Source organism: Mixophyes fleayi, chromosome 9 (assembly GCF_038048845.1).
Source record: "Mixophyes fleayi isolate aMixFle1 chromosome 9, aMixFle1.hap1, whole genome shotgun sequence".
NCBI lineage: Eukaryota > Metazoa > Chordata > Amphibia > Anura > Limnodynastidae > Mixophyes > Mixophyes fleayi.
In genome coordinates, this window is record NC_134410.1 from 83,451,380 (window position 1) to 83,523,468 (window position 72,089).

The 72,089-nt window shown below is 44.6% G+C and overlaps 1 long non-coding RNA gene across 1 annotated transcript; it reads right to left on the reverse strand.

Moving 5' to 3' along the window:
- Window positions 1-6,640: 6,640 nt before the first annotated feature.
- Window positions 6,641-38,189, reverse strand: LOC142101643 (uncharacterized). The gene is made up of 2 exons (XR_012679091.1): window positions 38,132-38,189; window positions 6,641-6,970 (listed from the first exon to the last, which is right to left on the reverse strand). It is a non-coding gene; the product is annotated as an uncharacterized LOC142101643 (long non-coding RNA).
- Window positions 38,190-72,089: the final 33,900 nt, after the last annotated feature.

A 72,089-nucleotide genomic window follows, 5' to 3' on the forward strand; every position in this document is an offset into this window, starting at 1 on the left:
GTGGTTAAGTGGACAGTGGGCGGAATGGCATTTTTCAGCGCAATCTCTGCATTTGTACACACTTTTTGGTATAGTTGTGGAATAGCTTTACGGGAAAAATGGTGTCGCAATGGAATTCTGTAACGCGAACACAAAACCTCAATTAACTGTGAAAAACCAGCTGCGTTTATTGTGGATATTTGACACAGATCTAACACTAACATGGCAGCCATGGCGTCTGTGATTCGCTTGGTGACTGGGTGACTGCTGTCATATTTACTTCCACTAGCAAATGATTGTTTCACAGTTAATTGTTGAAATGTAGGACTGCTCTTTTTCTTGGCCTTCCTCTGGGCTGATGATTCACCCCCAGCAGCAGCAACAGCAGCATCAGTGGGACTAACGCTTTCTTCAGAGGAATCAATAATAGTGCAGGAGTCATCCAGCTTTAATAAGTGGGATACAGGGCTAACTCCGAGCGCTACTGAGGATATTGATGAGGATGGTGTGGTGGGTGTATTTTGTAGCCGTCGGGATGTCGTGAGCGTAGGGTCCTAGCTGATGATGGAGTGCTTGTAATTTTTTTGGAAGAACTTTCAGCTTTTCCCAACACTTTGCCATGAACTCTCTTAAAATGGCGTAACATAGACGAGGTTCCAAGATGGTTAAGGTCCCTCCCTCGACTGACTGTGGCTTGACATACACTACAAATGGCTATACAGTTGTTGTCTGAATTGGGGTAGAAGTAATTCCACACATAAGAAGTGGATGTTTTTGTTTTATGGCCTGGCATGACAATGGCCTTTTTCTTGTCACGTGCCAGAACTGCTGCCACTGGTGCAGGACTGACACAAACAACCTGATCCTCATCAACATCCTCATTAGAGCCCTCGTCGCCTCCACAAATCTCCCCCTCATCCTTTTCTATTTCCAAAGTGGCATCCTCAATTTGTGTATCACCGCCTACACTCGGGCTGCTCAGGCACACATCAGAAGAACAGCTGAAAGGGTCCCTCTTTATGGGTACACTAACAGAATGCTCAGGATTAGACATCCCACTGTTGGATGGACTCTCCATAGGGATTTATGTCATTTGTGATTCAGAGCAAACATTATCCTCTAATGCCTTACTGCTATCTTGCAGCTCGGCTTTGACGCGTAACAGTAGTTGTGTACCACTTGTAGGCTCGGTAACATTTTTTGATCTGCCACTAATAGACAAAGGTGAAGGCCTCATTCTCTCTTTGCCACTGCGTGTGTAGAATGGCATGTTGGCAATTTTTTTTTTATCGGCACTTAACTTTTCCTCAGTTACACTTCTTTTTCGCTTTAACACGGTAAAAAAATTTTGGGTGTGTGTTTTTTTGACTGATTTCAAAAGACTGTGTAGTTTGACATCGCCTTTCCAGATGACGTACTGGGAACACTACCATCAGGACTGGTTGCTGATTCTGCTCATATGTGGACTGCTTTGAATCCATTATGAGCCCAAAGCACTTGTAGTGCTACAAATTGTTTTAGATACTGCTGACAAATATGACTTTTGACAGCCAGAAAAATTAATGCAAAAGAATGGGGGACACCCCAAAAGCACTTGGGAGTGCTGAATATTATTTTTTGAGACTGCTGACAAACAGGACTTTTGACAGCCAGAAATATTAATGCAAAAGAATGGGGGACACCCCAAAAACATTTGGAGTGCCAGAAACTGCACAAAAAAACCCTCCTTTATCCTCCTCTTACTGCTGTAACAACTGGTATTAAGATTACAATGGTATTGCATACAAACAATAATGTGTCCAAATACTGATCTGTCCCTGCGCTGATCTAGCCAGTGTGACCTAACCCTGCTCTCTCCCTTTGTCAAATGGCGATGGATTGCTGTGGAGGCTGGTATTTATGCTTTTCAAATCTCGCGAGAACCGAACTCAGAAATACGAATACGTCACAATGACGTTTTGCCTCGATTTCAAATACGAATGGGCAGGAGAGTACCGAGCGTGCTCGGCTCGGTACTCGGATAGGCTAAATTCGCATGGATTCGGATCTCGGGGAACCGAGCCCGTCCATCTCTAATATATATATATATATATATATATATATATATATATATATTTTATCTATGTTATGAAGTCGCACTCACATCTTTTAGAACAAATAATTCTAAATGCAACTTGCACTTCAATTTCTATTTTGTGGTTATTTAATAAATTAATGATCCAATCTCACATTATCTCTTTAACTATGCCACATCTATATAGAGAATGCAATTCTCTTTAGCCTCCTGTTACGTCAATAATTGCAGTGTTCATTTGACAGGTCTCTATAATAGTAGAGCTGCATATTACAAACGGAGCTCAATACTTCCAACATTTACTACAAGTCTGGACTCCGGAACAACAATTCAAATGCAGCAACGTAAAGATATCTTAACTTTCTATTTCTGTTGTGTAACTATTTAGAAGTTCAAGTTATCCTTTCTTTCACTATATCACATTCGGGAGGTTCCTTTCAGTTTGTCATTATATAGATAATTGCAATGCTCACTTGACAGATTTGTGTTGTGGTTTAGCCATATGTGTGTAGTGCTTATTATTATAGTGCAGTTGTTTAATGAGTTCATGGTCACAGCTTACATAGAAGTAATGACGGTGCTCGTTTGCCTACTATAGTTGATATAATCAGGACACACACTGACCTGTAATTAGTACTGCAGTTATTTAATAAATTAAAACTCATTTATCTTCTTTCTAGCATTATGCCGTATTTGGATGGCAAGGTGTAGTTCACTTCAACCTGCCTATTACTAATATTCACTTTGGCTAGATAATATTCTTGCTTTAGAGACCATATTTATAATGATTGATTTGCTCCAGTAATTGTTTTAATGCAGGAACGGTCTCCATAAAAATAGAGGAGCTGATACTGTAGGTCTACTGATTTATCACTTCTGTGCACTTTATTTCCTCTGTATTAGAAGATAACTTTTTTGTCTAAAAATCACCACTAATTCGATTCAATATTTTGCTAATGTAGGGCTGCCAGAAGCCATCAATTTAACCACAAATTACTATCAGTCTTGTTAGATCCTTGATTGTTAATTATCTCTAATACTGTATAAGAATTGTACATTGTATCAGAGTCAAAACATGCAGAACTGTACAATTCCTCACACATTCCCTGACATATTGCATGCAATACACATCCCAAGGTAGCGGGGTTCGGATAATTTTTTTTTATCCCTTTGAATAATCTAATAGCGAAACGTAAGTTGGGGAGCGCATTGCGAAGACGCGATTCTGGTCCCAAATGTTTGCTTGACCAATATTCAAAATACCTTAGAGGTTTGGACATCAATATAGAATATTTCAGAAATGAGCAGACATTTATTAATGGCAGGATAATGAGCAATCTTTGATAGGTTATTACCCAAGGTGTTCATAACAAACGCCATGCCAAACCACGATTCAGCATTTAACAGAATGTAACATACCACATATGAAATGACAGCTTATGAAGCAATAATTAGCAGCTGCCTGCAGACAAACCAGTCATAAGAATACTGTGTGTTATGGTATGTGCACAAGAAGTTCCTCTTCTTAATACTAGTGGGCAATTGCTGCGAAACTAAACAGCAACAATTTATTTAGAAGTGACACTTTGTAGGGGAGAGGTATGCCCCCTTTAACATAATTCAGCAGCTGTTCCCACATTTATAAACTATTAGCCTGTAAGAGTTAAATCTGCAGCATTCCTCCTGAGCAGACGTCCATATATCATTAGTAACACACACTGCCAGTGATACCTAGGAGGAGAGTTCAAATGGAAATACAAATCAATGGATGTCTGAATACATGTTACTGTTATCTGCTTGGGAATTGATATGCTGCATGTAAATAGGGGTATTTATAAAAATATGAATTAGTAGCTGCTAGAACATTAATTTATATACTTTTGTGACACTTCATTTAACACAGTTCTTAATTATTTTTATCAGTAAAACGAGTATTGTGAATTTCATGGTTCGTGTCCGAGAAGGAGGTGTTGCAATATCGATTAGTAGATGTCAGAATAACATAGTTATGTAAACATTGAAAGTGCCCTGTGTATATGCAAAATAAAAGTGTTCAATAGTACTGCCTATCATTCATTAAGAAAATAAGAAGTACCATGTTATACGGTATGGTAAAATACAATACGTAGAAAGACACTGTGGCTGTCTAATGATAATAAATACAAGCACTAAATGACATTAAAGCCCAAAACAATTATTTTTTGATACAGAGCCCGTTTAAACCTCCCGCCCCTCAGTGACGTCAGTTAATTTATTCACTGCACTGAGCTGGGGGGCGGGAGATTTAAAACTGCTCAGGTTCCTGCCCTGAATTAAAAAAAAAAAAAAAAGAAGCGTGGGGTCCCCCCTCTATTCACTATTAACCCTAATGCTGCCAGCCCACTGCTGGTTCCATGAAAATCGGGAAAAAAGTTGCGTGGGGTTCCCCCGATCTTCACAGAACCAGCACTAGGCAAACCAGCCGGGGTTGGAGGCACTATAGCAGTGGGACACGTGGCAGTGGTCCCCCTGCCATAATGACTAACCAACCACAGGCTGTTCAGCGCTGGGCTGGATTCCCTAAGGAGTGGGGTCCGCCGAAAAAAATGAGCGCCCCCCCCCCCCAGGGACACCCAGCCCAGTGCTGATAGCACTAGGGCTCTTCCTACCCCCTTGGGCAGTGGGTAGTAGGGTAAAAATGGCGGAAAATAGAGGGAAAAAAAAACAGACGCCATTTTGTTTTGTGGAACTACAAGTCCCAGCCAACCAGGTTGCCCAAAATAGTGTGGGCATGCTGCTGCTTGTATAACTACAAGCACCAGCACACCCACAGCAGCCAGGGCATGTTGGCACTTGGAGAACCACAAGTGCCAACATGCCCTGACACCCACGGCTGGCTGGGACCTGTAGTTTCACAAAACAAAATGTTTACAAAACCACCACACCCTCATTACAACCACTAGGATTTATTAAAAATAATAAACCCACAATAAATACAGTAAACACCCTCATTGATACCACATATTTTTATTAAAAATAATAAATTCCCTAATACTCACCAATGAAGTTTTCTCCTTTTGTCTGTAGCTTTCAATCCAAAAATGGCTGTAAACCAAGTCCAAAATAAATTTGTAATTTCAAATGTCCTGGCTTGCCCCTGTCCCAAAGTAATTTATACTTCCAAAAGTCCATGCTTGTAATTGTCCAAAACAAATTTATAATTCCAAATGTCCTGGCTTGCCCCTGTCCCAAAGTCATTTATACTTCCAAAAGTCCATGCCTGTAATCTGGGAACCATTGTTGATTGAAGTCTTCAGTTCTTCGCCCAGGGGGAGGCCTATATTTGTAATTCCCAATATTGTTTGCTACTATAGTCTCTCTGTGCTGTGAATGGGTCAGAGGATGACTCTATGTTTTGTGCCAGGTCAGAGGATGGCTCTCTGTGTTGTGCAGGGACCAGAGGATGGCTCTCTGTGTTGTGCAGGGACCAGAGGGTGGCTCTCTGTGTTGTGCAAGAACCAGAGGATGGCTCTCTGTGTTGTGCAGGGACCAGAGGATGGCTCTCTGTGTTGTCCAGGGTTCAGAGGAAGGCTCTCTGTGTTGTCCAGGGGTCAGAGGAAGGCTATCTGTGTTGTCCAGGGGTCAGAGGAAGGCTCTATGTAATGTGGAGGGGTCAGATGATGGCTCTATGTAATGTGGAGGGGTCAGAGGATGGCTCTATGTATTGTGCATGGGCCAGAGGATGGCTCTCTGTGTTGTGCATGGTCAGAGGATGTCTGTCTGTGTAGTGCAGGGAGCAGAGGATGGCTCTATGTATTGTGCAGGGAGCAGAGGATGGCTCTCTGTTGTGCATGGTCAGAGGATGGCTCTCTGTGTTGTGTATCGCCAGAGGATGGCTCCTTTTGTTGTATATGGATAATTGAAGGCGCTACCTATTGTGCAGCGGTCAGATGAAGATTCTTTTTATTATGGGATTCTCTATCATGAGTAGGGGTCACTAGAAGATTTTTTGTGTTTTGCAGGTTTCACTAAAAGGCTCAATTTTGTACAGAGATCGGAGAAGGCTCTTTGAATTGTGAAGTTGTCACTGGCGGAGGTTTCACTAAAAGGCTCCCAGGCCCTAAACTACGATAAAGCTAAACTAAGAAAATGTAATAGTACTGTATGTGTGTATTCCAGTGAACACACAAATCTGTGAATTAGCAGATCCACCATTTTGTGAGTGACAGCAAACTCACTACACGATAGTGCTGAATCTGCAGCTAACCGCAGGATGTGATGGCATACCATGTCTGTATTGCTCCAGGAACACGTCCATTAAGGCTTCTGCCTTAATCGTCGTAATTTCATTGCTTTTTGGAGTTTGTGTGGAAAAGTTTCAATAGTTTTCTTAAATTTTAGTTGGTGTGTAAGGAACCTTAATTGGACATGTTAAACCATAAGGTTTTTTGTCTATGGAATATATACACACACACATGTATATATATATATATATATATATATATATATATATATATATATATATTGTAACAAAACCGCACCCTTCTCATGGCACTGTTGTCACCTTCTGTTGCAAGATCACCCAGCAAATATCAGCAACACGAAAACTTCTTGTTTTAAATCAAATATATTTATTTTTAGCATCACAATAAATGGCACTTCTTCCGTCAGGATGACACCAGCAAGCAACCCCTTTTGATTGCACCTCCTGGTGAACCTACCGCTTACTAGACACAGACCAGCTCTCTACTGACTGGCCAACTAGTTCAGCATCAGTCACATCTGACAAGAGCACAACTCCAGGTTAAATACACAGGTCTCCTCCCACAGGCTTGGGTGACTGACAGGCGACACTCCCACCTTGTCTTTAAAGGAAGGCTCCTCAGGTGTTCTGTAACGCCTATTCATCACAGCCACCCCTATCAGCTCTGCTGCTAGCTGTGGACACAAACATGTTAAAGCATGTAAGTAAATCACATATTACATTTACTTTATCACATGTCTCAGACCTGTACATAACTTAACATAAGCACAGTGCTACACCCATGTATGACTTGGTCTGCAGCCTTTTACTTGCAAACTGTTAGCTCCATAGCTAATTTCACTCTGAGAGGCCTGTGGAAAACCACTCCCATTGCCACAATATATATATATATATATATATATATATATATATATATATATATACACACAACAAAAAAGCGATAGAATTGGCGCTAGAAATAAACCACGATCAGGATCTAGAGTTCGAACAGTGTATAATTATACACATAAAAGTATCATGAAATCCACCGCACACTACTCTCTTGTATGAGCGGCAGCCAGTAAAGCCACATACCAGATGGTTAGTCCGGAAGAGATGAATCCTAGAAAGCAAAGGCAAGGCGCCTCATAGTGTAATATATTTGTTATAATGAAACCCAAATAGTGGAGTATATGCGTACTAGATATAACTTGACAAATGGCCTTATTAGATGGTAGATCCTCGCTTTAGTCAAGATGATGTAGGAATAATGCAGAAACAGGCAATAACAGTGCAATACTTCTAAATAGTCCCTGGTATACCTTGTGAGGATAGAAGACCCAATGCCTTCCACATAGAATCACCAATCAGTGAGACCAAAAGTACATAATATAATGCTTAAGAAGGAAGAAAAAGCCTCTCCATTAGATTCCCAAACAATGTAATATAAAATATGCGTACCAGATATAGAACATTCACCAGCACAGCAATGGTATATAGTAAAACACCTCCTTGAGTCAAAACTCCCCTTTGATAGTCACTTCCATAGGCGGTAATAGTGAGGAATAACAAGAGGAGACTAAAGTGTAGTGTGTATTACACAGCGATTTATTAAAACAATAAAAAATGCACTCACAAAAATAGAACATAAACAAGCTTATCTGTAATGCCGAGTAGTAATCACCATCAGCGGTTCAGTAGCACAGCAAGCTCAATGCGTTTCTTCTTATTCCAGCAAGACGAAATCTAGACCTGGGTGCTCAGCCAACAGGATTCATTGTCCATTCAGAAAGAACAATATAGCTACATTGTTCTAACATAGTTGATGAGGTTGAAAAAAGACACCAGTCCATCAAGTTCAACCTATTTTAGATCTCCTGCGATCCTGCACTTATATTTGAAATTGATCCAGAGTAAGCAACCACCAATCTGTTTCAATTGTGAAAATCCCCCCAGACCCAATATAGCAGTCCTATTTTTACCCTATATCCAGTACTATCCTTCATTTTAATTAACGGTCGTATCCCTGGATACACTTTTCCGCTAAAAATTTGTCTAACGCTTTCTTAAACATATCTATTGCATCTGCCATCACAACCTTCCCTGGCAATGAATTCCATATCTTGACTGCCCTTACTGTAAAGAACCCCTTCCTTTGCTGGTTGTGAAATTTCCTCTCCTCTAACCTTAAGGGGTGACCGCGTGTCCTGTGTATAGTCCTTGAGGTAAAAAGTTCCCATGAAAGTTCTCTGTATTGACCCTTAATGTATCTGTACATAGTAATCATATCTCCTAAGACGCCTCTTTTCTAAAGTAAACATGCCTAAACTGGCTAACCTTTCCTCATCCAGTTTATTTAAGTCCCTCTGTAGAGAAGCTACATCTTGCTCTGAATTTATTACCTTACAGAGTTTAGTGTCATCTACAAAAATAGAAACTTTACTCTCTAAACCATCACCAGGGTCATTACTAAATATATTAAAAAAGGAGTGGCCTGAGCACGGAACCTTGAGGTGCTCCACTTAAGACTTTTGATCAATTATAAATTGTTCCATTTATCACAACTCTCTGTTCCCTATTCTCTAACCAGTTTTCGATCCAAGTACAAATGTTGATTCCTAGACCCAGTTCCCTTATTTTGTAAACCAACCTCTTGTGTGGCACTGTATCAAAGGCCTTTGCAAAATCTATGTAGACCACATCTACTGTGCTGCCCTGGTCTAAGTTCCCACTAACATCCTGGTAGAAACTAATTAGATTAGTTTGACATGGCCTATCTCTCACAAATCCATGTTGATTCCCACTAATAATTTTATTGCGCACCATGTAATCCTGAATACTATCCCTTAAAATACCTTCCAGTAGTTTCCCCACTATTGATGTCAGGCTTACAGGTCTATATTTCCCTGGTTGTGATCTCGTCCCCTTTTTAAACAACGGCACCACATCTGCTATTCGCCAATCCCTTGGTACTGAGCCTGATGAGATTGAATCTCTGAAAATTAAGAATAGCGGTCTAGCTATTTCCGAGTTTAGCTCCATAAGAACCCTTAGTTGTATGCCATCTGGACCTGGAGCTTTATTTATCTTAATATTCTTCATTCGCATTTGGACTTCTTCCTCTGACAACCCAATATTAATCAATGGTATGGTTTCATTTCCATTTTTATGTATTACTCCTACCATTTGTTCCTCTCTAGTGTTACGACTTGCATTCTGCAGCTACTGTCTGCAGTGACTTTATTGGATTTGTTATGCATTCTACTTGTAGTACCACTGCCCACAAAAGGGGCCACTGTGCTACTTTGATTATTTTCCTTGATCACTGGGAGTTGTTTCACCTGCATGAGGCCTATACAAACCTGCCTGCTTCAAACGGTCTGGGCCAGATCATCAGGTCACTCCTGTGAGCATTTCCAAGTGCTTTGTTCCTGTGAGCATTCCCAGTGCTCAGCTCCTGTCTGCACTATCAAGTGCTCAGCTCCTGTCTGCACTATCAAGTGCTCAGCTCCTGTCTGCATTACCTAGTGCTCAGCTCCTGTCTGCATTACCTAGTGCTCAGCTCCTGTCTGCATTACCTAGTGCTTAGCTCCTGTCTGCATTACCAAGTGCTCAGCTCCTGTCTGCATTACCAAATGCTCAGCTCCTGTCTGCATTACCAAGTGCTCAGCTCCTGTCTGCTTCCATGAGAACCCGGGTTCCCCAGTTTGACCCAGAGGGGGCGCTGCCCTTAAAGACTGCTCCAGAGAGGGCGCTGCCCTTAAAGACTGTTACAGAGGGAGCGCTGCCATTAATGTCTGCTCCAGAGGGTGCGCTGCCCTTAATGTCTGCTCTAGAGGGGGCGCTGCCCTTGCAGTCTGCTCCAGAGGGGGCGCTGCCCTTGCAGTCTGCTCCAGAGGGGGCGCTGCCCTTGCAGTCTGCTCCAGAGGGGGCGCTGCCCTTATAGTCTGCTCCAGAGGGGGTGCTGCCCTTACAGTCTGCTCTAGAGGGGGCGCTGCCCTTACAATCCACTCCAGAGGGGGCGGATGTACAACCTGAGACAATCCAGTCTCGTGCAAATTCGAATTCATCCTCTGTTCAAGTCCTCCAACCACCTACCTTCAATGGGGATATTCAGCAATTTCATGCTCTTATTAAATTTTGTATATCCTATTTTCCCTCTGTATCCAACCTCCTTGATACTCAACAAAAGCAAGTGTTTTACAAGTTGGCCAACTTTACAGGGGCAGCTCTGGAATGGGCAGAGCCCTTAATTGAAACCCAAGATCCCATCCTGTCTGATTTACAGCTTTTTATTGAGGCCGTGATTGAAGAATTTACACGAGCACTTGCCAATCTCACTCCCAGTTCTTCATCTATGCCACATGTTCTATCTCCAGCTACTCCAACTTTGAGATTATCGTTTTCTTCGCTCCATTTCCAGCAACCCTCTAAAAACCATAAAAAGAAAGTGAAGAAGAAGAAGAAGAAAGATTCTCCTGGATCCCAACTCCCTTGTAGCGTGAATTCCATACCCTTTCCGTCCTTGCACGAAGACTTCTCAACTACATGCCCAATTCTGTACTATGACTCTGACTTTTCTGACCATTTCTAGTATTTGGGCATCTGGAATCCGCCCTTTAAGCAGGGGGTACTGTCACGACTTGCATTCTGCAGCTACTGTCTGCAGTGACTTTATTGGATTTGTTATGTATTCTACTTGTAGTACCACTGCCCACCAAAGGGGCCACTGTGCTACTTTGATTATTTTCCTTGATCACTGGGAGTTGTTTCACCTGCATGAGGCCTATACAAAACTGCCTGCTTCAAACGGTCTGGGCCAGATCATCAGGTCACTCCTGTGAGCATTCCCAGTGCTCAGCTCCCTGTCTGCACTATCAAGTGCTCAGCTCCCGTCTGCACTATCAAGTGCTCAGCTCCTGTCTGCACTATCAAGTGCTCAGCTCCTGTCTGCACTATCAAGTGCTCAGCTCCTGTCTGCACTACCAGGTGCTCAGCTCCTGTCTGCACTATCAAGTGCTCAGCTCCTGTCTGCATTACCAAGTGCTCAGCTCCTGTCTGCACTATCAAGTGCTCAGCTCCTGTCTGCACTACCAAGTGCTCAGCTCCTGTCTGCATTACCAAGTGCTCAGCTCCTGTCTGCTTCCATGAGAACCCGGGTTCCCCAGTTTGACCCAGAGGGGGCGCTGTCCTTAATGTCTGCTCCAGAGGGGGCGCTGCCCTTAAAGACTGCTCCAGAGAGGGCGCTGCCCTTAAAGACTGTTACAGAGGGAGCGCTGCCATTAATGTCTGCTCCAGAGGGTGCGCTGCCCTTAATGTCTGCTCCAGAGGGGGCGCTGCCCTTACAGTCTGCTACAGAGGGGGCGCTGCCCTTACAGTCTGCTACAGAGGGGGCACTGCCCTTACAGTCTGCTCTAGAGGGGGCGCTGCCCTTACAGTCTGCTCCAGAGGGGGCGGATGTACAACCTGAGACAATCCAGTCTCGTGCAAATTCGAATTCATCCTCTGTTCAAGTCTTCCAACCACCTACCTTCAATGGGGATATTCAGCAATTTCATGCTCTTATTAAATTTTGTATATCCTATTTTCCCTCTGTATCCAACCTCCTTGATACTTAACAAAAGCAAGTGTTTTACATGTTGGCCAACTTTACAGGGGCAGCTCTGGAATGGGCAGAGCCCTTAATTGAAACCCAAGATCCCATCCTGTCTGATTTACAGCTTTTTATTGAGGCCGTGATTGAAGAATTTACACGAGCACTTGCCAATCTCACTCCCAGTGCTTCATCTATGCCACATGTTCTATCTCCAGCTACTCCAACTTTGAGATTATCGTTTTCTTCGCTCCATTTCCAGCAACCCTCTAAAAACCATAAAAAGAAAGTGAAGAAGAAGAAGAAAGATTCTCCTGGATCCCAACTCCCTTGTAGCGTGAATTCCATACCCTTTCCGTCCTTGCACAAAGACTTCTCAAATACATGCCCAATTCTGGACTATGATTCTGACTTTTCCCACCATTTCTAGTATTTGGGCATCTGGAATCCGCCCTTTAAGCAGGGGGTACTGTCACGACTTGCATTCTGCAGCTACTGTCTGCAGTGACTTTATTGGATTTGTTATGTATTCTACTTGCCCACCAAAAGGGGCCACTGTGCTACTTAGATTATTTTCCTTGATCACTGGGAGTTGTTTCACCTGCATGAGGCCTATACAAAACTGCCTGCTTCAAACGGTCTGGGCCAGATCATCAGGTCACTCCTGTGAGCATTCCCAGTGCTCAGCTCCCTGTCTGCACTATCAAGTGTTCAGCTCCTGTCCGCACTATCAAGTGCTCAGCTCCTGTCTGCACTATCAAGTGCTCAGCTCCTGTCTGCACTATCAAGTGCTCAGCTCCTGTCTGCACTACCAAGTGCTCAGCTCCTGTCTGCACTATCAAGTGCTCAGCTCCTGTCTGCACTACCAAGTGCTCAGCTCCTGTCTGCACTATCAAGTGCTCAGCTCCTGTCTGCACTACCAAGTGCTCAGCTCCTGTCTGCATTACCAAGTGCTCAGCTCCTGTCTGCATTACCAAGTGCTCAGCTCCTGTCTGCATTACCAAGTGCTCAGCTCCTGTCTGCATTACCAAGTGCTCAGCTCCTGTCTGCATTACCAAGTGCTGTGAGTTCAGGCCTCTCATCAGGACTGGACCCCCTTTTTGTGACTTACCTGTGGTTGCAGTGCACCGCTATTCCAAGATCTGCTATTATTGTTCTCTCTACACCTGCTGCTCTGAATACCATCTAATGGATCAGTTAAGTCTTCAATATTGTTGTTCCCATTGAACTGTTGCTCTGTCTTTTCATCTCTGTATATCTGTGCCACAATCCGTGGTGGATTGTTATCTGTGTTTCTTAATAAATCCACTTTACCACTTACCCTCTCTCCGTGGTCATACCTGGGAAATCCTGACATCTAGTAAATACTAAAGAAAAGAAAGTGTTTAATACCTCTGCTTTTTCCTTAGCATCATTTATCAATTCACCTATCTCACTTCTTAGGGGTCCTATATTACCGTATATACTCGTGTATAAGCAGAGTTTTTCAGCACATTTTTTGTGCTGAAAAAAGCCCCCCTTGGCTTATACTCGAGTCCCACTTACCTGGTCTCCGTTCTCCAGTCTCCCCTGCTCATCTGCAGCCTCTGTGGATCACTGTCAACCACCATTTTATTGTAGCCCGTTTTTGTGTGTTCATTGCACATGGAACAATAAAGTTAAATAAAAAGGAGCCTGTCAGTCAAAGCTAAAGACCGGGACATTTCCATCTAGCCCCGCTGGTCAGAGACACATGTGAGTACCCTGACTTGTCCACTGCAATTATTTCATACTTGCGCCGGGAGACTCCCGCATTTTGCGCGAGACTCCCGGGCGAGTGTGGCAATCTCCCGAATTCTGCCCACTTCACTAGAAAATGCCCACTTCCTAGTGAAGTGGGCAGAATTAGATCCCAAACGCCGCGATTCCCGATGAATCGCGGCATTTAGCCCCGCCCCCGATGTCAAATGACGCAATTTGCGTCATGACGTCACAGGGGGCGGGGCCGAAATGACGTGATTTTGGCCACCACGCCCCCCTCCACTGGCTGGCTCCCGGAAGGGAGCTGAAGAAAGTAGGTAAGTATGAATTATTTGCATCAGTTTTCTGAAGTCCAATATTTTCATTTTTTGTCACCTATTAATAAGTGTCTGAAGATTCCTTTGCATAACTGTGAAATCATTGAAAAGTCTAAAAACATCCCAATCTTCAAGTATAATAAGGGTTACATCACACAAAGCAAATTGTATTGTTCTGTTAAAATATTTCTTCCAGCAAACAAAATCAAACTTATCTTTATCTGAGCTATTATATCAAATTCTATTTAGCGTATGTGCAGCATCTTTTGCATTACTAAAGCCTAAATTACTGTACTGTTCTGAACACTTAGGAGTAACTGCTCATCACCTTCTAAAGGAGAATAAACGGCACTGGCACATGTATTTAGTATCCACAGACGGTCTCATTGATTTCTATATTAATGATCTGAGTTGTCTTTAGTGAATGTTATTTATATCTGTGTTCACCTATTAGGCTTGATACCAAGTGCAAAGGATTTAGTTTAACCATTTGTGTACAATTTATTAGGATATGGGTATATATTATGTAATTTTATTGATGTTTAATAACAATAAATTTTGATATATTTATTTACAACCTCACGTTTGTATTATTGGGAGCTCAGTGTTAACGATATCCAGCACTGTTTTTATTTTTGAAATTTACCAGTAACTGCTGCATTTCCCACCCTAGGCTTATACTCGAGTCAATAAGTTTTCCCAGTTTTTTGTGGTAAAATTAAGTTCCTCAGCTTATATTCGGGTCGACTTATACTCGAGTATATACGGTATTTTTTTAATCCCTTTGTCATTTATATAGTTAAAAAACTTTTTGGGGGTTTGTCTTACTTTCTTTTGCAACTTGCCTTTCATTTTCTAATTTAGCCAATCTAATTTCCTTTTTGCATGTTTTATGACATTCCTTGTACCTACAGAAGGACTCCTCTGACCCTTCAGGCTTAAACAATTTAAATGCACGCTTCTTCCTTTGCATTTCTTCCCTTACCTTTTTATTTAGCAACATTGGTTTAGACTTAATTCTTTTACATTTATTTCCCATAGGAATAAACTTATACGTGTATGTTTCCAAAAACATTTTGAAGACAGCCCACTTTCTGTAACGAGCCGCGGCGGTGCCCAGCCGCCGCGACTCACTCACCCGTGTCCCGGCCGTCGCCATGACGACTGGGACGTAATTTCCGGCCATAACCTGGCCGTTGCCGGGGCAACCAGTAGACGCTTCAGAGCTGCGTCCCAGCAATAGGAGGAGGCCAGGCGCAGCGTTCTACAGCCTGTGGGCTAATTAATATGGGCAGATTATAGGAGGCAATTACAGGCATTAGCCTGCAACTGTGCAGGCCAGGGGCAAGCCCTGATTGGCTCTGTTAGTGACTGCTTTATTAACCTGCAGGAGTTTGTTCAACCTGTGATTGGTTCAGCTGGGTATTTAAGGCAATGAGGTCTGCTGCCTCATTGCCGTTTATAGCTCCTGTGTTCCAGTCTGCTGACCTGCTTGTTCCAGTTCCTGTATCCTGATATCTATATTTGACTTCCTGTGTATGACCCTTGGCTTTGTATTGGACTTCGCTCATGTTTCCTGTGACCCTGATCCTTGGCTTGTTTACCCGTTTCACTACTTTGCCTGTGACCTCTGACCCCAGCTTGTTCATCGATACTGCTACTTGCTGCCAGCCTTTGACCTCTGTGTGGACCTGACTCTTCTTGCCTGGGTTCTCCCCAGCCGGTACACACTTCACGACCAGTCTGCAGCCCAGTCTGTCCTAACCATCAGGGGCTCCAGTGAACACCTGACTGGCAGAGTAGACTCCGGGTTGTGTTGTGCTGGCTGGAGGGGTTCCTAACATTATAACCAGCCCACTCACGGAGACGAGGTTAGAATGGATGCAAGTGGATCCACACCGTCTCCGGCACAAACCCTAGCAGGCCATGTTGAGTCCTTGTATCAGATGATGCAGGGATTGGCTGAGCGTATGTCTGTTCAAGAAGAAGCCACAAAAGCTTCACAACCTACTCCAGGTCCCATCTGTGAACCCAAAATGAACTTACCAGATCGGTTCTCCGGAAATAGAACCCTGTTTCGGAACTTCAGGGAGAGCTGCAAGCTCTATTTTCGGATGAGACCCCGCTCCTCCGGTTCAGAGCAGTAAAGAGTTGGGATTATTATTTCTCTTCTACAGGGTGACCCCCAGTCCTGGGCGTTTTCTTTTCCGCAGACCAGTCCGGCCATGCAGTCCGTAGACTCCTTCTTCGAGGCATTGGGTCTACTGTATGATGACCCGGATCGAGTGGCCTCCGCAGAAGCTCATCTACGGTCCTTGAAACAAGGCCGACGGTCGGCAGAAGAATACTGCGCCGAATTCCGTAGATGGTCACCTGATAGTGGATGGAACGACCCTGCCTTACGAAGTCAGTTCCGTTTCGGCCTAACTGAACAGATTAAAGATTCTTTGGTGCAATACCCGTCTCCTAGCTCTCTGGAGGATCTGATGCACCTCTCCATTAAAATTGACAGGAGATATAAGGAGCGGAAAACTGAAAAGGAAACATCATCACCTCCATCCGCCTTCGTTCCTGTTTCCCAGGATGGTGAAGAGCCTATGCAATTAGGAGCATATCGTCTCTCTTCTGAGGAGAGAGACAGGAGACGTTCGCAAGGTCTATGTCTCGACTGTGGCATAAAAGGCCACTTCTCCCGTTCTTGCCCAAATAAGTCGGGAAAAGACCATGCCTAGGGTTTGAGGGGAAAGTTCACCTAGGTCTGCAAATTATCTCCCCAAAAAAGGCTGTATTAATCCCTGCACAGCTCACCTTCCGGGCTCACTCTGTGGACCTGTCGGCCTTCATTGATAGCGGAGCTGCAGGCAACTTCCTTGATATCGGGTTTGCCCGCTCTGCCGGAATTCCGATGGTAAATCTCAAATCTGCTATTATTGTTTGTGGCTTAGACGGAGGTCCGTTGCCTGGTGGCAAGATTTCCTGGGAGACCCCGCCACTACAGTTGAAGATCGGAGCTCTCCATTCTGAGTCAATCACCTTCTTCCTGATCGATTGTTCGTCGGTTCCTATGATCTTGGGCCACCCATGGCTTTCCTGTCATAACCCTGTCATAGACTGGGTAAAAGGAGAGATTGTCAAGTGGAGTACTTATTGTACACAGTCTTGTTTGTCAATGTCTCTGCGTATGATTCAGCCTATTCCGGAGCAGCTTCCCTCACAGTATCATGAATTTTGGGACGTGTTCTCCAAGAAGGCTGCTGATACCTTACCGCCACATCGTGACTTTGACTGTGCCATCGAACTTATTCCTGGTTCCAAGTTACCTAAGGGGCGTTTGTATTCCCTTTCTGCTCCAGAAACAAAATCCATGCAGGAATATATAGACGAAAACCTGGAGAAAGGCTTCATCAGGCCATCTAAATCTCCCGTATGAGCAGGATGCTTCTTTGTATCAAAAAAGGACGGAGGGTTAAGACCCTGTATTGACTACCTGGGATTGAATCATATCACAGTCAAGAACACCTATCCCCTTCCGCTCATCTCAGTATTGTTTGATCAGCTAAGAGGGGCTACTGTCTTCACTAAAATCGACCTTCGTGGAGCGTATAATCTCATCCGTATCAAAGAAGGAGATGAGTGGAAGACGGCTTTCAATACGCACTCTGGCCACTACGAGTATCTGGTCATGCCGTTTGGCCTCAGCAATGCGCCTGCAGTGTTCCAGGACTTGATCAACGAGGTCCTCCGAGACTTCCTGGGTGGTTTTGTGGTCGTCTATTTAGATGATATCCTCATCTATTCCAAATCTTTACTCGTACATCAGACTCACGTCAAACAAGTCTTACAAAAATTGCGAGAAAACCATCTCTACGCCAAGCTGGAAAAGTGTGAGTTTGAGGTGCAGAAGGTATCCTTTTTAGGTTACGTAATCTCTTCTGAGGGATTTTCTATGGATTCAACAAAGGTCCAGGCTATTGTGGATTGGGTACAACCCAACAATCTAAAGGTGGTACAGAGGTTTCTGGGCTTCTCCAATTATTATCGAAGGTTCATTCACAACTTCGCTGACATTGTGGCTCCCATTGTCGCTTTGACCCGTAAAGGAATGGACCCAACTAATTGGTCGTCTCAAGCTGTAGCCTCATTCAAAAGTCTGAAAAAGGCCTTTATCTCAGCTGAGGTCCTTAAACATCCAGATCCAGCTAAAGCATTTGTTCTAGAGGTCGATGCCTCGGACGTCGGGGCCGGCGCCATTCTATCACAGAAGGATCCTCATACTAATCGTCTACACCCATGTGCCTATTTCTCCCGTCAGTTCTCTTCAGCAGAAGCCAACTACGACGTCGGTAATAGAGAACTATTGGCAATCAAGTGGGCCTTCGAGGAGTGGCGGCATTGGTTGGAGGGTGCTTCGCATCAGATCTCTGTCATTACCGACCACAAGAACTTGCAATATATACAGTCAGCCAAGCGTTTAAACCCTAGACAGGCCCGCTGGGCATTATTTTTTACCCAGTTCAATTTCCTGATCACCTACAGACCAGGTTCCAAGAATGTCCGGGCAGATGCCCTGTCTAGGATTTTTATGGCACACCATGTTCCAGTTACTAACCCAGAGTCTATTATTCCGTTTTCCATAATCCATGCTGGGTTACCCCAAGAGTGCCACACTGCAGAGATTCCAGAAATTAGCCCCAGATGCTACTCCGGAGCAACGACTTTTTGTTCAAGTCCACTTAAGAAAGGCGGTTCTTGCGGAGGCACATTGCAGTAGGGCTGCTGGGCACCCTGGAATTTACAAGACGCTAGAAATCCTTTCCCGCACGGTCTGGTGGCCATCCATGTCTGCCGACGTCAAGAGGCATGTCCTCTCATGTGAGATTTGTGCTAGAAACAAAGTTCCTAGAATCCGTCCAGTAGGCCAATTAGTTCCTTTGGCCCCTCCTGCGAAACCATGGACTCATCTGTCTATGGACTTTGTAGTGGATTTACCACCTTCTGCAGGACACAACACGATTTGGGTCGTGGTAGACCGGTTCAGCAAAATGTCACACTTCATTCCGTTAACCAAACTGCCTTCTGCTCGAGATTTGGCTCTCTCATTTATTCAACATATTTTCAGGCTCCATGGACTCCCTATTGACATCGTCTCTGATCGGGGTTCTCAGTTTATAGCACAATTCTGGAGATCCTTCTGTACCCTTCTCGGAATCAAGGTCAGTTTATCATCCGCCTACCACCCTCAGTCAAATGGGCAAACTGAAAGGGTTAACCAGTCCCTAGAAAAGTTTCTGCGATGCTACACATCGGAGTTCCACGATAATTGGTCTTCCTTGTTACCCTGGGCGGAATTTGCCTGTAATAATTCCTGTCACTCAGCTACTAAAATCTCTCCGTTCTTCTGCAATTATGGTTTTCACCCCAGATCTAACTCCCTGTATTCACTCCAGTCCGTTGGTATCCAGGAGATCCGCTCCACTGCAAGAGATCTCAGAGTTATCTGAAAGAAAGTTCACTCATCATTGAGACAAGCCTCACTTGTGGCAAAAAAAAATTCGGACCGACATCGTACCACCTGCTCTCTTAAGGTTGGCCAGAAGGTGTGGCTGTCTACAAAAAATATCAGGCTCAGACAGCCTTGCAAGAAGTTGGGCCCTAAGTTCATCGGGCCGTTTCCTATCATCAAACAGGTGAACCCCGTCGCATTTAGGTTAAAAATTCCGGCCTCGTTGAGAATTCCCAACAATCATTGTTCTCTGTTGAAACCGGTACTATTTCCTGGTCAAGCCCAGTCTTCAAGTGTGCCTGGGAGAGGTTCCAGTGGACCACAAAAATTTGTGATTCAAAAGGTCCTTGATTCTAAAAGAGTTCAAGGACAGGTGCATTTCCTTGTACAATGGAGGAATCGCGGATTGGAAGAGCGATCTTGGGTTCCGCGGAGACAACTCCATGCCCCAAAGAAACTGAAGGAGTTCTTCAAAAAATTCCCTAGAAAACCGGGATGTCGGGGTCCCTCGACTCCTCCTCAAGGGGGGGGGTACTGTTACGAGCCGCGGCGGTGCCCAGCCGCCGCGACTCACTCACCCGTGTCCCGGCCGTCGCCATGACGACCGGGACGTCATTTCCGGCCATAACCCGGCCGTTGCCGGGGCAACCAGTAGACGCTTCAGAGCTGCGTCCCGGCAATAGGAGGAGGCCGGGCGCAGCGTTCTACAGCCAATGGGCTAATTAATATGGGCAGATTATAGGAGGCAATTACAGGCATTAGCCTGTAACTGTGCAGGCCAGGGGCAAGCCCTGATTGGCTCTGTTAGTGACTGCTTTATTAACTTGCAGGAGTGTGTTCAACCTGTGATTGGTTCAGCTGGGTATTTAAGGCAATGAGGTCTGCTGCCTCATTGCCGTTTATAGCTCCTGTGTTCCAGTCTGCTGACCTGCTTGTTCCAGTTCCTGTATCCTGATATCTATATTTGACTTCCTGTGTATGACCCTTGGCTTTGTATTTGACTTCGCTCGTGTTTCCTGTGACCCTGATCCTTGGCTTGTTTACCCGTTCCGCTACTTTGCCTGTGACCTCTGACCCCAGCTTGTTCATCGATACTGCTACTTGCTGCCAGCCTTTGACCTCTGGGTGGACCTGACTCTTCTTGCCTGGGTTCTCCCCAGCCGGTACACACTTCACGACCCTCTGTCAGTCTGCAGCCCAGTCTGTCCCCACCATCAGGGGCTCCAGTGAACACCTGACTGGCAGAGTAGACTCCGGGTTGTGTTGTGCTGGCTGGAGGGGTTCCTAACACTTTCCTTCCTTATTTTTTCCTTCAAAGGCTTTGTCCCAGTCTATGCTCTTTATAGACTACTTTAGCATATTAAAATTTGCCTTTATAAAGTTTAAAGTCCTAGTGGATCCCTTATACCATTGCTTTTGGAAATTAATTTCAAATGAGACCATATTATGATCACTGTTTCCCAAGTGCTCCCTTACTTGAATATTTGATATTATGTCTACATTGTTTGTTATTACTAGGTCCAGTATAGTCCGGTTCCTAGTTGGTTCCTCTTCTAATTGGGGTGCTCAGAAACCTATTTCCCCTAGCTGTACCGCACATCTCAGTACTCCAATCAATGTCCGGATAATTAAAATCCCCCATAATTGAAATATGACCTAGTTGTGTAGCCTTTTCAATTTGCTGTAGAAGTTAGGCTTCCTCAATTGTACTAATATCTGGCGGTTTATAGCATATCCCTATCAGCAACTTCTCTGAACTCTTTCCTCCGCTGGATATTTCCACCCACAATGCCTCTATATTATCACCAATATTCTCGTAAATAACTTGCTGAATACTTGGTTTTAATTCTGGCTTAATATAAAGACATACTCCACCTCCCCTTTTATTTACCCTATCCCTCCTGAAGATAGAATAGTTTTCCAAGTTGACTGCCCAGTCATGTGTATCATCCCACCAGGTCTCCGTAATACCTATAATATCATACTGCTCATTCATTGCTACTAGTTGTAACTCCCCCATTTTACCTGCCAGGCTTCTTGCATTTGCAAGCATACACTTAAGTCTATTGCCTACCTTAGGTATTTCTTTTTGCTTTAAAAAGGGCCTCTCCTTATTGGTTATGCTTATTGGTTGGCTATGCTTCCCTTTCCCCCCTTCTCCACCCCCTTGACTCTTGTTAAATTCCTCCCTACTACTCTCAATGTCTATCCCATAAATACTTGCTTGCCTCTCCCCCCCCCCCCGCAGCCTAGTTTAAAATCTCCTCCAATCTTCTAACCACACCCACTAGCTCTAACCATCTCCCCTAACACTGCAGCCCCCTCCTCATTCAGGTGTAATCCATCTCGACAATAAAGATGGCAAATGACCGAGAAATCAGTCCAGTGCTCTAAGATTCCAAACCCTCCTTCCTACACCAATCTTTTAGCCACACATTAACCTCCCTACTCTCCCGCTGCCTCCCTAGACTAGCACGTGGCACAGGAAGTATTTCCGAAAATACTACCTTGGATGTCCTTGCCTTAAGTTTGCGACCTATGTCCCTGATATCATTCTTTAGGACACCCCGAGCACCCAGGAGACAACACACTGTTCGGCATGCACGGTCCCGGTAACAGATTGCCCTATCTACCTTCCTAATAATTGAATCCACTACCACCACAATCTGCCTGGGTCCCTGAGTAACTTTGGTCCCCTCTATGCTGGAGAGACCATTCCCCTGGTTGCTAGAGGAAGCAGTCTCATCCAACTCTACCAATTCTGAACTGCCTTCCACAGTATCTTCATCCAATCTGGCAAATCTGCTGGAATTGCTTAGCTCAGAACTGGCCTGCCTCTTCCTCCCTCTGCTACCCCTAGTAACTGTTACCCAGCTGCCTACCTGTGCATCCTCCTCTGCCTCTGTTCCACCCTACTCAGCTAACGCATCAACGGTGAGCTGTAAACTCTGCTCCAGGTTGGCAGTCTCTCTCAATGTTGCAATAGTCTGCTTTAGATCAGTTACCTGGGCTTCCAAAGAGACCAATTGCTCACGTTTCTCACAGAGGTATAAACCTTAGAACAATTGCTCCAAGTGTGCATACATATGACAATATATGCATTGAGTGAGATCATCAAGCCTGCTACCACTCATCTTATTATGGCTAACCTAACTGCTTATAGCCTACAGTGAACTCGAGAGTACTAACCTTTGCTAGCCACTCACCAGATTAAACCCCTTCCTGGATTCAACTCCTTACTGGATCTAACTCCACACTTTAAACAAACAGCAGTGGAAATCACAAGCTCAATGAAATCATTTACCACCACCTGTTAAATAGAGCTTGCACTAACCAGCTGTATCAACTTATGCAATTAAACCACACCCACTAGCTCTAACTAAAAGGAGAAAAAAAATAGAAAAGAAAAGAAAAAAGGGACACTTAATAAACACACAGAAAAACAAATCCCCTTCAATAAACACTCAGAATAATTCCCCAAACTATATCACTCTCTCAACACAGCACAGCAATCCTTACTGGATCTAAGTCCACACTTTAAACAAACAGCACTTGAAATCAAACAGCAGTGGAAATCACAAGCTCAATGAAATCGCTTACCACCACCTGTTAAATAGAGCTTGTACTAACCAGCTGTATCAACTTATGCAATTAAACCACACCAACTAGCTCTAACAGAAAGAAGAATGGACAATGAATCCTGTTGGCTGAGCACCCAGGTCTAGATTTCGTCTTGCTGGAATAAGAAGAAACGCATTGAACCTGCTGTGCTACTGAACCGCTGATGGTGATTACTACTCGGCGTTACAGATAAGCTTGTTTATATTCTACTTTTGTGAGTGCATTTTTTATAGTTTTAATAAATCGCTGTGTAATACACACTACACTATATTCTCCTCTTATTATTCCTCCCTATTACCGCCTATGGAAGTGACTATCAAAGGGGATGTCACTCACCGGGTCGCTGGTTCCTCTGGTTCAAGAGCTAGGTCTCTCTCTGCTCTGCCGGCGCCTGTGTTGCGCCGCGGCCATCCGCCATCTTGACCAGCGGTCTGCGCATGTGCAGACCTAAGGACTGATAAAACCTTGTCCCTCTCCTCATTGGAAGATTAATCACTTCTCACTATTTAAGACACCTGCTGCCCTACTATCTTTGCCTGTTCTTGGTCCTCATTCCTCTGAGGTAACCAAGGAGTTCATTGCTCCTGTTTGTGGTTCCTGCCTGCCGTGGAAGCTTTCCTGCGCACCAGTGGTAATACCTGTCAGCCGTGGATTGTTCCACACTACCTTGTATCTTACCTGCAATCTGGACAAGTCTCTACTCCACGCCAGTGGTAATACCTGTCAGCCGCAGATCGTTCCACGCTACCTTGTATCTCACCTGCAATCAGGACAAGTCTCTACTCCACGCCATTAGTAATGCCTGTCAGCCGCAGATCGTTCCACGCTACCTTGTATCTTACCTGCAATCTGGACAAGTCTCTACTCCACGTCAGTGGTAATACCTGTCAGCCGCAGATCGTTCCTCGCTATCTTGTATCCTACCTGCAATCTGGACAAGTCTCTACTCCACACCAGTGGTAGTACCTGTCAGCCACAGATCGTTCCACGCTACCTTGTATCTTACCTGCTACCTGGACAACTCTCAACTCTGCGCCAGTGGTAATACCTGTCAGCCGGAGATCGTTCCACGCTACCTTGTATCTTACCTGCAATCTGGACAAGTCTCTACTCCACGCCAGTGGTAATACCTGTCAGCCGCAGATCGTTCCAGGCTACCTTGTATCTTACCTGCAATCTGGACAAGTCTCTACTCCACGCCATTGGTAATGCCTGTCAGCCGCAGATCGTTCCACGCTACCATGTATCTTACCTGCAATCTGGACAAGTCTACTCCACGCCAGTGGTAATACCTGTCAGCAGCAGAACATTCCTCGCTACCTTGTATCCTACCTGCAATCTGGACAAGTCTCTACTCCACGACAGTGGTAGTACCTGTCAGCCGCAGATCGTTCCACGCTAGCTTGTATCTTACCTACAATCTGGACAAGTCTCTACTCCACGACAGTGGTAATACCTGTCAGCCGCAGACTACTCCGCTACCTTGTATTGCATTGGCAGCCTGAACAAGTCTTACACCACGTTAGTGATGTATCTATCAGCCACAGTTCATCCGCATACTATTTACCCTTGAACTTCTTATTCTCTGCTACTATTGGTCATTACATTCTATACTCGCTGTGTCAGTACAGCTCCTACTACCCAGAGACTTTCTACTCTCCTAGCGTTCCTCCTTCTACCCAGCTCAAGGAGATCCCTGCTCCCATCGTGTATAGCTGTATCCGTCAGTTTACCATACTCTCCAGAGGGCCGCGACCTGCACAGTTGAAGCCGCTAAAACCCATACTTCCTTGCCGGAGTTCTTGGAGAAGACCAGCCACTGTGTTAGACTCTGCGCCTCTGGTGAGTAGAAGTCTATTCTGGTAAATTCTGGGTCGAGACTCCTAGTGACCGTGACAGGGGAGTTTTGACTCAAGGAGGTGTTCTACTATATACCATTGCTGTGCTGATTAATGTTCTAAATCTGGTACGCATATTTTATATAACATCATGTTACGGCTCACGCCCCAGGTCATCAACTCCTAGAACCGCTTCAGAGGTCTTCGCCTATAGGAACCGATTTTCCCATAGAGCTGGATACGCTCACAGGTACTCTGATCACCCAGGTTTTGTACTCTATTAGTAGGAGCTGATAACCTGAGAACGTAGCACAGGTGTTCACACAGAGGTGGAGTGAAGATTTCGGCAAAGGTTTTGAGAGTTGCCGGCAATACAGTAGCGTCTAAGTCCAGGCCAGGGGTCAAACAGGTCACAGGCAATACGGCAGTGTCAGTATCCAAGCAATGGGTCAGGGTCACAGGCAAATAAGAGGCGTCAGAATTCAGGCAAGAGGTCAAGGGTCACAGGCAAAACAACAGTGTCAGTATCCAGGCAAGGGGTCAGCAACGATAATAGAAATAACAGGAGCAACAACAGAGCAGGAAAAGTATGCAGGGTAGCAGGGACTATAACTGGCATGGAGGCTTTGCCCCTTCCTGCCTTAAATACTAGTATGGACCAATGAAAACGTTTGGCCACAGGAGGGATAATTAGACACCTGAGGCTATTTCTTAATTTGCATACACTACCGGCTTTCCTGGATGCCGGGGCGCGGCGATACAGACTGAGAGCGTCCCAACCGTTGCCTTGGCAATGGCCGGGACAAACCAGAAGTGAGCCATTTTACTGAACCGATCCACGGTTACCCAGATGGTGTTGCACTTGGAAGATGGAGGTAAGTCGACAATGAAGTCCATGGACAAGTGGGTCCAAGGTCTGACTGGGACAGGTAAGGGCAACAATAGGCCAGTAGGGGATTTCCGAGGAATCTTGTTTTTGGAACAAAGATCGCAAGATAATATGTATTCTCTGACATCCGCAGGTATAGATGGCCACCAGACAACTCGGGATATGACTTCAATGGTCTTGGAAATGCCAGGATTTCCAGAAGTCTGGTTGTCATGACACTCTGAGAGAACAGCTTTCCTGAGGTGGATAGGTACAAAAAGTTTGTCTGCAGGAGTTTCAGGAGGTGCCTGTGCCTGGGTTTATCCCAGTTCTTGCGTGAAGGCAATCAGACAGAATTCAATTTTACTCCGCACCAAGCTGATAAACCCCTTATATATTAATTTATTTTTTATATAGCTTGATATCTAAGGGGAGGTGCTCCTGTACTCATATATCAATATTGTAACTGTCAAAAAAGAGAGAAAGAGAAAATGGTACTGACGGAGCACTCTTTTAACTTTAGTTAAAAGAGTGCTCCGTCAGTACCATTTTCTCTTCGTCTCTTTTTTGACAGTTACAATAGTGAAGGTAATCAGCACAGACGAGGCCGGGACAATAGGATACGGCTCTGAGACAGGAGTCTGGTAAGAGACAAAACTACGAGATAGGGCATCCGCCCTAAGGTTCCTCGAGCCAGGTCGGAAGGTGATAATGAAATGGAAACGGGAGAAGAAGAGGGACCACCGTGCTTGCCTGGGATTCAACCTTTTAGCTGATTCGATGTAAGACAAGTTCTTATGATCGGTGTATATTGTGATAACATGTCTTGCTCCTTCAAGCCAGTGGCGCCATTCTTCCAATGCCCACTTGACGGCCAGTAATTCTTGATTGCCCACGTCGTAATGTTCCTCAGTAGAAGAAAATCTTCGGGACAAGTAAGCACAGGGATGAAGGCGATGGTCCTCAAGGTCTTTTTGAGATAGCTCCTATTCCTACATCTGAAGCGTCGACTTCGACGATAAATGGAAGGTCTGGATAAGGATGTCTCAGAACAGGGGCAGACACGAAAGCACGTTTCAAGGCTTCGAAGGTAGATACTGCGACAGACAGACAGAATTTTGGATCAGCTCCCTTGCGAGTCAGAGCCGTGATGGGAGCAACAAGAATGGAAAATGAACTGCTAAATTTCCTGTAACAATTAGCAAATCCCAGGAATCGTTGGATGGCCTTAAGATTCGAGGGTTGCAACCAGTCGAGGATAGCCTGTACTTTCGTCGGGTCCATTGCGTAGCCTTCAGGGGAAATAATATATGCCAGAAAAGTGACTTTGGGGACTTCGAATTCACACTTTTCTAATTTGGCATACAGGTGATGGTGACGGAGTTTCATAAGTACTTGTCGTACATGTTCTCGATGTTGCTTTAATGAGTGCGAGTAAATCAGTATATAATCCAAATAGACCACTACAGAGGAGCCCAAGAATTCTCGAAGAACATCATTAATCAAATCTTGGAAGACAGCCGGAGTTTTGCTGAGGCCGTAGGGCATGACGAAGTATTCATAGTGGCCCGTTTGAGTATTAAAGGCCATTTTCCATTCGTCGCCACTCCGGATACGTATCAGATTGTATGTGCCACGCAAATCTATTTTAGAAAAGATTTTAGCTCCTTTAAGTTGATCAAAGATGACTGAGATAAGTGGCAAGGGATAAGTGTTTTTGATGGTTATTTTATTTAACCCCCTGTAGTCAATACAAGGCCTCAGTCCGTCATCCTTTTTGGCCACAAAGAAGATGCCTGCCATGGCAGGTGACTTGGAAGGCCTAATAAAGCCTTTCTGTAGGTTCTCCACTACAAATAATTCCATGGCTTGGGTCTCCGGAATAGATAATGCATACAATCTTCCCTTGGGCAATCTCGAACCAGGGATGATATCAATAGCACAATCGTACTCCTGGTGGGGAGGAAGAGTGTCTGCTTCCTTTTTCGAGAAAACATCATAGAATTCACGGTAAGAAAACGGTAGTTGCTCAGGCCGGTATGGGTAATCCTAATTGGCAAAGACAAACAAGAAGAAGAGCATTTACGAGCCCATTGAGTTATCTCACCCTTATTCCAGTTGATACAGGGATTATGGAGGGCAAGCCATGGATAGCCCAAGATCAGCGGTACCGAGGGACAATGAATCAGGTACAGAGAGATAGTCTCGGAATGAAGAGCACCCATCTTTAACTGCAGAGGAGGAGAACGATGATGAATCTCACCGTGGTTCAGGCGATTCCCATCCAGCCCGTATACAGCAATTAGGGAGTCAAGAGGAATGGCTGAGTAAACCAAGGACTGAGCGAAGGTCAAATCTAAAAAGTTTCCAGCAGCTCCACTGTCCACGAATGCAGGAACAGAAATAACTTGTCCACCATATGTGAGTTGGGCAGGTATTTGTAGGAAATTTTTTTGAGAGATGGCTTGTAGGCCTAAGTGTACTCCCTCTGTGTTCACTTGGCCTGGTCTTTTCCCGGTTTGACGGGGCATGTACAAGCAGATGGCCCTTCTCTCCACAGTATAAGCAGAGGCCCAAAGTACGTCTCCGGGTACATTCATCAGAAGACAGCCGATATGCTCCCAGTTGCATTGGTTCAACTTGCTCAATGGGGGAAGTTTGAGAAGGCACAGTAAAATACGGCGAAGGATTTTCCTTCTCAGCTTTCCTTTCTCTGTACCTTCGGTCGATCCAAATTGCTAGCTGCATGAGCTCCTCGAGAGATCCCGCAGTAGAATACTGTACAAGGGAATCTTTTATTTCTTCAGAGAGACACAACTGGAACTGGCTATGGAGAGATGGGTCATTCCATTCACAGTCCGAGGAACAGCACCTGAAGTTGGAGCAATATTCTTCAGCGGAACGTCTTCCTTGCATTAAAGATCGCAGCTGTGCTTCTGCAGAAGCCACTCGGTCCGGGTCGTCATAAATCAAACCTAGAGCTTTAAAGAATGCGCCCGCAGATTGTAACTGAGGACTGTTGGAATCCAAACTGAATGCCCAAGATTGGGGATCTCCTTCTAGTAGTGAGATAATTATCCCCATTCTTTGTTGTGGTGATCCAGACGAGAGTGGCCTTAATTTAAAATAAAGCTTGCAGCTTTCACGGAAGTTGCAGAAGAGTCTGCAATCTCCCGAAAAGCGATCTGTTAAATTCATTTTTGGTTCCACCACAGGAGGCTGAGCGGCTTGCGAAGCTCTTAACACCTGCTCTTGTGCAGCCTGCCGCTGAGACAGATCTTGGACCATTTGGAAAAAGGTCTGGATTTGTCCTGCCAACACTTGAGCCGGACTTGGTTCCATAGGACCGAATTTCAAGACAGTTCACTCACTCCTACTGTATATTTTGGGCCGGTTATAATGTTACGGCTCACGCCCCAGGTCATCAACTCATACCATTGCTGTGCTGATTAATGTTCTATATCTGGTACGCATATTTTATATTACATCATCTTACGGCTCACGCCCCAGGTCATCAACTCCTAGAACCGCTTCAGAGGTCTTCGCCTATAGGAACCGATTTTCCCATAGAGCTGGATGCGCTCACATGTACTCTGATCACCCAGGTTTTGTACTCTATTAGTAGGAGCTGATAACCTGAGAACATAGCACAGGTGTTCACACAGAGGTGGAGTGAAGATCTCGGCAAAGGTTTTGAGAGTTGCCGGCAATACAGTAGCGTCTAAGTCCAGGCCAGGGGTCAAACAGGTCACAGACAATACGGCAGTGTCAGTTTCCGAGCAATGGGTCAGGGTCACAGGCAAATAAGAGGCGTCAGAATCCAGGCAAGAGGTCAAGGGTCACAGGCAAAACAACAGTGTCAGTATCCAGGCAAGGGGTCAGCAACGATAATAGAAATAACAGGAGCAACAACAGAGCAGGAAAAGTATGCAGGGTAGCTTTGCCCCTTCCTGCCTTAAATACTAGTATGGACCAATGAAAACGTTTGGCCACAGGAGGGATAATTAGCCACTTGAGACTGTCCTGGATGCCGGGGCGCGGCGCTACAGACTGAGAGTGTCCCGACCGTTGCCTTGGCAATGGCCGGAACAAACCGGAAGTGACGTCCAGGTCGTCATGACGACGGCTGGGACGCTGGGGCAGAGAGTCGCGGGGGTGCCCGGAGCCGCCGGGGCTCGTGACACATCATTTGGGAATCTGGTTGAGAGGCTTTTTATTCCTTCCTAAGCATTATATTATGGACTTTTGGTCTCACTGATTGGTGATTCTATGTGGAAGGCATTGGGTCCTCTATCCTCACAAGGTGTACCAGGGACTATTTAGAAGTATGACACTATTATTGCCTGTTTCTGCATTATTCCTACATGTTTTTGGTGAGATCCAGAGGAACATCTTGACTAAAGCGAGGATCTACCATCTAATAAGGCCATTTGTCAAGTTATATCTGGTACGCATATACTCCACTATTTGGGTTTCATTATGCCGAATATATTACACTATGAGGCGCCTTGCTTTTGCTTTCTAGGATATATATATATATATATATATATATATATACACACACACACACACACACACACACACATATATATATATATATATATATATGTATATACACACACATATATACATATATATATATACACACATATACATATATTTATATAAATATATATATATATATATATATATATATATATATATTATGTATACACACTTGTGTGTGTGTGTATATATATATATATATATATATTTATATATGTATGTGTGCATATATATATATATATATATATATATATATAAAAACACATATATATATTTATATATATGTGTGTGTGTGTATATGTGCATACATACATATATATATATATATATATATATATATATATATATACACACACAAGTTAACCCGTGCATGATACTCATGCATTCTAGTCAAATCAAGCTACTTAAGGTGTTAAAAAGGTTCCCTTTTTTAACGTGGTTTTGTCCACATGTCACCACCTCATCATTTTTCTCCATCACCTCATCCTTCATCTTTATAGTATAAAGGGTTTATACCCTTTATACTATAAACTTCTGTTGTTGCCAATTTGTAGGGAAGCAATCTCTCCTAATACCAGAGAGTCTATTAGGAATTATAACACAGCCATACATTTGGCAATACTATTACATGAAGGGACATATCTGAGGATATATCGATAGCACTCAGGTTAAGAATTACCCTGCAATGCAATCTAGTAAGAACCATTTGGAATCTTCCAATATCGGTCACACACTTTGCAATATTAATGCATGAAGGGATACATTTGAGAGCTAATATATCGATAGTATTCTGGCAGATAATGGCCCCACAATGCAATCTAGCAACAATGGTATAATAGACTAGATTGATTTTACCTTCATAATAAAGGTGTATTATACTGTGGCATGTGTATTAATATAGGACATAGATTAAACTGTCCGGTTATTTACATCTAGACTGGGTATATATGTGAAGTAACCATCTATACTCATAGGTACTCCATTACATGTAATGCCTCTCTGATGGTGCACTAATCAAACACGGAACTGCTTGCTACTAATATAGTTTTCTATAATATATCTGGTATTCCCCCTTTTTTTCTACACATGATGAGAAATATATAAACATTATATGGAAGCGTTTTATATATAAATACACGCCCATATCTCAATCTGTGTGAGATTTATATCATCCCATGTTAGCCATAGAGTAAACTGCCTATGCTAAAAGGCTCTTTCTGGAGAGACACTGTATATTAGGTCTTAATGGTCCAATGAATTGTTACACCATAATCACATAATTAAAGGACCAGACCTAAATTACTACTAACAACTATAGTATAATACGAGTTTTTCATTTGATAATATTGACCGGCTCCCCTTTTTGGGTCATTTTTTAATTCTCTCTACACTTTATTTCAATTCTATTCACTTGTATATTTTAAAATCACCGATCCAGGTGGGATTTAGCTATTTGTCTATGTCGCAATTTTAAGTAACCATCAATAAAGTTGATTTTACATTGATATATTTCTTTCGGACAGGAGTGCCTCACATACTACTTTGTTCAGTTGATATCTATTATCACCTGTACTTGTTATTTGCTAGATAATTCTAGTTATGAGAGCACCCCCTCAGATTATGTATTATAATTAAACATATTTAATTGAGGTTTGTCCGGACCTTGGAGCCGATTGGCTCATCCCCTTTTTTTCATGGTTATCTCTTAGCACAGCAGATACACACACATGGTGAGCAGGGAGATCAAGATCCAGAGGAAGGGGGACTCAGGAAACGAGCAGGAAGGTTTGTAAGTGCGGTGCATAAAATAAGGCCATAGCAGTGACCTCAGACGCTGTCTACTGTTTAACACAAGGATGGGGGAGGAGGACTGCAATTCAGTAACTAGGATGAAGTTACTTCAGAATATCTTCCCTGTCTGGTTGCTGCAGAGCAAGCTATCATCTCCTTGCTGGTTCCTGGTGAGTCACGAGTGGGACTTGTTAGTTTTCTCACTACCACGGCTTAAAACACATTGTGGTCAGGGCCGGTGCTAGGGTCCACGGTGCCCTAAAATTTTTAAAAAATCGCCGCCCTCCTCCCTCCTCTCCTTACCTTGTCTCACCACCGTCTCCTCCTCTCCACTTACTGACACTAGTAAGTGGAGGGGAGGAGACGGAGCAGAGAGGCGGCGGTGGTGACAAAATAGCCTCTTCCCCCCTCCCCGTGCATCTGATGCTGTGCGGCGGCCGTGACAGGTATGGTCAGCGGTCGCCGCACAGTTTTAAAGTCTTTTAGAATTCTGTGGCGCCCTCCAGGCGCCCTCCAGAGCCCGGCGCCCTAGGCAAGTGCCTAACCTTGCCTAATGGGAGCGCCGGGCCTGATTGTGGTGTTTAAGTCAGGTTAATATATATATATATATATATTTATATACATACATACATATACCAGTGGCGCACGCAGGGGGGGTTTCTGGTGCTCCAGAAAACCCTCCCCTCCGTGAACCAACGGTACTGTACAGCTTGACAGCGCCGCGGCTGCAGTAGAATTCAGACTCACCGAAATGAGTCAGTTCTTTTGCTGGACGTTAATGATGTATAGACTGTTCATATTATGCAATAAAGTAGAAACTTCAGCGCTTAACTATCCAGTGATTTTTAGAAATTCTCTTTTGAAGTTGATAACATAAAGATGTATATCTATATAGATTGTTATACTCTCCTCTAGAGGTGGATATAAATTTGAACTGACAGATGTTGATAACTAAAAGTTGAACAATGGTAAATATTTTTAAAAATTTCTTATCCTATGAATATCTACATAACAATTAATTGAACACTGGGGAACTTCTTGTTTCCACAGATAAAGGATAAACAAATCACTTATTTAAAAAACTTCCTAAGTCAAAATCCAGATTCAGACCATTTGGTGCTAATGATCCCAAGTCATAGATCCATTTGGCTTCTTCTCTGGAGATTTTGGCTACAAAATCCCCGCCCCTCCAGTTTTGTTTCAACTTTTTAAGAATCTTAGGGCTGTCACGTCACTGTTGTGGTATTGCAGAAAATGTGCAGACACGTTATGATTTTCCACTTTATTTTTTATGTTTCTGCAGTGTTCTGCAAGTCTCAGTTTTAAGCTTCTTGTAGTTCTGCCCACATACTGCTTATTACAGGGACACTGTAGGAGATAAATAACGCCCACAGTGTCACATGTAATTTTTTCTTTGATGCAGAATTTTTTCTGATTATGATTAGATGTAAATTCAACTGTGGGTTTAGTCGTGCAGATGTTGCTACACACCTTATCCTTTAGAAAGTATCGTCTCGGCAGGAATGTTTAGCTGTGGAACTTTTAAGAGCAGGGTCATTTCAAATTTCAGCTATGACATATCAAAAAATTGATATGGTATCTCCTATTCTTGTTCACAGTTACCTCCCCTTCATAACAATCTGCCATCATTTGTATATACAACAATATAAATATATATATATATATATATATATATACATACACATATACATACACATATACATACACACACACCTCCTCCTGCTGTCATCCCCTCCCCCTCTCCTCCTCTCGCTGTCATCCACTCCCTCTCCTCCTCTCGCTGTCATCCGCTCCCCCTCTCCTCCTCTCGCTGTCATCCACTCCCTCTCCTCCTCTCGCTGTCATCCGCTCCCCCTCTCCTCCTCTCGCTGTCATCCTCCCCCTCTCCTCCTCTCGCTGTCATCCACTCCCTCTCCTCCTCTCGCTGTCATCCACTCCCCCTCTCCTCCTCTCGCTGTCATCCACTCCCCCCTCCTCCTCTCGCTGTCATCCGCTCCCCCTCTCCTCCCGCTGTCACCCTCTCCCCGTCCTCCTGCTGTCATCCGCTCCCCCTCCTCCCGCTGTCATCCGCTCCCCTTCTCCTCCTCCTCCTGTCATCCGCTTCCCCTCTCTTCCTCCTCCCGCTGTCATCCGCTCCTTCTCTTAGCCGGAGCTGCAGTGTCAGTGAGCAGTAAGAGCAGCTGAAGCATAAGCTAAGGGAACTGCCTTTTCTTCTGAGGAGCGGCCTGACTCATCAGAGAAGGAGTTCTGTCTATGGACCATTACCAGAGACTGAGGAGATGGCCACTGCAATGGCCAACAATGGCCCGGTAAGTGACATCTATTTGCATCAAGGCACACATGGGTGCACTCTCCAAATGCCTGGCAACTGCAGTCTGACTGTACCTGGTTTAGGTACACTAAAAACAACATGCCTGTGCACTCAGCTCATGTACACTAGAAGCAACATATCTGTGCACTCAGCTCATGTACACTAGAAGCAACATGCCTGTGCACTCAGCTCATGTACACTAGAAGCAACATGCCTGTGCACTCAGCTCATGTACACTAGAAGCAACATGCCTGTGCACTCAGCTCATGTACACTAGAAGCAACATGCCTGTGCACTCAGCTCATGTACACTAGAAGCAACATATCTGTGTACTCAGCTCATGTACACTAGAAGCAACATATCTGTGCACTCAGCTCATGTACACTAGAAGCAACATGCCTGTGCACTCAGCTCATGTAAACTAGAAGCAACATGCCTGTGCACTCAGCTCGTGTACACTAGAAGCAACATGCCTGTGCACTCAGCTCGTGTACATTAGAAGCAACATGCCTGTGCACTCAGCTCATGTACACTAGAAGCAACATGCCTGTGTACTCAGCTCATGTACACTAGAAGCAACATGCCTGTGCACTCAGCTCATGTACACTAGAAGCAGCATGCCAGTGCACTCAGCTCATGTACACTAGAAACAACATGCCTGTGCACTCAGCTCATGTACACTAGAAGCAACATGCCTGTGCACTCAGCTCATGTACACTAGAAGCAACATATCTGTGCACTTAGCTAATGTACACTAGAAGCAACATGCCTGTGCACTCAGCTCATGTACACTAGAAGCAACATATCTGTGCACTCAGCTCATGTACACTAGAAGCAACATATCTGTGCACTCAGCTCATGTACACTAGAAGCAACATGCCTGTGCACTCAGCTCATGTACACTAGAAGCAGCATGCCTGTGCACTCAGCTCATGTACACTAGAAGCAACATGCCTGTGCATTCAGCTCATGTACACTAGAAGCAGCATGCCTGTGCACTCAGCTCATGTACACTAGGGTCAACATCTCAGTGCACCGGGTTTATTCACACGAGGCTCAACATGTCAGGGCACCCGGTTGGTTTACATTAGGGGCAGCACCCCAGTGCACCCAGTTCCCTTACTAGGGCCACTGCACCCAGTTCTTTTACAGTACAAGCAACTTGCCAGGGCTCATATTTCATTTACACTATAAACAGCATTCACATGCACCCATTTCTTGCAATTGCCCCCAGTTTATTTATACTATGAGCGACATGCGAGATTACGTACATGCTAGTGTACTCATCATCATCAATTTATATAGCGCCAACATATTCCTTAGCGCTTTACAATTGAGGGCAAACATAGTAAACTAATAAACAAACTGGGTAAAACGGACAAAGAGGTGAGAAGGCCTTGTTCGCAAGCTTACAATCCATGGGACAATGGGAGTTTGATACATGAGGTTAAGTCTACATTTTGCATTTCGGCCCAGCCAGACTGCAAAGGTAAAAGTGACTCATAAGCTAAATGATCCTGTCACACAACAATGCACACAGTGAGCACCATGCCATTGCTCCCAGTGGTTTACACAAGAAACATAATACACCGCTATGTCCAATTCACTTACAAAAACATGTCACTGCAATGTACTTACTTTAGCATTGTGCCAGTGTAGTTCATTTCTTTACCATACAAATTGGCACTGCTCACTGTTCATCTACATTAGTGAAATGCAGTGTGCCATTCATTTATATTAGCAATAATCCAGGGTATCAGTTCACTGGCACAAGCGATGTGCACAATTCATCACATACACTAGCAGTATGACACTACAACCAATTTAGTTTAACTAGCGATGTGCAATCATGCCCAGTTCCCTTATAGTAGCAGCGTGCCACTCTGCCAAATTCACTTACACTGACATTGTGTCTCCAGGACAAATCCATTACCCACAGGTGCCAGTGTTTCCAACCCATTACTCTTCAACCATACCTTGCTGCAGAATCTGTATAAATTTGTCATTCCTCCCTCCAATATTGTGGCTGCTCCTAAAATATACCTGTAATACATGCCTCCTCACCAAATATGGTTCCTGTGACTGATAGATTCCTGCAGAGAATATCTCTATGTATTTGGATTACACTATTGTGCAGTTTGCTAAAATAGTTCCCAATAAAGTTTTGTTGGCTTTATTTATCCTTAAAAGTTAGCTTATGGCTTGTAAAAGAATGTAATGGCAGACATTGCTCATGGAAAACCAAACTAAGCAGAGGCTTATGCACCAATTTAATGTAATTTAACTCTATTGTTATTTTGCAGTTCTACTTTTTTATGAAGTTGCTTTACTGTCTCTTTCTAAGACACCCAGGCCCTAAACTACGATAAAGGTAAACTAAGAAAATGTAATAGTACTGTATGTGTGTATTCCAGTAAACACACAAATCTGCGAATTAGCAGATCCACCATTTTGTGAATGACAGCAATCTCACTACATGATAGTGCTGAATCTGCAGCTAACCGCATGATGTGATGGCAAACCATGTCTGTACACGTCCATTAAGGCTTCTGCCTTAATCGTCGTAATTTCATTGCTTTTTGGAGTTTGAGTGAAAGTTTCAATAGTTTTTTTATGTTTTAGATGGTGTGTAAGTGTACAAACCTTGGAGAATGGAGAATGGGACCGAGCATGCGCGATTTATGTAAGCTTGTGACTCTGTGCACTTTAGGTTTATACTGGTTTTTATGTATATTAACCTATTTTTTTAATTCTACATTATCCAGTAGAACATGCTGCTTTTATATATATTCATGTTGTTGTTTGAGTTTTACCATGGTGACATATCAGTAGCAAACATGGCTGCTCAAGCTTGAGTATACATACGTTGCCCTTATTAAATATGGCCACTGCTAGGAAAGAGTACCGCACCAACATAGAGTATAATGGGTGAATATCATAAACACTTTTAGCACAGCAAAATTTCCTGATCTCGTAGCTCTATTATCCGTTCAATGCAGTGAGAAATTATCTCTCCACTTACACTGACAAGCATCTGAATGGAGAATGGGACCGAGCATGCGCGATATTCGATAACGATACAGCGCATGCGCAAAATGGCGGCGCACAGTATATCTGATTCGGATTCATCGGTATACACTTCTTATTCTTTTGATTCTCCTGATGAGGTTCCTAGACAGAACGAAACGCATTGAGGCTTGCTAACTGCTAATCCTGTATTACAGATAAGCATATGTTTATTTTATACATTGAGAGTGAAGCTGATTACCTGCAAAACCTTTATTATCTCCTTTCCTCTGATGATTGAGACACAAAGTTTATATAAGTGATGAACATGTGCAGCAATTATCTACAGATAAGCGCATATTTATGTATTTCTGGTACGCATATATATATTAGCACGTCGGGTGATCCTCGGTGACTTTCTCTATAGCACACTTTCAGCTGGGAATGTATATGTATGTATGTCTAACTGTACAAGCTGTATTCGTGATACACCAGAAGGCGCCGTTCTCCTTCTTTAATTTTTTTCTCATATATATATATATATATATATATATATATATACATTGTAACAAAGGTAGGCATTTATCTGACAAGATGCAGAGAAAGCATACAAGCAAAATAAAACATTGGCGCAGTTATGCACCTAGATTGAGGTTAAACCAGGTAAAGACTAATGTATAGTTTAAAGCTTGGTTAACTTACATGATTTGAAAGCTCCTTCCTCTCAGCAAACAGACAGGATGTGTCTGTTAGTGCAAACAGAGCTAGTGATGGGGGTTTCCTCTTAAAGAGAAGGTGGGTGTGTCACCTCCCCATCAAGCTAAGGCTGGGGGAGGAGTATCATGTATAAAAGCTTGATTGTGTCATTTGTTCACGGAGACCAACGTGGGGAAGCTGGCTGGTCTTGAGAGAGCTGGTCTATGTCTAGCTAGCGTTTAGGGTCTCCATAATACTGTGAAATGCATACGGTGTCAAATACATTTTAACCATCCCGACAATAAAGCTGCATAAAAAGAAGAAGTTGTTCGCGTGTGCTTCAGCAGTATCGGGCTCTTGCCAAAAGTGGTGTCAGGAGTGGGATGCTCCGGGAAGCAAGTTTCCGCTACACAACCCCCGCAGACGTCAACATGGAGGAAGTACTGAGAACCCTTGTGAATGTGGCCGCTGCGCAGCAAGCTCAGATGCTACAAGTCGCCGAGGCACAGGTGGAAAACACAAGGCTCTTAAGGGAAGAGTTAAGCCAGGTGAGGCATGACAGAAATGAACCACCTGGTCCGGTTCTGCAGAAAATGTCACCAGCTGATGACGTAGAAGCATATCTGGTGTCCTTTGAGAGACTTGCAAAAAGGGCAAAATGGCCTCCTAAAGATTGGGCTGAGAGGCTGGCGCCATATCTGACTGCTGAAGCTCAGCGAGCTTATACGGATTTAGATGAGGAACGGGCCTCTGATTATTTGTGCCTAAAGTCTGAGATATTGGCTCGCATTGGAGTCTCTGGGCCAGGCCGAGCCCAGCGCTATCACCAATGGCGCTATGATAAAGAAAAACCGGTCAGAGCGCAAGTGGCTGAGCTTTCTAAAATTTTAAAGAAATGGCTGCAGCCTGAGGAGATTTCGCCTTCTCGGATTATTGAAGTTCTGGCGATAGATCACTGCATCCAGGGGCTGAACCGCGATTTGCAAAGGTGGGTTCTGCAATCAGACCCACAAACTTATGAAGAGCTTGCCACCTGTCACGAGCCACGGCGGTACGCCACATCCTGGCATGAACTTACAGCCAGGCGTGTGTTTTAGTTTCTGTGCTCTGTTATTATCCTTGTGGCATAGATGTAGAAGGGTGTAGGGACAGCCTCCAACACCAGGGGGAGCTCTCATATGATTTAAACTGGTTCACTTATATTTTTATACATGCTTCCTGGTTATGTTATTACCTATGCTAGTTCTAGCTAGTAATTAATTAGCTGCCTCCTGAGGCTGATTGTCAGCCCTATCCTCCTCTGTCCTGAATGGCTCTTAGTACTAATTAAGGCAGTGAGATCAGAGCCTCACTGTCGGTTATAGCTTCTGTTTCCAGTCTGCTGACCTGCTCTGCTCCTTGCTCCTGCCCTTTGAATATTCTGTTGGATTGCCCGTGTATGACCCCTTGCCTGGATTTGGACCCTGCCTGTGTTTCTTGTGACTCCGACCTCTGGTGTGTTAACCGACCTTCCTGTTTGCTTGTGACCCTTGACCTTGGCTTGTCTATTGGATTCGTTGTCTGCTGCCAACCCTCGACCCTTGCCTGGACTTCGCCCCGCTTTCCTGGGTTCTCCCCAGCTGGTACGCACTTCACGACCCTCTGTCAGTCTGTGGCCCAGTCTGTCCCCACCACTAGGGGCTCCAGTGAACACCTGACTGGCAGAGTAGATTCCGGGTTGTGCTGCATCGGCTAGAGGGGTTCCTAACATTATAACCGGCTGTGAAGATTGTTATATTGCCATGGACAACAGCGACTCAAATCTTTCTGCAGCCCAGGTCCTGGCTAACCAGATCCAGGCGATTTCGCAAGTAGTACTGGGCCTATCCCAGCGCTTGGCAGCTCAAGAAGAGGCTTCCAGAAACCTGCAGCCTTAGCAAGCCTCTGCTGGCGTCATACCAGAGCCAAAAATGAACTTGCCTGACCGGTTCTCAGGAAGCAGGTCTGCCTTCCGCAACTTTAAGGAGAGTTTCAGGTTATACTTCCGTCTGAGACAACGCTCCTCCGGTTCCGAACAGCAAAGAGTAGGGATTGTTATCTCTCTACTCCAGGGCGACCCTCAGTCTTGGACCTTCTCCTTTCCACCAACCAGTCCAGCCTTACAGACCGTGGATGCCTTCTTCCAGGCCCTGGGGTTGCTATATGATGACCCAGACAGGGTGGCCTCAGCTGAGTCTCATCTCCGGGCACTAAGGCAAGGACGACTTACCGCTGAGGAATATTGTGCGGAATTCCGGCGATGGTCCACCGATAGTGCCTGGAATGATCCGGCACTGCGGAGTCAATTCCGGCTGGGTCTCACCGAGCAAATTAAGGACTCCTTGGTTCAGTATCCGGTACCCGTCTCTCTGGAAGATTTGATGCAGCTCGTCATTAAAATTGACCGTCGAGTTAGAGAGAGGAAAGCTGAACGGGAGTCGTCCATACCTGTTGGCTCACCACCTAGTTCTAGTGCTACATTGCCGGATTCCCCTGAACCCATGCAGCTGGGTGCTTACCGCCTGCCTCCGGAGGAACGCTCCAGAAGACGCTCACTAGGTCTTTGTCTATATTGTGGCCAACCTGGCCACCTCGTACGCTTCTGTCCCAGCAAGTCGGGAAACGCCAAAGCCTAAGCGCTGGCGAAGAGGTGCGCTTAGGCCTACAAATTATCTCTTCAGAAAACTCTTTGTTGGTTCCTGGACGTCTAGCCTTTCGTCAAAAATTCGCAGATGTGACAGCTTTCCTCGATAGTGGTGCAGCAGGTAATTTTCTGGATATTCACTTGGCTCGGACACTTGACATTCTGGATATCAAGTTAGGTTTAAGCATTACCACCTGTGGTTTGGATGGTAGCCTCTTGCCTGGGGGTAGAATTTTTGCGAAGACTCTAATGGTTCGGTTTTCTGTAGGAGCCCTCCATGCGGAGGAACTCTCCTTCTACCTAATTACCTGTCCCTCTGCTCCATTGATTCTGGGGTATCCTTGGCTTCGCAGCCATAATCCCCTTATTGATTGGAAAAGAGGGGAGATCATCCGTTGGAGCCCAGAATGTTCCGCTGCTTGCCTGTCTCTACCTCTTAGAGTACTCCAGCCTAGTCCTGAGTTACTACCTGCACCCTATCAGGAGTTCAGTGATGTATTCTGCAAGAAGAAAGCCGACTCACTTCCGCCACATCGGGATTATGATTGTGCATTAGATCTGGTACCAGGATTCAAGTTGCCCAAGGGGCGCCTCTATTCTCTATCTATCCCTGAGACCCAGGCCATGGAGCAGTATGTGGAGGAAAACCTGCAAAAAGGATTTATTCATCCTTGTAAGTCCCCCTTAGGAGCTGGTTGCTTCTTCGTATCTAAGAAAGATGGCAGCCTTAGGCCTTGCATTGATTTTCGTGGTCTGAATAACATCACTGTTAAGAACACGTACCCTCTGCCTTTGATCTCCGTCTTGTTCGATCAGCTTAAGGCAGCCACCATCTTCTCAAAGATTGACCTCAGAGGTGCTTACAATCTCATCCGAATCAGAAAAGGGGACGAGTGGAAAACAGCCTTCAACACACAGTCAGGACACTACGAATATCTTGTTATGCTATTCTGTTTATGCAATGCTCCGGCAGTCTTCCAAGACTTAATCAACAATGTGTTGCGGGAATTCCTTGGAAAATCAGTGGTCGTCTATCTGGATGACATCCTAATTTACTCACAATCCTTGTCTCAGCACCGTCAGCATGTTCGTGAGGTCCTACTGAAGTTACGTAAACATCATCTCTACGCTAAACGAGAGAAATGTGAGTTTGAGGTGTCCACTGTGGCCTTTCTGGGGTATATCATCTCTTCATCAGGATTCGATATGGATCCCGCTACAGTTCAAGCAATACAAGATAGGGTCCTCCCTACTAACCTGAAGGCGGTCCAAAGATTCCTTGGCTTCGCTAATTATTATCGGAGATTCATAGCATTATTTTCCTCCTTGGTGGCTCCTATCACTGCTCTCACCCGAAAAGGAGTTTTTCAGCCCTCAAGGCTGCATTTATGTCAGCACCAGTTCTTAGACACCCAGATCTGGAACTCCCATTCATTGTAGAGGTAGACACATCAGATGTTGGTGAAGGGGCTCAGACTAAAAAATTGCATCCCTGTGCTTACCTGTCTAGAAGGTTTTCACCCGCAGAGAATAATTACGACGTTGGAAACCGTGAATTATTGGCTATCAAGTAGGCCTTAGAAGAATGGCGGCACTGTTTAGAAGGAGCCACACATGTAATTACGATCTTCACTGATCATAAAAATCTCTAGTATATCCAGACCGCGAAAACCTTAAATCCCAGGCAGGCCCGCTGGCCTTTGTTTTTCACCAGGTTTAATTTCGTCATTACCTTTCGTCCTGGTTCAAGGAACACCAAAGCTGATACATTATCCAGCAGTTTCATGGCGTGTCATCCTCGGTCTCCTGATCCACAGTCCATTGTTCCCTCAACTTACGTTCATATCGCCTTAACACAGGACTTGGAGCTACTCTTCGCCGGTTCCAAAGAATTGCTCCAGCTCAGACACCCGCTAATAAATTATTCGTACCTGTTCATCTCCGAAAGTCTGTTCTCATGGAAGGCCATGATAACCGCTCGGCAGGTCACCCAGGAATCCAAAGGACCATTGAAGTTTTGTCTCGCTGGGTTTGGTGGCCTACTTTATCTTCGGATGTAGAGAACTATGTCCGTGCTTGCCCAGAATGTGCTAGAAACAAATCTTCTAGGATTCGTCCTTCTGGTCTATTGATGCTCTCCTACGGTCTTCCGGTCATAACACTATTTGTGTAGTTGTTGACCGTTTCAGCAAAATGGCCCACTTTGTTCCATTACCCAAATTGCCGGATGCAAAACTCTTGGCCACATTGTTCATTTCACATATCTTCCGTCTCCACGGCCTCCCGGATAACATTGTTTCAGATCGAGGGTCCCAGTTCATTGCGCAGTTTTGGAGGGTATTTTGCAATTCACTTGGAATCAAAGTCAGCCTGTCGTCTGCTTATCACTCTCAGTCGAATGGTCAGATGGAGAGAACTAACCGAACTCTTAAGCAATTTTTACGCATTTATGTATCGAAGTTTCATGACAACTGGTCTTCTCTTTTGCCTTGGGCGGAATTTGCATATAACAACTCTTGCCATTCTGCAACTGGTACATCCCCTTTCTTATGTAACTACGGGTTGCATCCAAAGGCGAATTCTCTCTCCTCTGACCATGTTACCGGGACTTTTGCCTTTACATTTCAGCTAAAGTCCATCTGGAAAAAAGTACACTCTGCTCTACGTCAAGCCTCTTGCAGGTCCAAAGTCCTCGCTGATCGTCACCGTGGTCCTTGTCTATTAAAAGTGGGTGATCGAGTCTGGCCCTCCACTCAAAACATCAGGTTGAAGCAACCCTGTAAGAAACTAGGACCTCGGTTTATCGTACCGTTCTCTATCGTGGAAAAAATCAATCCGGTGTCGTTCAGACTCCAACTTTCACCATCTTTAAAGATTCCTAGTACCTTTCACTGTTCCCTCCTGAAAAAGGCGGTTCCTCTCAGCAAGTTCTATCCTCACTCTGCAAATAGACCTCGGCCTCTGCTTGTGAAAGGTGACCATGAGTTCATCATGGAGAGAATCCTGGATTCAAGAAAACTGCAGGGTCAGGTCCACTTCTTAGTGCACTGGAAGGGTTACGGCCCAGAAGAGCGAACTTGGATACCACAGAAGCGTCTCCATGCTGAGAGACTCAAGAAGGAATTCTTTAAGAAATTTCCCACGAAGCCTGGATGTCGGGGTTCCTTGACCCCTTCTCAAGGGGGGGTACTGTCATGAGCCGCGGCGGTACACCGCATCCTGGCATGAACTAGTAGCCAGGCGTGTGTTTTAGTTTCTGTGCTCTGCTATTATTCTTGTGGCATAGATGTAGGAGGGTGTAGGGACAGCCTCCAACACCAGGGGGAGCTTTCATATGATTTAAACCGGTTCACTTATATTTTTATACATGCTTCCTGGTTATGTTATTATCTATGCTAGTTCTAGCTAGTAATTAATTAGCTGCCTCCTGAGGCTGATTGTCAGCTCTATGGTCCTGTGTCCTGAGAGGCTCTTAGTACTAATTAAGGCAGTGAGATCAGAGCCTCACTGCCGGTTATAGCTTCTGTTTCCAGTCTGCTGACCTGCTCTGCTCCTTCCCTTTGAATATTCTGTTGGATTGCCCGTGTATGACCCATTGCCTGGATTTGGACCCTGCCTGTGTTTCTTGTGACTCCGACCTCTGGCGTGTTTACCGACCTTCCTGTTTGCTCGTGACCCTTAACCTTGGCTTGTCTATTGGATTTGTTGTCTGCTGCAGGTCCTCGACCCTTGCCTGGACTTCATCCTGCTTTCCTGGGTTCTCCCCAGCCGGTACGCACTGCACTACCCTCTGTCAGTCTGCGGCCCAGTTTGTCCCCACCACTAGGGGCTCCAGTGAACACCTGACTGGCAGAGTAGATTCCGGGTTGTAATGTATCGGCTAGAGGGGTTCCTAACACCACTGTGGTAGAATGGTTTTGTGTGCTGCAACAAATGACTAAAGAACCTGCATTCGTGCCAAAGCCACTGCCACGCCAAAAGCCAGGTTTGACAATCCTTGCTACAGGGCCCAATGGCAAAACTGCTACGGACAGAGGGCCAGGTGCAAAGCTGTCTAATCTGAAGTGTTTTGAATGTGGTGAGCCAGGCCACTTTAAGGCAGAGTGTCCTAAACTACAGGAACCCGTGGATTGTTCCGTGGCACATATTGGGCCTGCTTTTCAAAGCTGTTTTACCATGAGTCCCACATCAGGAAGTCCTTGTTTGTTCCGGGTGACTGTGCTAATCAACCAAAACCTTGTTCTGGCCTACGTTGACTCGGGGAGTGAACTTTCATTGGTTTCCAGCTCTGCCTTACCCGAAACCATAACTTCTCGGCAGGGCCGGATTAACGGAATGGAGGCCCCTGGGCTAAGGGGGCCCCCATTGCCCCATGAGGCCCCCCATTAGCAGACTGGCCCCCATGTTAGCCGACTGCCCCCCCAAGCGCTTGCCTTCTCCTGTCACTGCAGTTCTCCTTCCGCGGCGCGCTGTAAGCTGCTTACTGAGGAGATCTTGTGACGCTCTCGCGAGATCTCCTCAGTAAGGAGATTACTGAGCGCCGGAAAAGGGGGACTGCAGTGACAGAGCTCAGCATTGATCGGGCCGGGGGCGCCCCCGCCCCTGTCCCGATTGATAATTCTGCTGAGCTCTGTCAAGGGCCCCCTGGATGCCCGAGGCCCCTGGGCTGTAGCCCAGTTAGACCTCGGGTTAATCCGGCCCTGCTTCTTTGCGTACATGGCACAACAGAGGAGTATGAAATAACAATACTACCAGTCACACTCAAAGACAAAACCGTTATATTGGTAGCTGCCATAGTACCTAAACTCCCATATCCACTTATTTTGGGGCAAGACTTCCCACTGTTTAATGAGGTCCTTGGTGAGCGGATCCGGCCGGACATGCCGGCAACTGATGCAATGGTCGGAAGCCCGGTCTTAAAGGAACCGCCTACAAATCCACAACATCTGGACATCTTTGGGAACCGCCAAACCGGAATGCCATCCTGGGAGTCACAGCAGGAGTTCCACAAAAGCATCCACCTGCGGGGAAACATGGACAGTCCAAACTAGCATTGGTCGGTGATGTCGCAGATGAGCCCACCCCGCCTGTCAGTGAGGATACAGACTGGTCCGCAATACCAATTTTGTTTCCTCTGCAGGACTTTGCTTGGGACCAACTTAATGATGCAACTTTGGAACATGCCTTTAAAAGTGTGACTGAGGTAAATGGGGTAGAGAAAGCCGCCCAGCCTGCAGAAGGTATACCATATTTTATTGTCAAAAACAATTTTCTGTTTAGAGTTGCTATGGTACAGGGGGAAAAGTAGAACAATTAATGGTTCCTCAGGTCCATGTACCCCTAGTGTTAAAAGCAGCGCACACACACATGTCTGTGGGGGACACCTAGGGGAGGATAAAACACGGGAACAAGTTCTGCTTAGGTTTTACTGGCCCGGGGTACACATGGCAGTGAAAAAGTATTGCTGGTCCTGTCCCATTTGTCAGAGAACCTGTCCCAAACCTCTCATTCCAAAACCAATAGTACAAGTTCCTTTTGAGCGGATAGCCATGGACCTTGTGGGGCCACTGGAAAAATCCGCACGTGGGCACCAATATATACTAGTGGTGCTTGACTATGCAACCAGGTATCCAGAGGCAATTCCCCTACGAAACATAAAGTCCAGCACCATAGCTAAAGAACTTGTATTGATGTTTACACGCTTGGGAATACCAAAAGAAATTCTCACAGATCAGGGTACTCTATTCATATCTAAACTGATGAAGGACATGTGGCAGTTGCTAGAGGCTACAGCGCTTCATACCTCTGTGTACCATCCACAAACAGATGGCTTGGTGGAACGCTTTAACCGCACATTAAAGCACATGCTCAGGAAAGCAGTGGCTCAAGAGAAAAACGATTGGGACTCTCTTATTCCCTATTTGATGTTTGCCATCCGTGAGGTACCTTAAGCTTCAACAGGGTTTAGTCCCTTTGAGTTATTGTTTGAGAGACAGCCCAGGGGTATCTTGGATATTTTAAAAGAAGGGTGCGAGCGGCAAGGTCCCAGGGAGCCAAATCTGGTACAATTTGTGTCCCAAATGTATGAGAGGCTAGGAAAGATAGGGCCCATTGTGCAGCAACATGTAAAAGAGGCTCAGGAACGACAAGAAAAGTTATGATAAAAGTGCTGTAGTTCGATCTTTTAAGCCTGGGGACATGGTCCTAGTCCTGGTTCCTACCCAGGAAAGCAAACTTTTCGCCCATTGGCAGGGGCCATATGAAGTTCTAGAGGCTGTCGGTCCTGTAAATTACAGAGTCCACCAGTTAGGTAAGAGAAGGGAGGAGCAAATATATCATGTTAACCTCTTTAAACCTTGGCATGATGAGGAAACCTCTCCTCAGGTAGTGAGTACTGCCATTGAAAAGTCTGAAGTGCCCATAGAGCCAGCATTGTCTGTTAAGCAGAGACAACAGACTGAAGAAATGATTCGTCGGAACAGAGATGTCTTCTCTTCCCTCCCTGGGCACACTACCTTAATCAAACACGACATTGTCACTCCGCCAGGAGTCATTGTAAAGCAGAAGCCGTATCGTATTCCAGAAGCCAGACGGGTGGACGTGAGAAAGGAGATCGAGAAGATGCTCCAGTTAGACGTAATTGAGTACACTAGTGAGTGGAATAGTCAAGTGACAAGATGCAGAGAAAGCATACAAGCAGAATAAAACATTGGCGCAGTTATGCACCTAGTTTGAGGTTAAACCAGGTAAAGACTTATGTATAGTTTAAAGTTTGGTTAACTTACATGATTTGAAAGCTCCTTCCTCTCAGCAAACAGACAGGGTGTATCTGTTAGTGCAAACAGAGCTAGTGATGGGCGTTTCCTCTTAAAGAGAAGGTGAGTGTGTCACCTGTCCATCAAGCTAAGGCTGGGGGAGGAGTATCATGTATAAAAGCTTGATTGTGTCATTTGTTCACGGAGACCAACACTGGGGAAGCTGGCTGGTCTTGAGAGAGCTGGTCTATGTCTAGCTAGCGTTTAGGGTCTCCATAACTGCTGTGAAAGTTATATGGTGTCAAATACATTTTAACCATCCTGACAAAGCTGCATAAAAAGAAGAAGTTGTTCGCGCGTGTGCTTCAGCAGTAGCGGGCTCTTGCCACAATATATATATATATATAAATATATATATATATATATATATATATATATATACACACACTGTATATGTACTGTATATATGTACAGCATTCACAGGAATCCGACACAGGAATGCTGAACCATTTAACTGTTTATTAGCAGATGTCAGGATGGTCAACAGTTCCAACACTGGTTCGGCAATCATATCCAGTAACAGTACACAAAATCCCCACCACCTACGTCTGGCTAGACATAACTTCCCTGTCTGCAAGCCGGCCACTTACTGGCATCAGTGGTCCCACCCACACATACAGTGTCTTTATCTTCCATCCCAGCACTACAACAAATCACAGCAAAGTAAACCGATTACACCCATGTGGAACACCTGGGTGTGTATGTGGTAAAAGAGGACCCTAGGGAAAACTTTACCCTGTCTGTAGCCTGCTCTTGCAAACTAACTGTGTTCCTACCTGTTCCCAATAGGGGAACTGTGGCAAATATCCCTATTTGCCACATACCCCTCTGACTAATACAATGGGGCTATTTCAGTTGCTATTGGATTCAATGACATCAAGGTCATACATTTTTTTAATCTCCTGGTTCACCGCTACACGTCTAGCTTCAGTAATGCGGAATGATTTTACTCTCACCACCACCCCTGGAGTTGTACCTATGTCGTGTTCTATGAGCGTGGTGCGGCCTGGCACCTCTGAAAACACGCCAAGGTTCCTCTGAACATTTCCTCATTCTGTCGTCTTCGCCCTGGAGACAGATCGTTACTTTGTTTTCCTGCACAACTGCGTTTACCAATGTGGCTTGTGGCTCCTCCCTATCATGCCAAGGTTTTAGCAAGTTGACATGATATGTCTGAATAGATTTTCTCCTGCCTTCCTGCCTCACTTTATAATTAACAGGTCCCACAGCCTCAATCACCTCATATGGTCATATGGCCCCTGCCAATGGGTGAAGAGCTTACTCTCTTGTGTGAGTACTAGGACCAGAACTTTGTCACCTGGTTGGAAAGCCCTAACTACAGCTGACTTATCGTAGTTTCTTTTCTTGGCTTGCCTGTGCCTCATGAATATCTTGTTGTACCAAAGGGGTGATCTTCCCCAACCTGTCATACAACTGGGACACAAACTGGATCACATTGGGTTCATTTGGACTCTGTTTCTCCCAGTCCTCCTTGAGAACATCTAAAATGCCCCTTGGCTGCCTGCCATACAATTTGAATGGGCTGAACCCGGTAGATGCTTGAGGCACCTCCCTCACTGCGAACATTAAATAGGGTAATAGCACATCCCAGTCCCATTTTTCCTGCACCACTGCCTGCCTCACCATATGTTTGAATGTCCTATTAAAACACACCACTAACCTGTCAGTCTGCGGTTGATATAGTCATGTGTGTAACGTTTCTACTTTTAACAACCGGCATAGCTCTTCTATTAGACGGGACATAAAGGGAGTACCCTGATCAGTCAAGATTTCTTTGGGGATACCCAACCTGGTAAAATACAGAAGGAGTTCTTTTGCTATTGTACTGGACTTTATATTATGCAAATGTATAGCCTCAAGATACCTGGTGGCACAGTCCACTATGACGAATACATACTGATGGCCGCAGACCGACTTCTCTAATGGGCCTACCAAATCCAAATCACTATGCTCAAACGGGGTCTGCACCACAGGGATGGGAACTAGCGGGGCCTGATAGTCTGGCTTCGGACATGTACTCTGACATACTGGACACATCTGTCAAAACCTTTTTATTGCCTTGTATACTCCTGGCCAATAGAACCTGAGTAATATCTGCTCCCATGTTTTATCTTCCCCCACGTGCCCCCCACGCAAGTGCCTGAGGTCTCGCCAATGAACGATGCCAGGGTCTGGTTCCACGTTGGTACTTGTGCAACTCTTCTTTGTCTATGCTACCACCTCTTTGGAGGTTTATTTTCTGAATTGTCTGGTTCAGGTTTCGTAGTAGATCTTGACACTTACCATTTTCTGTTCCCTCAAGCTCCTCCATCAAGGCTGGACTTTCGGCCGGTGCTTCAATTGCCAACGTGAACAGCGGAAAGTATCTGCCCAGAATTAAAGGGTATGGCAGTTTTTGGGCAACAGCCGCTGCCACTTTTACTGTCTGTCCATTCACAGTAATAGGCAAAAGAGTCCTGTCATATTCCTCGGCAGTCCCATGGACATAAAGTACCTTCCCTTTGGGCAGTTTATGAGTCAGTTTATCTGGTAATATGGAGCTTGAAACCAAGGACAGTTCACTACCCGAATCTACCAGAGCCAGCACCAGATTGTGATTCACAAACACAGTCACGTGGAACAAGCAGGACTTCCTGGTAACCGGACTCATTTTACAGCAGCTCGGATAGCTTGGTTGTTTGTGCGCTAGTGAACAATCCATAGACTCTACTAATGTTGGGCACTGAGTCCTCAAATGTCCAGACTCTTTGCACTTGAAGCAGATTGGACTTAATGCAGGTTTGGCTGCCTTTTTATCAAGCAATCTCTCCTCTCCAACATCCGGTCCACTGTTCCATATGCCAGATTTTGACCTAGGCACAAACTTTGGAGCGGGCAACGGAGGTTTGAACATATGCTGCAAAGAGCTGTATCCCTACAGCAGCCAATTCCTCATATGACTGAGGATCCGCCTGCAGTGCCCACCTTTGGAGCCCTCTGTCCATACCCCGGATACAATGGTCAATGGCCAGAATTTCGATCATTCTGCCCGCAGTGTTCTTTTCTGGCTGTAACCACTTCTTTAGTGTTCTACCAAGTTCAGCAAGCTGAGCCTGAACCGGTAAACCTTTGGAGAGCCTCCAGTCATGATATCGTTGGGCCTCCCCTGCTCTGATGACTCCAACCCTCGCTAAGATGGCGGTTTACAGCCGCTGATAATTACCATCCTGGTACTCATCTAGGTCTATATAGGTTCACTGTGCTTCTTCTGAAAGATAGGGAGCCAGGTATTCGGACCAAGACCCAGGTGTCCACTTGGCTTGGGTGGCGGCAGGCTCAAAGGCTATTAGATATGCCTCCACGTCATCATTAGAAGTTAATTTCTGTAGCGTGGCGGTAGCTGGAGCCTCTCTATCCTGTCTCCCCTGAGTGATCTCCTCACGGTGAAGTCGGGTATTTTCCTCCTGCACTGCAGCCACATTCAATAGGGTTCTTAAAATGTCTTCGATTCCCACAGGAGCTTGTCCTGGGAAAAGAAACCTAGCTTCTCTCAGCATTCAGGTAAACAATAAAAGTTACCGGACCACACCCAATTCACAACTGAGTGACCCACAAGGTGTGGTACTACAATTTCCAGAAAAATACATTTGTTTTTGTTTGTTTTTAAACCCCCTTTTTTTCAGCTGACATGTGCTTTAACATCTTCACTGGTAGATAGCAAACAAACCAGAATTATTATTTTTTTGGACCACACCCAACTCACAGTTTGAACCTCTAAAAAGTGTGACACTACAATGACCAGAAGTATTTAACTTCTGCTTTCTTTTGCAACCAAACCAGCTGCTACTCAGTTCCCAGTTGTAAAAGGATTTCCTGGGTTGGTTATGGGGTTTTAATCGCCTTAATGATCTGGCAAATGTATGGATGACCATTTAATACCGTAATATAAAACTATTACCGTCAACCAACTCCTCGCAAAGGTACTTCTAAATTAACCTAAGAAATATAAGTCTTATATTCCCTTAAATTCACAAGACCAACATTCATATAATAGCCTATGCTCATATCTTCATGAAAAACTACACACAAAATATAGTTTTATTTAAAAAGTGTTTTATTATTAACATTCTAATTGTAAAACTTATGTATATATTATAAAACAGTAAACAGTGTAACAATATTTTACACAAAGTATAGATTTTGGTGCCATACATTACATTTATTGCCTGTAATATAAATATACAAGTCTTTGTGTGTGTGTCTATTGTCTAAAGATGTGTGAGTGTGTGTTTTAACCTATACCTATTATTCTAGATGTGTGAATGCATTGTGTATGTGCAGGGGGAGGAGGGGGAAGACCAATCTGACCTGGGGGGGAGGTAGACCACATAGACAATCATGCACACATCTTAATCTTCCAATTATTCTCACAAAGTCCAACAGCCATTATTTATTATCCACATTCCCTTCACATGAGTTTCTAGATAACAGCCATTTTACAGGCTTCCCAGATACTATATCCATTCTATTGTCTGACCTCGGCTCTAAGCACATGGGGCCTGATTCATTAGTGATCTTATCTGCTGTTTTTTGCTTATCTTAAGCAAATCCACTCTGTGCATGCCTAGAAAATGGAGATAAGAAGCAAAATCCACTGTGTAAGTGAATGATTTCTTAAGTTAAGATGAAAATCAATCTTAACTTAACTCTTATCTCCCCTGTTTCTTCTTAAAATAAGCATCTTAACTTTTGCACAAGATAAGATCGCTAATGAATCAGGCCCATGGTATTTCAACCACATTATCTCAGAGATCCAGAGTTCCAAACTACCCTATAAATCAACACTCTAACAAAATGTTATATTCAACAATCTGACCACTTCCTCAACAATCAAATCACTTGCTATCACTTCTATTACACAACATTTGCAATCTCCATTAGAAGATTAAACCAACACAGAACCACACAGGACTAACAATTTATCCCAAACACAACAGGAATTCCAAGAACTGTACAGCACTACAGGAGTCAACATATGGTCAGCCATCCAAACAACATATGCCTGTAATGGCCCAATTCCCTGCCAATGCAGCTTTCATAGCAACAGAGCCCAGCTCTTATTAGACTACATAATCACATACAAATCATACTAACACCATACCATTACTTATGTTATATTTACACAGCCTTGCAACATTATTACAAGGCATGCATTCAACACTATCCATACCAAACCGAGGTCTAACCTTTAAAACCAACACAATCTCCAAATAGCTCTTGTGCTAAACTCAAATACTTCCATTTACATTTACAAACTGTACCTTCAACATTTATGTTTCCAGACTCACACACTCACCTTTCATTCATTCCACTCAAAAACTCCATCATAACTAGCCAGGGCCTGGAAGTTCAGCAACTTACTTGCCTGCACTTGCCTAGAAGCTATAGCCAATGTCTTTTCAGGCTGGCAGCAGGTCACCAAAAAGGAAGTTTCTCCTTGTGTCACATGTAAACCCCCTCCAGTGGGTGGAGACTACCTTTCACAGGAACCACTCACAGCATTCATATGTTAATTACTGACCAATTGAACAAAACCTGTTTCTCAAGTATTCACAAGCCAGGTGACTTCAGGAGGATTACAGATAAGTCACTCTCCGGTTCTATTTGTTTCCATTTCTGGATTGCTCCCTTACTGGTTGGGGTATGTTGAGCTGGAGTAGCTGCTATCAAAAAAGGATTTTTTGTACGTTGGAGCGCTGAGTGGCTAAGTGGTGGCAGCACTGTGGCTAAGTGGTTAGCATTTCTGCCTCACAGCAACTGGGGTCATGAGTTCAAATTCCAACCATGGCCTTATCTGTGTGGAGTTTGTATGTTCTCCCCGTGTTTGCGTGGGTTTTCTCTGGGTGCTCCAGTTTCCTCCCACACTCCAAAAACATATTAGTAGGTTCATTGACTGCTATCAAAATTGACTCTAGTCTCTCTTTCTCTCTCTCTCTGTATGTGTGTGTATGTTAGGGAATTTAGACTCTAAGCTCCAATGGGGCAGGGACTGATGTGAATGAGTTCTCTGTACAGCGCTGCGGAATCAGTGGCGTTATATAAATGGTGATGATGATGATATATGAACTTTTTGTTACATATATTATATTTTGATCTGGTCACATTCCTTTAATTATCTTGGAATAGTAATTTTTTGATAGTGGGTAGATTATGTTGAAGTTTAATAAGTGGATGAAAAGTGGTAATCAGCAATTTCTGTACACTAATAGTGGTTGCGATGTCATTTGTATGCAAATTAACAACATGCAAATAAGTATGATCTATTTATTTTAGTTAATATAAAATATAATGTCGTAAAGGAGCTATTTAATGTTTTCAACAAATTAATTACATTGAGTTTGGTCTCATTCTGTTCGTATTCGCATGAGAATGTTTATGGTATTATTTATGTAGTGTTTGCACATTGCGAACAAGAGTTAGAACTAATATTGCTTTTCATGCACTAAATAGCAACTCCAGAGATGTCACAAAAGAACCAGTTTATACATATCTAGAGGAGGGAGCATGAGGAAGGTCACCTGGCCACCTCAAGGAACAATGACCAGAAGAATCAACCAATGGGGCGTTGAGTTCTTGGGAGATCATGACACATCAACCTATGAATGTGGATCTTAATAGTGTAACTGTGTTTTTTTGTGATGTAACTGCTTTTGATGACTGTACAGTGGATAAATTGTTCACCTCTGGCTTTGGAAACCAATATGTTCTAATAGAAGTTTATTGTTGGTGCCATCCACGCAGGCATATGCATGAGATACTTTGCCCTGTAATCGATTTTTATTATAAAACTCTTGTGCTTTGGAACCACAGCTATCGCATCGGAAAATCTTTATTTCATGCAATACATAAGGACGTAACAATTACATTAAACACTTTTCCAATTTTTAATAAAAATAAAAATACTTATTTGGCGTTCACTCCCATTGGCCCCTCCTGTTAGAATCAAAATTTAATATTAAAATGATCTTCCTGCCCACAGATTTTATACCCTCTGCCCACTTTAAAATCCAAAGCTTATTTTTCAAATCTGTATCAATTTATTCAATGTATATGAGCTGGCAAACAGCCTTTTATTTCCCACTCCACAGTCCAAAAAAAAAGAAGGATAAATGGCAGTGCCAGATTTCTCTGAATACTACCTGGCTTTACAATTTGCTCATGGTTTAAACAAGATATTTCAATCTTTGTCTTCATTGTAGAGTGTGCTACATGAGTCCTGAGACTATAAATTATGCAATTTTGGGATCTTTGAACCTAAGACCACAAACTATTTAAAAATGTGGGATTCTTGAAGAATGAAATGATAAATGCTTTCACCTAATATGACAAGTGATGGGAACAAAATATGTATCACAGATGGATAAACTGGAGGATTCTGGGAATTATACCTGCAAGATTATTTGCTGGTAACATTTTATTTTCATTGCAACAGCTTCAAAGCAAATTAAATAAATGTTTTCTTTTAGATATCTGCAATTGTGTCACACAATGAGAGCTCAATAGGATCCAGATGGTGTGTCTGATTTTCAATTTATGTTGCAGTTTGCAATTGCTGGAAATAACCTCTTCATATTTTGTTCTTTATGTTCCAAACTATTCTAACTAATAAAACACCCCTAGAGGTATTGAGGACATTTCTAAAGGAAGCATGGAAGAAGCTCTCAACACCATACAAGTTTCCCCTCAAGCAAGAAATCTGTCACTCACCGGACTGTGAGTGCCATTTCTCCTGTGTTCAGGAACCGTGGCCGTCCGCCATCCTGAGGGTCTGCGCATGTGCAGCCCTTATGAAACCTTCAGTACCTGTCGCTTTTAATTAATTGGATGATCAGGCAACCCTCCCTATTTAAACCACCTGTGATCATTACCTAGTGGCCTGATCTTGGAGTCTCATTCCCCATGAGCCTCTGAAGGTGTTCCTGTGTTTCCTCGTGTATTCAGCTCCAGCTGATTCCTGTCTACTACGATTGTGGTTTCCAGACCACTTCAACTCTCCTGTGTTCATCGTGTCTGCACTCAGCTGATTCCTATCTGCTACTGCTGCCGGATTCCAGACCGTCTCAACTCTCCTGTGTTCAGCGTGTCTGCTCTCCGCTGCCTCCGTTACTACTGCCGGGTTCCAGACCGTCTCAACTCTCCTGTGTTCATCGTGTCAGCTCTCCACTGATTCCTATCTGCTACGGCTGCCAGATTCCAGACCATCTCTACTCTCCTGTGTTCAGCGTGTCTCCCCTCCGCTGCCTCCGCTACTACTGCCGGATACCAGACAGCCTCAACTCTCCTGTGTTCATCATGTTTCCAGTTTTACTTACTACTGCTTCCTGAGTATTGCTCCTTTGATTACCGGTTACCTTTCGTGCGCTGCACCAACCTGATTACCGCTTCCATCCTCCAGTGGTCTTTCCTCCTGCCAGCGTTCAGCCGTTCAGGTATCCCTGCACTTCTCCTTGACAGCCTGCTCTCTTGAACCGCGGTATGCATACTTTCCATTGACTTTGCTATTCTTTTGCATATCCGTCTGGACTGTGTTGTGTTCATCTCCGGAGTCTTCCATCTACTGAAGCTATTGTTACTATTGACTTTGTTTCCTATTACCTGGATCTCTATAGTGACTTTGTATACTTCAAGCAGCGCTTGTCAGTTATTATTGTATTGTGGTTATCATCGTGGGATCAAGTTCCGTGTGCCGCCCGTGTATCCTCTGTATTCCATTCATCTCTTAGTGCCTCTCCTTACATATATATAGCAGTGGTACAACTTGCTGAACGCAGACCACTGACTCCTGATTCCCATTGGCACCAGTTTCAAGTATCCTCTCACATAAGCAGTGGTACAACTTGCTGTACGCAGACCACTGACTTCCCCGTTACCTACTTGCACCTGGAACCCATTCCTTCACTATAGACAGTGGTACAACTTGCTATACGCAGACCACTGACTTTCACTACCTCCTCTCTACTCCTGGACATTCCTCCTCACTATAGCAGTGGTACAACTTGCTGTACGCAGACCACTGACTCTCCTCCCGTTTACTTGTCCATCTGGTTCCTCGTGTTCATACATCTAAGTCATTACCAGTTGCTGCTAGTCATAGACTTTCATTGAGCATTCTCTCACCATCTGCTGATTCTCCCTTTCCATTGTCACCCTGCTACCAGAGGACCATAGTACCAGCTATATTACTCTGGTAAGAACATCATCTGGTGATATCCTGGGCAAAGACTCCTAGTGCCCGTGACAAAATCAATGTACTAAAATTACAATATTGCATAGTACCACTATACATGTATATTAGGGGCTTTGCAAACTGACCTTCCTGCCCTAAGTGTGATATACATGAAGGGTCACCTTTACATATAATATGGTGCTACCATTACATAAGTGCATTCTGGCACAAATGGTAGGTTATATAATTATTTGATCACTGCGTCTATATCATACAGCTCAGCTTTAATTTCTAATGAGCCATTACACCATGCTGTCGTTTTCTACACAAAGAAATGTATAAAATTCAGGTGGATGTTGCCGGAATCCTCCTCACTTAAAATACGGAGAAACAAGGTTAACACTGACCTATACACTGTTAAACTTTTTTATTTACACATAAAAAAAGGGAAAAACATATGGGATTTGTGAATAGCCAAGAATATATTGTTTTTGTACATGTTGATCTGTAAGCTTACAAATAAATAGATACCTGACTATACGATACTCAAATTAGAGTCTCAATTAAATAAACTCTGCAAAATAGCAGAACATTTGGGATTCCGAATTTTATACTGTTTTGATGACCACACCTTTGTTTTCATTTATGAGACATAAAATTGTAAGGAACCGCTGAAATGCCAGCTACAGAGAATAGTGGTACTGCACAATCAACACTGACAATGCACATCCTTTTTCACTTACTGCAATCAGCACTTTGCATATATCAACTCAATTAGATCTACGTGCAGTCTTTATAGGGCACTCACTCCTACCAATCTATGCTCATGCAAAGTTGAAATGTTGTTTTTCTGATGATTCTTCTTGAATCTTGTTTTGTTTGCTTGTTTATCAACTTCGGCTTCACCCCTCATAATTATACATTCTCCTACCTATTGATTACTGCTTCTGTCTCTGATAGGCTGCCTGGTCAGATAACGAATCTGCAGAACTGATAGACGGAGGTCTTCACCTATACCAGATGCCTTTCTCGTAGAGCTATACATGCTCACAGGTACTCAGATGCCCCCAGGACTACACTCCAATGTAGTGTAGGTTCTGTCACGACTAGTATAGCGTACCTGCTATCGTTGGCACTACTCGGAGGAAGGTGCGGAGTCTAACGTGCCCCTGGTGTTCACCAGGGACCCCCGCAAGGAGGTATGGGCTTAGCTGCAGGAAACACGCAGGTCGCGATCCTTCCACGAGTCAGATAGCGAAGTACGAGAGGAATGTCAGACAGGCCGGTTCGGAAACGGGGCGGGCAATGCAGGTACACAAGGAGAATCCGAAGGGGTAGTGAGTCAAGCCGGGTCGATAACGTTCTGACAGCGAGGTACAAAAGGGAGATCCAAAAGGGTAGTTAAGGCAATCCGGGTCACAGTGGTCACAGGCAAACGGCAATAAACTGGAGGAAGGAAAAGGTCAGGAAACAGATAATCACAGGAACACTGGAACGCTGGAGGACAGGAAAGGACCTGAAACTCTGGCACAGGAGGTGGGGTCAGAGAGGCTTAAATAGTGCTGCTAGCCAATGCCCTCAGCACTAGTAGTGCTGTCATCCTTTAGCGCCGTAGCGCTATCTTCATGCAGCGTCCCGTTGCCTAGCAACGGGAACGCTTTCAGGTCTGTAGCTGGCCGGCCGGGCGTAAGGGGAAGTGACGCGTCTGGTTGCTAGGCAAACAGACGTGCTATGCAGACGGGCGGGCGGCCGCCGAGCGGCGCCTGACAGTATGCCCTACTCCTTCTCCCCTTGTTTGAAGGAATCTCTTGAGTAACTGAGGAGCATGAAGGTCCGGTTTATCCACCCAAGATCTTTCTTCCGGACCAAATCCTTTCCAGTGCACAAGGAACTGTTGTCGCCCATAGCGAATAAGGACATCCAGAATCCGGCTGATCTCAAACTCTGTTCCATAGGAGGTTTGAACTGGAGGAGGTCGAGATGGAGGTACAAAGAACCTGTTAAGCACCAATGGCCGGAGTAGGGACACATGAAAAGTATTATGACATCGTAAAGAAGCAGGTATCTTTAGCTTAACACACACAGGATTAAAAACTTGTGAGATGATGTAAGGACCAATAAAACGTGGAGCCATTTTCATAGATGGTACTTTGAGTTTTAAATCTTTAGTGGAAAGCCATACTTGATCCCCTACCTTCAATAGAGGAGTAGCTCTTCGGTGGCGATCTGCAAAGGTCTTATGGTGCTGTGATGCTTTTTGCAGAGCTGCTTTGGTTGTGGCCCAAATGAGAGAGAATTCTCGATAGAGTGAGTCCACCGCCGGAACTGAGGAGGAAGAATTTGGAAACGGATCTGGGATAATAGGATGCATCCCATTCACAATAAAGAATGGAGAAAACCCGGTAGATTCATGGACATGGTGATTGTGTAAGAATTCTGCCCAGGGAAGGAATTGTGACCATCTGCTTTGATTATCAGCGGTAAAGCAACGAAGAAAAGTCTCTAAATCCTGGTTGATCCGCTCGGTCTGACCATTGGTCTGGGGGTGATATCCCGATGAGAATTTTAACTCCGTACCCAGTTTTTTACAGAAGGCCCTCCAGAACCGGGAGATGAATTGCACTCCCCTGTCAATGATAATTTCCTTAGGGCAACCATGAAGTCTGAAGATCTCCTTGATAAATGTGTCGGCTAAGTGACTGGCCGAAGGTAGACCTGAAAGAGGAATGAAGTGCACCATTTTAGAAAATCGGTCAATGACAACCCAGATGGTATTAAATCCAGAACTGCAGGGAAGGTCAGTAATAAAATCCATGGCTATACTCTCCCAGGGAGCATCAGGCATAGGCAGGGGTTGGAGCAAACCAGCAGGAACCTTCCTGGAAGTTTTGTGTTGGGCACAAATGGTACATGCTGCAATAAAGTCCCGTATATCAGCACGTATGGTAGGCCACCAGAAACGACGACAGAGAAGGAATGTGGTCTTCTTTATGCCAGCGTGACCAGCGATACAGGACGAATGGGCCCAACGCAATACCTTGAGTCGTAATTGTGGTTCCACAAATGATCGTCCTGTGGGCGGAGCATCCTTCACAGTATTGGTAATAGCAAGGATGTTAGAAGGGTCAATAATGCAATGAGGAATCGATGGATTCAGGCGGTCTGTATCATCAAAAGAACGAGATAGAGCGTCTGCCCGCCCATTTTTAGCACCTGGACAGAAGGTAAGAATCATATTGAAGCGAGCAAAGAATGATGCCCAACGGGCCTGCCGAGGATTCAAACAGCGAGCTTCACGAATGAATGTCAAATTTCGGTGATCTGTAAAGATGGTAACCGGAAATAAGGCTCCCTCTAATAAGTGTCGCCATTCCTCCAAAGCTGCTTTAATAGCGAGAAGCTTCTTGTCTCCGATTCCATAATTAATCTCGTTGGGAAGAAATCGTCTGGAGAAGAACCCGCATGGAGAATGGGTACCTGAAGGTGTCTTTTGGAATAACACGGCTCCAATGCCTATTGAAGAGGCGTCTACTTCCACAAAGAAAGGTCACTGTTGATCCGGCTGAGAGAGAACAGAGGCCGAGGAAAAGGCTTTCTTCAGAGTAGTAAAGGCAGAAACAGCTTCTGGAGACCATATCTTAGGATTGGCAGATCTCCTAGTTAATGCTGTAATTGGAGCAATAATGGAAGAGAAATCTTGGATGAACTGTCGATAATAATTGGCGTATCCAATGAATCTTTGGATACTTTTAAGACCCTGCGGTTGAGGCCAATTCAAGATGGACGACACCTTGGTGGGATCCATCTGTAACCCAGAGCCAGACACAATAAACCCAAGGAAGGACACTTGGAGAACTTCAAAAACACATTTTTCCAATTTGCAATAGAGATATTTGCGCAGTCTTCGTAAGACCTCCCTCACTTGTTCTTGATGAGAACTCAAGTCTTTAGAAAACACTAGAATGTCGTCTAGATAAACGACTACGGAGGTATACAACAGGTCTTGAAAGATGTCATTAACGAAACTCTGGAAGATGGCAGGGGCATTGCAAAGACCGAAGGGCATTACCAGGTATTCAAAATGACCATCCCTCGTATTGAAGGCGGTCTTCCACTCGTCACCCTTCTTTATACGAATGAGGTTGTAGGCCCCTCGTAGGTCTAATTTAGTAAACACTTGAGCCCCGCTGATCCTGTCAAATAGATCAGAGATAAGAGGTAACGGGTACCGATTCTTGATGGTAGTACGATTCAGGGGTCTATAGTCAATGCATGGGCGCAGAGACCCATCTTTTTTCTTGACAAAGAAGAATCCAGCCCCAGCAGGAGAGGTAGACTTGCGAATAAAACCACGTTCCAGATTCTCCTTGATATATTGAGACATTGCCAAGGTCTCTGGGCGAGAAAGGGGATAAGTTCGCCCCTTGGGTATAGGTTGATCGGGAAGTAAGGTGATGGAGCAATCCCAGGGCCGATGGGGAGGTAATAACTCAGCCTCAGTTTTACTGAATACATCTTGAAAGTCGGCGTATGCAGCTGGAAGGCTTGGTTCCGCAACCGTGGACTGAGCAACAACTTGGGAACCGGGAGGCAGAACACTAGGTAGACATCTATGATGACATCCTGTACCCCAACGGGTAACCTGAGCTCGATCCCAATCCATCTGCGGAGAGTGTCTTCGTAGCCATGGAAGCCCCAAGATAATGGGATTGATGGATTTTGGCAACACCAAAAACTGAATCATCTCGCTATGGAGGGCTCCTACCATTAACCGAATAGGTGAGGTGATGAAGGAGATGGAGCCACTGCTGACACGGTTCCCATCCACTGCCGTTAATGATAATGATTGAGGCAAGGGGAGAGTTGGAATTTGAAGCCCAGCAACGAGAGTGGCAGAAATGAAGTTCCCGGAGGAGCCGGAATCCACAAAGGCCGTGGTGGAGAAGGGACCTCTAGGGGTGCTCAGGGTGACTGCCATAAGAAGCTCAGGGGTGTTTTTTGAGTAGGGAGCAACTGTGGATACTCCTACACCGGCCTCCCTGCTACCGTTTAGGAGGACGGGTTTCCCGGTCTCTTAGGACAGACCTTGAGAACATGTCCGGAATCGCCACAGTAAAGGCAGAGACGCTGCCTGAAGCGCCTCTCTCTTTCTTCTGGGGATAAACGGGAACGTCCTACTTGCATGGGTTCATCCATAGGCAAAACTGGGTTTTGAAATTGAGGAGCCAGACGAGGAACCACCCACTTAGAGACAGGACGTTCCTGGGTGCGTTCTTGATAACGTGGGTCTACTTTAATACATAGCGCAATTAGGGTATCAAGATCAGAGGTAAGATCCCGAGAAATTAGTTCGTCCTTAAAACGGTCGATTAGACCTTGCCAAAAAGTTGCGACCAGCGCCTCGTTGTTCCATTTCAACTCTGACGCTAAGGTCCGGAACTGGATGGCATATTGCCCGACAGATAAGTTGCCCTGACGCAGGTTCAGCAAGCTGGTGGCAGCAGAGGCTACTCTCCCAGGGTCATCGAAAACTCTCCTGAAAGCTTCAATAAAGGAGCCGGTGTTATTAAGAAGAGGGTCTCCATTCTCCCACAAAGGCGAAGCCCAGGCTAGTGCTTGACCACTCAGGAGGGAGATCATGAACGCCACCTTTGTACGCTCTGAAGGAAATGCTCCTGCATTGCACTCGAACTGGATGGAGCACTGGTTCAAGGAACCCCTGCATTTCTTGAGATCTCCATCGTATTTTTCAGGCGTGGGGATACGCATGCCAGAAGTTGCAGTGGATACAGTAACCACACTAGAGGACGCCACTGAAGAGGTGGTAATGGCTGGAGTAGCAGGCAGAGAGCCTTGTAAAGCATTGAAGGGTGTAGCGATACCTTGAACACATTTTAGGAGATGTGCTTGGGCTGCTTCTTGCTGTTCTACTCGCTGAACCAAATGGGTGAGAAGGTCCTGGGCTGAGAGTTCACCAGTTCCTTCGGTAGACATCGCCAGAGTTTACTGTCACGACTAGTATAGCATACCTGCTATCGTTGGCACTACTCGGAGGAAGGTGCGGAGTCTAACGTGCCCCTGGTGTTCACCAGGGACCCCCACAAGGAGGTATGGGCTTAGCAGCAGGAAACACGCAGGTCACGATCCTTCCACGAGTCAAATAGCGAAGTACGAGAGGAATGTCAGACAGGCCGGTTCGGCAACGGGGCGGGCAATGCAGGTACACAAGGAGAATCCGAAGGGGTAGTGAGTCAAGCCGGGTCAATAACGTTCTGACAGCGAGGTACAAAAGGGAGATCCAAAAGGGTAGTTAAGGCAATCCGGGTCACAGTGGTCACAGGCAAACGGCAATAAACTGGAGGAAGGAAAAGGTCAGGAAACAGATAATCACAGGAACACTGGAACACTGGAGGACAGGAAAGGACCTGAAACTCTGGCACAGGAGGTGGGGTCAGAGAGGCTTAAATAGTGCTGCTAGCCAATGCCCTCAGCACTAGTAGTGCTGTCATTACTCCAGCGCCGTAGCGCTTGTCATCCTTTAGCGCCGTAGCGCTATCTTCATGCAGCGTCCCGTTGCCTAGCAACAGGAACGCTTTCAGGTCTGTAGCTGGCCGTGCTATGCAGACGGGCGGGCGGCCGCCGAGCGGCGCCTGACAGGTTCGTTATACAGTACCGCAGCAGCAGGCCAGGAGGCAGCAGAGATGGTAATGGATGGTCAGACGTAAGCCGAGGTCAGGGGTCACTGGCAGGACAGAATGGTCAGATAACACGCCAAAGATCAGGGTCACAGGCAAAACAGCAGAGTCCAATATATGTGCCAGAGGGTCAGGGTCACAGGCATACAGGCAAGGTCCAAGAAACAGGCAGGTGGTCACAACAGGTAATCAGCAATTCAGGAATCCAGAGCAGGTCAGCAACAGTGCAGTACTGGAACACTATAACTGGCAGGGAGGCTAAGCCTTAAGTACTGAATGCAGCTAATCAGAGCCTAGCTCTGAAATCCCCCACAGCCTCAGCCTAAATAATAAATGCATATAAATTAGCCCGCAGGCTAGTGAATTAGCTGCGCACGTGCCCGGCTGTTCTGCATTGCCGGGACGCGGCGCTGTAAGGAATGTCGTCCGACCGTTGCCCTAGCAATGGTCGGGCCGGACCCGGAAATGACATCCCGGTCGTCAAGGAAACGGCCGGGACACAGGGCAGAGGAGAGAGTGAGCCGCGGCGGCTATGGACACAGACGCGGCTCGTAACAGTCTCATAAATCTTCCTTGTCCAAACAACTTCACTTTTGTCCCTCAAGATAAATCCTCATGGGATTATGTTGCTTGGTTTGTCCCTGATAGCTACTCTAGTGCTAGGACTAGACAGGACAGTGACAAATATACTCTATATTTTTAAGGTTTCATTATTGCTTTGCTTTTGTTTTTTGTAATTGAGTGATTTATGCATGTAATACATATTGCTGTTCAGTCACATACTGTATCAAAATATTTTTAATAAAAACTGTAAGAACGTATCAATGGAAAATGTTCCCCTCCCCTTTTTTGCTCTTTATGTTGTTTGTAAACGTATTGTGAAACTACAAAAAACATTACATTCCGCTATCTCGAAACATTAAAAAATGAATATTGAAAGTAAATACAGACTCTATACTTAGTTGTATACTTTACCATGTAATCTTTATACAATAACTTAATATAAAATGAATACATGTTCATGTGAGAAATAGTATTTATTATACATAGAGATGGTCACTGACCCCCGTGTTTTGGTTTTTTTTGCAAAACCGCCCTTGCGTGTTTTGGTTTTGGTTTGCTATTTTTTTAAAAAATACAATTTTTTTGGTCTAAAATAACCTAATTTAGTGCTCCACCAGTTTTGTGGATAAGTGAGGTAATTATAAAGCTAATAAATTATGAAAAAAACAGTTTAATTCCTGGTAAGCCGTCCTTAATTCTACAACTTGCCTGCAAATTATACAGACAAACCTGGTTGTTTTCCCCCTTCATCTTTGACTATTGGCAATGTAGCCATCATCTCTATTACACCCTCCACTTGTAGTTAAATAGAAAAAAAGCAGCCTGCATAGACTGAACAATATAAAAATAAATTGACCAAAGTAGTTTGGTGGCTGTCTATGACACCCCCCCCCCCTCCACTTGTAGTTAAAAAGAAAAAAAAGCAGCCTGCATAGACTGAACAATATAAAAATAAATGGACCAAGGTAGTTTGGTATCTGTCTGCATCAGACTCCCTCTCCACTAGTAGTAAAATAGAAAAAAATCAGCCATTATAGACTGTATAATATAAATAGAAATGGACAAAGGCAGTTTGGTATCTGTCTGCATCAGACTCCCTCTCCACTAGTAGTAAAATAGAAAAAAATCAGCCATTATAGACTGTATAATATAAATAGAAATGGACAAAGGCAGTTTGGTATCTGTCTGCATCATCCTCATCAACATCCTCATTAGCGCCCTCGTCACCTACACAAATCTCCCCCTCATCCTCTTCTAATTCCAAAGTGGCATCCTCAATTGGTGTATCACCGGCTACACTCGGCCTGTTCAGGCACACATCAGCAGCACTGGTGAAAGGGCCCTTCTTTATGGGTACACTATCAGAATGCTCACGATTACACATACCACTGTTGGATGGACTCTCCACAGGGATTGGTGTCATTTCTGATTCTGAGCATATATTTTCCTCTACTGCCTTACTGTTTTCTTACAGCTCGGTTTTCATGCGCAACAGTAGTTGTGCACCACTTTTGGACTACAAATTACTTGGTCTTGCTTGGTCAAAACTGACCGTACAAGAAGAAGGCTCAGTAACATTTTTTGATCTGCCACTAATAGAGAAAGGCGAAGGCCTCATTCTTTCTTTGCCACTGTGTGTGTATAATGGCATGTTGGCAATTGTTTTTTTTATCGGCACTTAACTTTTCCTCAGTTACACTTACGCTTCAACACGTTTTTTTTGGTGTGTTTTTTTCCCTGATTTAAAAAGACTATGTACTTTTACATAGGCTTTACCAGATGATGTACTGGGAACACTACCATCAGGACTGGTGCCAGCACCTGCTTGCTGATCCTGCTCATATGTGGACTGCTTTGAATCCATTTATTTGAGCCCAAAGCACTTGTAGTGCAAAATATTCAATAGATACTGCTGCAAGATATGACTTTTTGCAGCCAGAAAAATTATTGTTTCACACTGGGGAATATGGGACACCCCAAAGCACTTGTAGTGCAAAATATTCCAAAAAATGTCTCCTCTATCCTCTCTTCCTGCTCTAACAGTCGCTAGAAGAATTGGTAGCAGAATTTCAATAATAATTGGAAGAATAAGATATACAATAATTGCTCTGTCCCTGCTCTAATGCTGCCTGTGACCTAACCCTTCTCTCTCCCTCTGTCAAATGGCGATGGATTGCTGTGGAGGCAGGTATTTATGCATTTTGAATATCGTGAGAACCAAGCCCCGAGATCAGACGACATCACAATGACGTTTTGCCTCGATTTCGATTCCGAACAGGCGGGAGCGCGGCTCGGTACTCGGATAGGCAAAGTTCGGGCGGGTTTGGATCTCAGGGAACCGAGCCCGCCCATCTCTAATTATACCTGTAACCCTCCCTAGCCTCTTTTCCCACCTACCACCCATTATGTTTATTTAAAAATAAGGAACATTCACACTGTTTACTTTGTAATACTAGGTACACAATGCAGAAGCACAGTCTTAAAACTAGCTTTTGATGAGTGTATGAACAATCGCCACTCATCTTGCCAGTGAAGATGTCCAAGAGTCTCCGTATATTGTTTGTATGCCCCTGTCTGTATATGACAGTCCATAAAGAACACTAAAGTATGAAATAAGAAAAGTAACTGCCACAAACACACTATGCCTGCTGTAAAAATTCTAATTTAATGTTTGAATTCAGAATTTAAAACTACACTATCATCATCACCATTTATTTATATAGCGCCACTGATTCTGCAGCGTTGTACAGAGAACTCATTCACATCAGTCCCTGCCCCATTGGAGCTTACAGTCTAAATTCCCTAACATACACAAACAGAAAGAGAAACTAGGGTAAATTTTTTGTAATAGCAGACAATTAACCTACTAGCATGTTTTTTGGAGTTTTTTTGGACACTAGAATTACTATTTCGTTTTCTTGTAAAAAAAAATAATGTGTTGACCAGTGTTATCTTTGCTAGGAGCCTGACTTCTGTTTGGCCAGTTTATGTATTTAAGGCAGGGAGGGCTTAGCCTTCCTGACGGTTATAGCGTCCGTGTGCTGCACATTTGCTGACCAGCTCTGTCCTGTGGATATTCTGAATTATGGAACGGATTCCTGTTGTGACTTTTGGCTTGATTTTGACCCTGCTTGAACGCTGATTACACTCTGCCTGTCTATTGGATTACCCGTGTTTGCAACCTGCCCTGAACTCTGGCCTGTCCCCTGGTTACCCCGTTCGCTTCAGACCCACAACCTTTGGACTGTCTCTAATATCTACCTCCCGTTTTCCAGTTACCCTCCATCCTGTGCTATGGTCACACTTGATAAACTTTTACTACTCTAAAGTGAAGTCTTGGGGGCACATGAGAACCTCCAAACATAATCAGTTTTACGGGAAAGGCAGCTGCTATAGGTGAAGGCCTGTAACCTAACATTGTTCTTAAAGTTTATTAAAGTAACAGTTAACATAACACCCGATGAAGAATATAGAGAGTAGAAACAGTACAGATAGACGTAACAGGTTTGTCTGTGTCTGAAGGAGGATACACAAGGAGATGACAGTGGACCCCGAGACACCTCCAGTGACAGGGGAGTGCTGATTCATAACTAAATTGTCGTTCCAGTTCTGTAGCGTGCATACACACAATCATTGAACAAGATTTTCAGTTCCGTTTGAAAATCTTGATCAACAATTTCATGTGCTTTGGAACGATAATCGTTCATCGTTCCAGGGTACACACTACTGTTATATTGAGCCAATTAGTCATTTATCATCTGATTGTCCTGATAATTGGCTGAAAGTGTGTACCCAGCCTAAATGCTTGTCTGCATGTGAATGGAGAGTGGACTTTGCTGCTGCAGGAGCTCTGGTCAGCAACCGGATTACTGGACCGGACTGAAACTGGAATGCTGAATCGGTTTGCTGGATAGGACTGGAACCGGAAAGCTAGACCAGACTGTAACTGAAATACTGGACCAGACTAGAACCGGATTGCTGAACTGGAATGCTGAACCGCACTGGGACCGGAATATTGGACCGGAATGGAACCAGATTATTGTACCAGACTGGAACAGGAATGCTGGACCAGACCCGGATTGCTGGACCGGACTGGGATCAGATTGTTCGACTGGACTGGGACCGGAACACAGACTGCAGTGTCTGAGCAGAAATAACCGAAAAAACTGCAGACTGCTGGGGACCAGGTTGGCGTCTGGAAAATCATTGTTACACTGGCAACAGATAAGGGCTCCAGGAAGTCCTTTTATGCTAACTGTTGTTAGCCGATTGAAGACTGCGGTCCGCTGGGCTGAAGCAGCACTCTAACTTGCTGAGATGGATCAGGTGACGAATATCCAAGATGGCAGCGCCCAGGAACTGGTTTTGGAGGGAACTCAGGAGTGGAGACAGACTGGGCAACATCCTGTAGAGAGATCTGAAACTAGCAGAGCCTGCGGCCTGCAGGAACAGCTTAGAAAGACAGCGAAGGGGTAAGTAACAAGACCTGAGAGCCTCTTGAGGTTCAAAGTCAATTTTGCATAGAAGATACGGACCAAGCGTGGAGCATGTACATCAGTGGTTTTAAGCCAGGCTCGTTCTTCTGGGACGTAATCCCTCCAATTAGATACTGAAGATGACCCTGATGAATCCGTGAATTGAGAATCGTTTCTAATTCATAATCAACTCCTCGCTGAGTTTGGATTTTAGGAGCGTTAGGGAGTGCAGAAAGAAACCTATTCAAGACTAAAGGATTCAACAAGGATATGTGAAAGGAGTTTGGGATTCGTAGGTATGAGGAAGTTTGATTTTATAAGCTATTGGGTTGATCACTCACTCTATGGAAAATGGACCAATGTAGCGAGAGGCAAACTTCATGTGCCTTAAGCCTCAGGTTATCAGTGGAAAGCCCTGGTTTGAAACTGGGTATTGCTCGACATTTCTGATAAGCAAATATTTTGCAATTGGAAGAAGCCTTTAACAGGGAAGTACGGACCTCCTTCTATATTTTAGTGAACTGACGTAAAGTGTTATCAGCAGTAGGTACAATGGCAGAATGAAGAACCTGGAACTCGGGTATTCTAGGATGAAGAAAATAGACCGTGAAAAGGTTGTAGACCCAGATAAGTGGTACTGATTATTGTGGGAAAATTCTGCCCAGGGTAAAAAAGTTATTTCCAGTTGTCTTGTGAAGGTGAGACAGATATGCAAAGCAAAGTTTCTAAGTCCTGATTCCACCTTTCAGTTTGACCATTTGTTTTGGGTTGATAGGCAGACGAAAACTTAAGCCTCACTTGGAGAGTTGAACACAAAGACCGCTAGAACTTGGCGACGAACTGGGCCTCACAATCGGAGATTATTTCTGAATTCAAGCCATGGAGTCTGAAAATCTCCTGAATAAACAATTGAGACAGTTTTGGAGCAGAAGGTAGTCTAGGGTGGGGAATAAAATGGAACATCTTGGGAAAACCTGTCAACTACAACCCAAATGATGTTGAACCCATTAGAAAGTGAGAAAGTGGTATATCTGTAATGAAGTCCATAGACAGATGAGTCCAGGGTTGCTGAGGAATATATAATGGTTGAAGTTGATCAGCAGGTGTCTGACTTGATTATTTTATGCTGGAGACACCTGAAACAGGTAGCAATGAATTCCTGGATGTCCTGTTTGAGAATAAGCCACAAACAACATCTTTGAACAAATTTAAGTCTTTTGAATTCCAGAATGTCTGGAGAACGGGAGGCATGAGTTTATTAAAACAATTGCTGGAGCTATGAAAATTGCTGGAGCGAACGGCTCTTTCCCGACTGATGTCACCAAGGACTGGAGGTGGGGTAGGAACAATATTGGTGGTACAAAAGGACACAGGATCGATGATGGGATTTTTTTTAGTGTGGCAAAGATCCTCATCTTGAGCCATACAACAAGAAAGGGCATCTGCCTTACAATTCTGGAATCCCGGCCGGTAGGTTACTATGACATCAAACCTGGAAAAGAACAAGGCCTATCGATATTGTTGTGGATTGAAACACTGGGCTGACTTTAGATACAGAAGGTTTTTATGATCTGTGTCGACAGAGATGGGATATTTGGCACCTTCCAACAAATGTCTCTATTCCTCCAAAGCCAACTTAATGGCTAATAATTCCTGATCTCCTATAATAGCCACAGGGATGAAGAAATCCATCCTCAAAACACTGGGATAAAACAGCACCTACACCTATTGCAGAGGCATTCACTTCCCGGGTAAAAGGTCAGGAAATATCAGGCTGGCAAAGAATTAGAGCAGAAATAAAAAGTTGTTTGATGCAAAGGAATGGTGATTTAGCTTCTTCAGACCAACTGAAGAGATTAGACCCCTTTTTGGTAAGGGCTGTGATGGGAGCCACATGAGTGGAGAAATTGCTAATGAATTTCCTGTAATAGTTTGCAAAGCCCAGAAATTGTTGAACCGCCTTGAGAGGGGTTGGAAAAGGCCAGTTGAGAATCACCTTGAGCTTCTCTAGGTCCATCTGTAAGTCAGTACCAGAAATAATGTAACCTAAAATGGAGATGGATGGTACTTCAAAGGTGCCAGTCACGAGTGTTAAAAGCTGTCTTCCATTAGTCACCTTCACAAACTCTAATTAAATTATAAGCTCCTCTCAAATCTAGTTTGGTAAAGATGGTGGCACCTATGACACGATCAAAGAGTTCAGTGATAAATGGCAAAGGAAAACGATTTTTAATGGAGATGCCGTTCAAACGGAGACCGCCATCTTTTTTCTTGACAAAAAAGAAACCTCCTGGGTTAAGCGAGAATGATTCACCTGCATGGACTCGTCGTTCGGTGGTGAGGCCTACCGGGACCGAAGGTGGTGATGCTGCTTAACCCATTTACTTCTTCCTTTCTCCAGAGCATGTTCCCGAAAGCGTAAATCAACTTTGCTATACAGATCCCGAGTAGATAGCTCATCCTTAATTTTGTCGGACAAACCATTCCAGAAGGCTGCAATCAAGGCCTCATCATTCCACTTCAACTCGGGAGTCAGTATATGGAACTGCACCAGATATGAATCCACCGGACGAGTACCTTGATGAAGGTGTAGGATATCTAAGGATGCTGAAGTGGTTCTGCCTGGCTCAAAGATCCGACAGAAGGCTGTTATGAATCCAGAACATGAGGTAAGCAGGGTATCTGCTCTTTCTCATAATGGAGATGCCCAAGCTAATGCCTGTTCCGATAGGAGGGAGATAATGTATGCAACTTTAGCTACCTCTGTAGGGAAATTGATGGGCTGTAGCTCAAAATAGATCTCACACTAATGCAGAAACCCTATGGACCGTTTTGGTTCTCCTTTGAACTAGGCAGGAGTTGGCAGATGAACATGAGGAGCCGTGGCTGGAACATGAACAGGTGGTGCTTGTGCCGGAACAGAAGAGTCACCTGAATTGAGAATAGTTTGAATGCTACCCAGGTGATATGACAATTATGGAAGGAACTGCAAAATTTGTCTCCGAGTCCTTACGCACTAGTCGATTCACCAGGCTTTGCATTGAGCCCGCTCCTTGGGGCAGATCACCAGCGAGATCCATTTGGCCAGTGCAAACTGTCACGCCTCAGGATGTGTCTGTACCCAGACTGTGTTGTGTCTATGGAGCTAAGCTGGTGACTACGTACACAAAGCTGCGTGGTCTGATAATGTTTCTTTACATGTAAGTGAAGTGCAGATGGTGATCAGACTAGCAGAGGAGACAAGGCAGGAACCGGATTGCTGGACCGGACTGGAACCGGATTGCTGGACTGGACTGGAACCGGAATACTGGATCGGACTGAAACAGAAATGCTGTACCGGACAGGAACCAGATTGCTGGACGGAACCCAGAATGCTCGGCCTCTAAAGAATCGACGTTGCACTGGCAACAGGAAAGGGCTCCAGGAAGTCCTTTTATGCTGTTAGCTGATTAGAGACTGCAGTCGGCTGGGCTGAAGCAGCACTCTGACTGGCTGAGATGGAGCAGGTGACAAGATCCATGATGGCA